Source organism: Oryctolagus cuniculus, unplaced genomic scaffold, assembly GCF_051225735.1.
Source record: "Oryctolagus cuniculus isolate XC-2025 breed Fujian yellow rabbit unplaced genomic scaffold, ASM5122573v1 ptg000044l, whole genome shotgun sequence".
Classification (NCBI taxonomy): domain Eukaryota; kingdom Metazoa; phylum Chordata; class Mammalia; order Lagomorpha; family Leporidae; genus Oryctolagus; species Oryctolagus cuniculus.
This window is the reverse complement of record NW_028301709.1, coordinates 217,019-277,966: the sequence shown is the minus strand read 5'-3', so window position 1 is coordinate 277,966 and position 60,948 is coordinate 217,019. Positions and strand designations below refer to the sequence as shown.

General features: G+C 40.8%; 2 long non-coding RNA genes across 3 annotated transcripts; one reads left to right on the top strand and one right to left on the bottom strand.

The window, feature by feature from the left end:
• Positions 1 to 3,387: 3,387 nt before the first annotated feature.
• On the top strand, positions 3,388 to 36,148 carry LOC149119046 (uncharacterized). The gene is made up of 3 exons (XR_016228849.1): positions 3,388 to 3,511; positions 4,414 to 4,515; positions 36,057 to 36,148. It is a non-coding gene; the product is annotated as an uncharacterized LOC149119046 (long non-coding RNA).
• LOC149119045 (uncharacterized) lies at positions 28,460 to 53,132 on the bottom strand. 2 transcript variants are annotated; one of them, XR_016228850.1, is made up of 3 exons: positions 53,041 to 53,132; positions 49,620 to 49,750; positions 28,460 to 28,656 (listed from the first exon to the last, which is right to left on the bottom strand). It is a non-coding gene; the product is annotated as an uncharacterized LOC149119045 (long non-coding RNA). The 2 variants fall into 2 exon arrangements; XR_016228851.1 differs by having other exon boundaries at positions 28,460 to 28,616.
• Between the last annotated feature and the right edge of the window lie 7,816 nt (positions 53,133 to 60,948).

Genomic DNA, 60,948 nt, shown 5'->3' with positions numbered 1-60,948 from the left:
AGAGAGAGAGAGAGAGAGAGAGAGAATCTTCTATCTGCTGGTTCACTGCCCAAATGGCTACAATGGACAGAGCTGAGCTGAACTGAAGCCAGGAGCCAGGAGTTTCTTCTGGGTCTCCCACATGTGCAAAAGGTCTCAAGGACTTGGGCCATCCTCTACTGCTTTCCCAGGTGCATTAGCAGAAGGCTGGACTGGAAGTGGTGCAGCCGGAACTCTACCAGCACTCATATGGGATGCCTGTATTTCAGGCCAGGGCTTTAACCTGATGTGCCACAGTGCTGGCTCCAACAGGTGACCTTTTACTCTCAATAATCTCTTCTTGGTATTGGCAGCAGTTTGTAATTTTTTGTTTATTTGCCTTCTTCTTAATCTATATTTTTAAAAAATTACAAAAAGTTCCAGCACCCTGAGAACCTCCATCACAAGGGCATACAATCAGATGTTTGTCCAGAAAAGGGTGGTGTAGATGCAAGGTGGAAAATGCAAGGTGAGTTGATTCATCTTTCTCAGGCTGTGGTTTCCATGGGCAACTTTTACAACCAACTGCCTTATTTGTTCCTCTTCCACAGAGTGGAAAACATGTTAAGTCATCCTATTTAGCCAAAAGCCAGTGGCAGCACTTCAATATGTCATCAATCCAGGGACAGCATTGTGGTACAAAGAGGTAAGTTGCCAACTGCAACAGCAGCATGCCTTATGGCACTGCTTTGAGACTCACCACCTTCACTTCTCATCCAGCTCTTTGCTTGGGAAAGCAGCAAAGATTGCCCAAGAGTTTGGGTTCCTGCACCCACATGGGGGACTGGGACAGAGTTCCAGGGTCCTGGCTTCAGCCTGGCTCAGCCCCAGCTTTTGTGGCCATCTGGAAGTGAGCCAGCAGATGGAAGATAGAGATCTCTCTCTCTATTCCTTTTACCTAAGCATACATTACATACATAAATGAAGATGCATCAATATAGCAACTTGTTGAGGAAAAGTCTTCTGATTATTGCAGGTTTTGTTTCAATGCAGAAAAATATTCAGACACAAAAATTATAAACTGATTTATATTTATATTTCTCAACCACATACTTTTCAGAAAAAATTGTCTGCCACTCAGCATCAGGTATGAGTGTGAAAGCATTCATTAAAAAATCAAGTAATTTTACTAAGCACAAAAACCTCTAGTATAGACTGCATATAAACCAGTGGCTTCCATGGGTATACACAGATTGATTTTTGTTAATTTACAGGGATCACTGCACTTCCCTGGCATGGAGCTGTCTGAAGAGTTTAAACACTGATGGGTGTGGCATTATTTCTGATATTTGCTTATTATCCAGAGTGCATTTATTCAATATCTATCATGAACTCCACACTCTATAAATCTATTTCAAATATGTAGATATTTAATGGTACTTACACATTTACAAACTGAGCTAATCCTCCTAACTTCTCTCTGGAATAGCTATGCCTTTGACATTGCCTTTTTTCACACATATGGAAATGCATAATATGCTTCTGTATGGTACTTCAGAATTTATAAAAGGCTTTTCAGGTTAGATTTACATAACATCATGTGAAAGTGGCCAAAGGACACAGTCTTCTCATTACAGAGGGGAGAGGTATGAAGTGACTCTCTGAACAGTTACTGAGATTCTATCAGTCAGGTTCAGAATCTTATTAGGTATCAGATACACATCTAGATTTGTTTCCCTACTGTCTCTGTCAGAATTCCCAGCCTATGAGTGAACTTCAGTCTGAATGAATGCTAATATTCAAGGTTCTAAGTGAAAAAATTACTGAGGTTTGTATTGGTGAGGAAAGCATGTGTCTAAATGTTACTTGTATTTAATAATAAGTATTGAATCATATGAAACTGAATATAAGATTATGCAAATTTTTAAGATGAAGAGCATATATTTAAAACCACATTCTTACATTTTGCAAATGTGTTGAAACACCTTACTGCAGCATGCGTTTGGCATAGTGGTAAAGCCTTCCACATCCCAGTCAGAATGCCCAGGCCTCAAGCCCTAGCCCTGCTTCTGCTTCTGGCTTCCTGCTAACAGAACCCTGGGAGGCAGCAGCTGATGGCTCAAGTACTTGAGTCCCTGCCACCTGTGTGGGAGACCCACACTGAGTTCCTGGCTTCAGCCTGACCCAGCTCTGGTTGGTGCAGACATTTGAGGAATGAGCAGTAAATGGAAGGGCTCTCTCTGCCTTGCAAATAAACAAAAATAACTATACAGACCTTTTCTTAAGGTGTCTTGTTCACATCTAAATGATTTCCCTTTTCACAGTAAAATGCCTAACTGTCCTCTTTAGTAACAATGCATGTTTTGCTCTCCATGTCCACTCCTGAGCTCCAAGTACTGGCAGCTCACCCTAGCATGCTGACTGGTTCCAATGTTCAAGTACTCATCTCCCATTCTCTTTTGGTGGGTCTACCGGAAAGAAAGGAGAGTATCTACAGTAATTAATATCTTACTGTGGCTCTTGGTGTCCACCTGCAGGCCTGAAGGATGACCACCTGAATACACACTGTGAAGTTCTGGACGTAGTTTTCAAACTTCAGTCACTTTGCAGCTGAGGGACTCTGTCCTCGTCAATCACTTGAAAGCCTGCAGGAGTAGGGAGAAGCTGTGTTTGAAGAATTCACAAATACAGTGCATTGAAGCCAACCACTACCACCCCCACCACACCCCTACTTCAGGGTTCTGGCAAATCCCAAACCAGGAGTTTGGGACCAGCAGTGGTTCAGGAGGTGACCTCGACTACTTACTCTGAACAGCTCCAAAGTGTCTGGTGCACCCAGCGGGAGCTCAGCACCTCGAACTCCCACCCTCCTGCCCTTGCCACCAGGATGCCCAGCTCCCAGAGCCTCCAGGAGGCCTGCAGCAGACCCGCAGGTCCAGGTGCACTGGGATGTGCATCCAGAACTAACCCAAAATACAGGCCCAGCTTAAGTGTCACCTCCCCACAAAGTCACTGTCACCTACTCCCTCCCGGAAGGCTGCAGGCCAGCACCCGGCGATGGGAGTCATGGCATTTGGGGTTCACCCGCTCTCCCTCGAAGGAAGATGCCCCCGTGAGAACCCCGCTCCACCTGCGGCAGGGCTGGGGGAGGAAAGGCCAAGCCAGCCTCCACCCTAGGACTGCAGCCTGGGAAAGTCCAGGGCCCCAGTGCCCTTGCCAGGCATAGGGTCTCTCTAAGTGTACTCTGAGCCAGGGCCTCAGCCATCAGCAGCTCTCTTGCTTCCAGAATCTGCTGCAGGGCAGTTCAGGCTCAGTCCAGCAGGGGGCCACAGGACAATCGTTGCTGCCCTGAGGCAGGACCAGTGCTGCCAGACCCGCCCCATGCTAGGCTGGCTATAAAGTTGGTGGACATTGGTGGGCAGCTGGTATTTGCAGTGTGTGCGCATGACATGGGTGGTGTTAGGTTCTTGGCCGTCCCGTTTCGTGCCTTGGGGCTAAAATGCCGGCGGTGGCCCCTGAGTCAGGAGGGGCAGGAGAAGAAGAGACAGACCTGGTGAGTGCGACTGCCCACCTCTCCTGCCAGCCCTGCTGGCTGAGGCTTGCAGCACGTGCTGCACTTGGGGAAGCAATGAAGGCCAAGTCTCATCAGGAAAACCAAGTGTGTGGTGCTGATTTACTCACTGACACAGCATCTGTGTGGTCTGCATGGGCAGACAGGGGGAAGGGTTTGGTAGAAGGGTGCTGGAGGTGCACTGGGCCTTTGTGCTGCTGCCTGCTGTAGGCATCCAGGGCAGCAGAGTCCTGCGGGGTCCCTAGAGATCCTGGCCATGCTGTGCCTTCCATCATCCACCCTCCTGTACTGATGCTGGGGACAGTGCTTCTGCAGTTCATATCTCATTGGAATCCATGGTCATTTTCTCATGATGGGCTGATCTCACACAGTGACAATCATGGAACAAATCACTGTTCTGTGGCATCTGCCTCCCAGGAGCATTGCAGGTGGACGGGGGAAACGGGTGACTGGTGGCACCTCCTGTGCATGGTCTCTGTCCCATCCTGGACCGAAGGTGGAAAGGGAAGGAGAGGAGCTGGCTCAAAGCAGTCCCGCTGCGGGTTCCATCAGGTGCAAAATGTCTCCCGATTGCGGTTAACCTTGCAGAGAAACTGTCTCCTTTTGTGGGCAAGAGACAGCATCTGCTTTATTAGCTGTGCAGTGTATTGATAATTAAAATTTGGGTATCCCTATCTGTAGTCCTCACAGCGTAGTTACATTCTGAGGAACTGATGAAACTGCTCAGTACTTCGGGGCTGAGTGTAATATTAGGTGGGCAAGCCTGTTGTTGGCTTTTGGTTTATAGCTATTGGGCAACTTTATTTGGTAAAAATGCATTCAGGCTCAGTAGTGTATTCAAGGATGACCACTTAGTGAATTGTCTTTTTTTTTTTTTTTGGAAGAATAAGAGTATTGAAGACTGGGTTGAGCTACCTATGGCAAAACTCCACCATTCCTGGGAAGGCCACAATTGGCAAGAAAAGCAGGTAGCAAGCTTTCATCAAGTAAGTTGAGATTCCTGTGTTTGCAATCTGAAGAGCTCACTGCTGAGCTGGGAGGGGAACTGCTCTGAGCACAACTCATTAGAGAACTGCTCTTGCAGACCTTCCCCGAAGGAAGCACTGTTGTGGTCAGAAGCATTCCAGGAGCTGCTGGCCAGCAATTGTGAATTAGGCTTGAATTGAATCCATTGCAAATATCACAAGAGTGCAGAAAGGCTGTGTCCTCAAATGAGCAGCTCACCAAGGAGAATTTGACTTAACCTAGAAGGTCTGTTTATCTCCGCTTATTTCTCAACATATTCACACCAGGTGGGGAAGATAAATCAGCCTTAAGCTCTGTAATGGCAGTGCTCTTGGTTGAGGCTGAGGATGCTTTTCATTGCATGCAGTGTTTGCAAGAGACTTAGTTCCCTGAGGATTTATGCCTCTCCTGTAAATACATTTTTGGCACTAAAACAAACTGAAGTATTTCTGTTTTAGTAGTATGGAACCAACTTAAGTATTTTGCCTACAGGCATCTTTGTCTTTAAAGAGCTAAATCCGCAGGATTACAGGATTGAGTAAAAAGAAGAGAATAGCTAATCCTAGTACTAGAAAAGCACAAGGGAATGTTTGATCATTAGCTTCCTCATATTCCTCATGTTTCTTTTTATTTTTCTGCCTGCTCTTCCCTACCTACAGATGGTCTGGCTGTATTGGAAGCTTTTTTAAAAACTGAATTCTGTGAAGAAAATATAGGCTACTGGCTAGCTTGTGAAAACTTCCAAAAAAATCCACCCACCCCAGAAGCTATCCTTATATGCAAGAAAAATATATACACTCTTCTTAGAAAAAGGCCCAAAAGAGGTTAGACACAATTCCTCATTTCAGCATAAAGTGTACACTCTTGACATCAAGAAGCAACAAAAGAAGTAAAGACATAAGACTAAAGCAAGGGCCAGGGAATCTGAAAAGCTTCCTCTCCTGATGCCCTGTCTTTCAAATAAGTCTCCCCAGACCTGGCAGGTGGAGCTCATCACACATTACAGCTTCTGATTTTCACTTTCAAAGAGCAGAGTCCCCTTCTCTAACAAAGGACAATGAGTGATCTTTGTTTCAGATGAACATGCTTTCAAAACAAAACTCTTATTATCCAAAATATAAGAGAAGCTATGACTCCCAGCTTTACAACTGCCTGGAAAAGGGTGTATTGCTTGATGGAGAATAACTTTCTGAAGTTGTATTTTTTTGCAAGGCAGAGTTACAGAGAGAAAAAGAGAGGGAAAGACAGCGGTCCATCTGCTGGCTCACTCCCTAAATGGCCACAATGGCCAGGGCTGGGCCAGGCTGAAGCCAGCAGCTTCCTCCAGGTCTCCCATGTGGGGGCAGAGGACCAAGCGCTTGGGCCATTCTCTGCTGCTTTACCCAGCAAGGAGTTGTGGAAGAAGTAGAGCAGCTGGGAGTCAAACCGGCATCCATGTGGGTTGTTAGTGCTGCAGGCAGCAGTGTAACTTGCTATGCCACAACACCAGCCCCCAGAAAGAACTCTTATCCCTGGTCTTTCTTTTGAGTCAGAATGCTCCCAGACTTGTGTTGAAAACCACAGATCACCACAGAACCCCATGAGAAGAAAAAGGAGCCCCAGAGTAGAGGACATGTTCTGTTTCCTAAGGCAGAAGTTTTTGACTGCCAGAGATGAACATTCAATTCAGCCTGGGTGTTTGGGAAATATACCTCGCAACTGGGGATTCCAGTTCAGGTAGTAAATCAGGAAGCTGGTGACTGTCCAGGAGATGCCTGTATGAGAACAGCTTCCACCACCGTGAAGACACAGGCAGGAAATACGTGGTCTGAGTGGGGTGGGTCTCACTGGAAAAGCAGGACTCTGAGATGGAAGATAATGCAATGGAATGCTGTTGTTCCAGACTCACTTAAAATCAATAGGTCTGGGATTCTGTAGCCTTAGCTACCTAGCTATACATCTTTCCTTAAATCCATCCATATTACCACATGGTTTTAATTCTAGGTTTTAAGTCCAAACTAATGTAACATGTTTATTATGTAGAATCATCCATTCTATTGTTGTGTATTGCTGAAGCTGAAGTGATGTTTGAATTGTTAAATGGTATATAAAATAGTGAGTGCTCATGTGTAGAAAACCACAGTGGCTGTTCCAAGTGCCAAACACTCTTGAAGGCAGTTAAGCTTTGAAGTGGTCTTCGAATATTTGAATACATTTATTTTGATAACTAATGTCATTGAATACTCAGAGTCCAGGTGTGAGTTGATTTGATTTTGGTAACTGGAAATATGACCAACATAAGATCTTTGTAGTAGAGAAGAAGCATGCATTACTGAATCTGTGCAGGGAGAACTGACAGCCCCCAGAGCTGAGATGAGGGTGGCAAGGAAGATGCTCTTTTCTAAACCTAAGTCACAGCACATCTTTAGAACGACCCAGGGTTAAAATTACTAACAGAATCTTTAATTAAACATTAAGGTCTTTGATGAGAATAGAACATTGACCTAAATCCCTTCTTGAGGATTAAGAACCAGCTAAATAGGAGGCTGCGGTGGTGACCTCGAAGGGGTTGGAGCCTGGGGTCAGGGGTCGTGGGTCCCAATGTCTGGTCCAGAATCATCACGGGCTCCCTGGGTCATGGGCCGGCACCATGGCTCGGGGCTCCAGAGGTCGGGGGAAGCCTGCTGGGCCCCTTCTTGCTTCCTTCTTTGGGCAGAAGTCAGGCATCACAAAGTGACCTAAAGTGACCAGTTTGGTGCCGAAATCCCTGAGGCACCACTGGAGCCCGGGGCCAGGCCTGCAGGCAGGGCAGAAGCAGAGGGGAGAAACCGGGACCTGGGGGCCAAGGCTTCAGGTGTTTCTGTTGGCCCCCAGGCACCCACGGGGCCTCAGCCTCTCTCACAACAGAAACGTGCATGCACCTCAGACAATTTTTACCCCTAATTCCACTTTAAAGAAAGGTTCATCGAGGACGGACTCATGGCATGGGGGTGCAACCACAGCCTGCATGGCCCACATCATGGGCACCAGTTCCATTCCCTGACGCCCTACTTCCTCTCCAACTCCAGCCAACGAGTGCAGTGGTGATGGACAGGTGCTTGGACCCCACACGACATGGAGATGGGAGGGGGCTCATGGGCCTTCAGCCTCACCCAAACACTGGGGAATCAAACCAGCAGATCGAAGACCCCTGTCTCTATGCCTTTCAAATAAATCTCTTAAAATAAATAAAAAAGAAATGCAAATAAAAAGAACCAGCTAAATAGACATGAACTGTATGGAGACAAACACCAATATTACATTACTCAACTCTCCACTGCTCCAATGAACAAAGAAGACAAATAAGAGGGATATAGGCCTCCCCTTTTTTGTTATCCTTCCCTTGGTTCCAACTAGCATGGGCTTCCAGAAAATGCACAAGGAATCCATTCTCTTCTATGGTCAATACATGATCTCAGAATTTCCCTTATTCTTTGCCTAACAGATTTTGATTATGTTACTCTAGGTAAAGGGAAGGCAACAAAACTGCCCTTTTCCCCCATTTTAAAAATCTATTATTTATTTGAAAGGCAGAGTTATAGAGAAGGGGTAGAGACAGATCTTCCATCTGCTGGTTCACTTCCCAAATTGGCCTCAGCTGAGCCAATCTAAAGCCAGGCGCTTCTGCCAGGCCTCCCACATGAATGCAGTGGTTCGAGCACTTGGGCCACCTTCTGATGCTTTCCCAGGCACATTAGCAGGGAGCTAGATTGGAAGTGGAGCAGCTGGGAGTTGAATCAGCACCCATATGGAATGCTGGCACAGCAGGCCATGGCTTTACCCACTGTGTTGGTACCGTGTGTGTGTGTGTATGTGTGTGTGTGTATTTATGCATGTATTTTTATTTCAAAGACTCATTTATTTATTTGAAAGGCAAGGTTAGAGAGGGAGAGACATAAGAAGAGAGATCTTTCAACCTCTGTTTCACTCCCCAAATGTCCACAACAGCAGAGGCTGGGCCAAGCCAAAGCCTTGAGGCTGAACAGCAGATAATCTTTAGTTATTAATTTAAAATGAATAGGCTGTAGATGGTGCTGTGGCATATAAGGTAAAGCCACCACCTGCAGTGCTGGCATTCCCTATGGGCACTAGTTCATGTCTCAGCTGCTCTGCTTCTAATCTAGCTCCCTGCTAATGTGCCTGGGAAAGCAGCAGGAGGTGGCCCAAATACTTGGGTGCCTGAATCCATGTGAGAGAGCTGGAAGAAGCACCTGGCTTTGGATTAGCCCAGCTCCAGCTGCTTGCAGCCACGTGTGGATTAAAACAGCAGACAGATCATCTCTATTTATGTGTCACTCTCTATAATGCTGTCTTTCAAATAAATAAATAAATAAATCTTTAAAAAAGGTTTATTAATGTATGCTATAATCCAATCCAGGAACAGTAAGAGAAGCATTAAATATTGCTACCTATATTTTTATTTTTTAATATTTTTAAACTTTTATTTAGTGAATATAATTTTCCAAAGTACAGTGTATGGATTACAAAGGCTTCCCCCCATAACTCCCCTCCCACCAGCACCCCGCCCATCTCCCACTCCCTCTCCCATTCCATTTACATCAAGATTCTTTTTCAATCATCTTTATACAAAGAAGATCGATTTAGTTTATATTAAGTTTTCATCAGTTTGCAGCACACAGAACATAAAGTGTAAAATACTGTTTGAGTACTAGTTATAGCATTACTTCACATTGGACAACACATTAAGGACAGAGATCCCACAAAAGGAGTAAGCACACAGTGATTCCTGTTGTTGACTGAACAATCTGACACTCTTGTTTATGGCATCAGAAATCTCCCTGGGCTCTAGTCATGAGTTGCCAAGGCTATGGAAGCCTCTTGAGTTCACTGACTTCCATCTTATTTAGACAAGGTCATAGTCAAAGTGGAAGTTCTCTCCTCCCTTCAGAGAAAGGTACCTCCTTCTTTGATGGCCCGTTCTTTCTACTGGGATCTCACTCACAGAGATCTTTTATTTAGGTCCTTTTTTTTCTTTTTTGCCAGAGTGGCTTTCCATACCTAAAATACTCTCATGGGCTCTTCAGCTAGATCTGAGTGCCTTAAGGGCTGATTCTGAGGCCAGAGTGCTGTTTAGGACATCTGCCATTCTACAAGACTGCTGTGTATCGCACTTCCCATGCTACCTATATTTTATATAGTCTAAGTATTGTATAAACTAAAATATACAACACTAGGAGTATGCTATCAGTAATTACACTGCCAATCTCAGTGATTATAAATAAGAATTTTAGCAACTATACTGATTCTGAACAGTGATTCAATGTTTCTGTTTTTAAATTTAAAAATGCCCATGAACTTGAATGTTTCTGTGTAGCTCCTCATAGAACTACAAGCCTTAGAAGTTCTATGCTGTTTAGCATTTCATCTTCAGTGCCAACTTGATTATTACACTGCCAGTTTATAAAACACTTCACAGTCATGTGAGCCTAACCATAAGATAGGACTGTGTAGAATAAATCCTTTAACTATAAAGACAATCTTATCTCACAAGGGAGGAAGATCCAGAGGGGTCAAATGACTTGCTAATGTCACTTAGCTCTGTTGGCACAGAAACAAGGAAAGCTCTCAGCTTCCTGCCACCTCCCCTTACACCACCTGCCTCAACTAGATGAGCCTGTAATTTTAAGGACACTCAGGCACCATGAGTTTAAATGAATTTTTCAAGGTTACATGACAAGTACCAAAGCCAGAAATAAAAATTATTGCTTCCATCTTTCTCTTCCTTGTCCACAATGGATGTCCGATGTACAGTTATGCATTATTCTAATATCACAACCAAGAAGCATTATTTTTCCCCAATTTAACAATGAAACTCTTTTTTTCCATTGAGGAAGTTATTTTAATGGATGATACAAACATACTTTTTTTGTTTTTTAATTGGAGATGCAAAGAAATGAACAAGTAGACAGAGAAGTAGTATTCACCCTCTAGTTCACTGCTGAAATGTCCCCAGTGGCCAGGGCTGTCCCAGGAGTAGGGAACCCAATCATCTGAGCCATTTCTTGCTAGCTCCCAGGGTCTACATTATCAGGAATTTGGAGGCAGGTACTGGAACCAGGAATCAAACCAAGAAACTCCAATATGAGACATAGGCATTTGAACCACAAGGCTACACCCTGGCTTCCAGACTTGTTTTTTCACCAGTCCTCTGAAAAGGAAAGTTAATTACAACCTGAAATCCAAGACTCTGGAGTGCTCAGGTGTGTGCTTCTATGCAAGTTGATGCATTAGAGTTACATATGTTGCCCAAGAGTCTGCAGTTTAGAGAGAACAGAAGAGTGAAACATGTGTCAGAGGATGTCAACATTGGAGAGGTGGCTGTGCTCTAGTCAGAGGCTGAGGAGGACAAGTCCACAGGGAGCAGCAGCTTGATTTAGTCACAAGGAAACCGGCTGTTTCTGGATTCATCCACCCCTCCCAGCTGACTGGCTGTGGAATTCTGATTGAATTCACCTGAAAATCCCACTCCCACTCGATTTGGAGGGAATTAATATCTGTCCCCTAAGTAAAAGGGTTCCATTTCTTTTTCCAAACCACAAAAACTCATGTTGGTTGCGTTGCCTGTAAATTTCTAAGCATGAAACACCAATTTTTTTTTTTATTTCATAATAGCTACTCTGTCTGAACTCTTGTTTGTATTGCATCAGAATACAAAATTTTGGGAGGAAGAAGGCAAAACCAACTCAGACCCAGAAAACATTTAGAAAATTGCTGCTTAAGTACCAAAATTAGCAGAGGCACACAAAACAGTGACAGAAAGCCAGAATTGGAGCAAGCCAACAGCTATGCCCTGATTCAAAAAGACGATTCCTGCTGTACCCTGAACTCCTTATTCCAGCCTCCAAACCAAAGCTAACATCATAAAATTCATTACAAACCATGATAAATAAGAAAACTGTGAAAAAAGCCAAAGAAATGCAAGAGTCCTTAGTGATATTGGGCTTGATTTAGTCACAAGGAAACCGGCTGTTTCTGGATACATCCACCCCTCCCAGCTGACTTGCTGTGGAATTCTGATTGAATATTCCTGAAAATCACAGTCAAACTCGATTTGGAGGGAATTAATATCTGTCCCCACAGCAAATTGGTTCCATTTCATTTTCCAAAACACAAAAATTCATCTTAGTCATCCTGCCTTTAGATTTCTAAGCCTGAAAAGCCAATTTATTGTGTTTTTTTTTTTTTTATTTCATAATGGATCCTCTGTCTAACTTCTTGTTTGTACTGCGTCAGAATACAAAATTTGGGATGGAAGAAGGCAAAAGAAACTCAGACCAAGAAAACATTTAGAAAATTGCTGCTCAAAACCAAAAATTGGCTGAGGCAACCAAAACAATGACAGCAAGCCAGAATTGGAGCAAGCCAACATCTGTGCCCTGAATGAAAAAGACCATTCCTCCCGTGCCCTGGGCTCCATATTCCAGTCTGAAAACTAAAGCTCACATCAGAAAATTCATTACAAATCATGATAAATAAGACAAATGTGAAAAAAGCCAAAGAAATGCAAGAGTCCTTTGTGATATTAGGCTTGATTTAGTCCCATGTAAACTGGCTGTTTCTGGATTCATCCACCCCTCCCAGCTGAATGGCTGTGGAATTCTGATTGAATTCACCTGAAAATCGCACTCACACCTGATTTGGTGGGAATTAATATCTGGTGGTGGTTCTGCGGACTGTGGCTTTAACCCACCGTGCGATAGCACTGGCCCCTGTAAGTGGTTTTCTTAATTATTCCCAGCTTTCTGTCTGTTTTGTTTTTAGATTTATAATAATTTATTAATGAAAATGGATGTAGGAAGGTAAATTTTATTCTCAGGGAATATATAGAAACAAGATGTATGATGAATTTGTCATGACTATCAATCATTGCATTTATCCAAGAAAAGGCAATGTCATGTCTCATTTTCTGTTGCCATAGCAAAATATATATTTGTTATATGATTTCAATTGAAGTCAAGGACAATATTCTAAATTTTGGGGTCATAATGTCCAACACATTCTTTAGTGTTATACAGATGATGTAGTGGGCAGTGTTTTAGTTCCACCCTGGAAATAAACACTTAGCATTCTGCAAGAGAATTACTTACCTAGGGCTAAACCACAAATCAGTGACATTTATTATTTTTTTTGACAGGCAGAGTGGACAGTGAGAGAGAGAGAGACAGAGAGAAAGGTCTTCCTTTGCCGTTGGTTCACCCTCCAATGGCCACCATGGCTGGTGCACTGCAGCCGGCCCACTGTGCTGATCTGATGGCAGGAACCAGGTACTTATCCTGGTCTCCCATGGGGTGCAGGGCCCAAGGACTTGGGCCATCCTCCACTGCACTCCCTGGTCACAGCAGAGAGCTGGCCTGGAAGAGGGGCAACTGGGACAGAATCTGGCAACCTGACTGGGACTAGAATGAAGTGTGCCAGCGCCACAAGGCGGAGGATTAGCCTAGTGAGCCACGGAGCTGGCTGCATTTATTTTTTTAATTGTTAGAGTAATGCAGTCCTTAATAGTTTGAGGAGATGAACTTGATTCCCAGCTAGAGTAAGAACACAGTGGGGAAAATAATCTACTGCATGTTCTTTCAGGTTTTAAGATTGTATTTAACAATTTATTTATTTATTTAAAAGAGTTACACAGAGAGAGGAGAGGCAGAGAGAAAGAGACAGAGGAGAGATCTTTCATTCAACATTTCACTCTCCAATTGGCTGCACTGGCCGGTCTGCACCCATCTAAAGCCAGGAGGTTTTTCTGGGTCTCCCACACAGCTACAAAGGCCCAAATCCGTGGGCCTTCTTCTACTGCTTTCCCAGGTCATAGCAGAGAGCTGGATCAAAATTAGAGCAGCTGGGTCTTGAAACGGTGCCCATATGGGATGCTGGTGCTTTAGGCCAGGGCATTAACCCACTGTGCCACAGTGCCAGCCCCAAGGTTTATTTATTAACTTATTTGAAAGGCAGAGTAATAGAGATAGGGAGAGATGGGTAGTGAGAAAGAGATATCTTCCATCTGCTGGTTCATTCAACAAATGGCCACAATGGTTGGCCAGGCCAAAGCCAGGAGTCTGGAACTCTATCTGGGTCTCCCATATTTGTGGAATTGGCCCAAATACTCAGGCCATCTTTCACTGCTCTTTCAGCCACTTTAGCAGGGAACTCAATTGGAAGTGGAGCACTAAGGACTCAAATTGTCTGTCCACATGGGATGCCTGAATTGCAGGTGGAGACTTACCTGCTGTACCACAATGCTGGTGCCTACTGCAGGTTCTCAAAGCTCTCTGTATTTCCCTCAGTCACAAATGCAGATTACAGTACAGAATTTCTCAGGTTCTGTTCTTGGGTAAATAACTCCATAGCTTTTACTTTAATTTGTTATCATGTTATTTCAGTTCTTTAAATGTTTATGAGTAGAATAATTATAGAAAAAGCAAAAGCTACTTTCTATTCTTTCTTGAATCTCCTCCCTTACTTAAAATATTTATGAGCCTGATAGAGAAAGAAATTGATGGAGTGAGAGAAAGCTAGAAAGCTCCCATGCACTTCTTCACTGCCTAAATAAAAATATCAAGCAGAGGTGGGGCACAACTGAAGCCAAGAGTCAGGAATGGAATCTAGGCCTCCCTCTTGGTTGGCATCACCATTGCTTCCCCTGGTCTGCATTAGCTGGGAGCTGGAAACTGGAGCTGGCACTGAAATCCAACTTTGGAAATTTGATGCAGAGAGAGAGTATCTGAGCTGGCATCATAAACACTAAGTTAAATGCCTACTGTCTCTTTTAAAAATTTTTTTCTCTGCCATAATTGCATTGACTGTGTACAGTGTTTTTCTGGAAATTCTTCGCTGTTCAATCCCTTCATAACTTCCCTGATGGTTTCTTGTCTTTTTTCCTGAATACTTCTACATTCTTCTGAACACTGCTCATTCCAGAGTGACTCTTGTCCCCCTTTCAGCCTACTGTGCAATTGCCCTTGACATAGTCTGGCCTTTGTGAACAGAAATTCCTGTTTCCCTCCAGCTTGGACAATTTTCACAGCCTTTATACCATAGGTTTGATCCCCTGTTGAATGCTTCTGTGTGGCTGCCCAAATGCTCACAAATCTGAAATGAAATGGCATTCTTGCTTCTTCATCCATACCCATGTAGAAGATATACAACTGCCATTGTTTGTTAGGTGACAGAGTTGACATGTTGACCAGGAGTGTTCTGTCACAGGGGATGATAGCATTTGAAGACCTGGCTGTGTACTTTACCTGGGAGGAATGGCAGAACATGAACCAAGCTCAGAAAATCCTGTACAGGGATGTGATGCTGGAGACCTACAGCAGCCTGTTCTCCCTGGGTGAGTGACACTCATCACATGCCCAATGGTAACATTTTCTTGCTATTTGACAACTAAGTGAGCACTATTCATAAAGTTGAATGAGGGACAGGTATAGAATTTGAGTCCATGAAGAATCTGAATATCTACCACCTGGGAAGGATTTCACATTGGAACATTTGTTGCATAGCTCCTGGACCAAGCTGTACTCCTTTCATTAACCCAAGATAGTGATTTCACAAAGTCTATATTGTTTCCATTAGTAGGGCACTGCAGGACCAAACCTGACTTGATCTTCAAGTTGGAGCAAGGAGCAGAGCCATGGATGGGGGAAGAATGCCTACATCAGAGCCTTCCATATCAGTGTGTACATAACGGGCAGGGAGGCCAAAGCAGAAGCAGTGCAACAGATATTGACTGGTGTTCTTTCCACGAGTTTTTCCCAAGTCTTACTCCTGAAGACAGCTGGTCCTGTGATTCAGACACAGACATTCTACAGTATCTATGGAGATCAGTATCTCTGGTAAAGGCAAAGGAAATGAAGTTTTCTGTGAAAATCAACAAACCTCCAGAAACTCAAATTATCATAGAGGAGTGTTTATAGAAAGAAACAAGAGGAGGTAACCAGGGCTGACGTCTTCACAATGAGTTAGAAATCAATTTTCAATAATTGAGCAGACTCTGGGTTGCAGGAATAAATTATTTCAACTGGTGGGAATGTATAGCCAAGGTGGTATATTGGAACTTTCTGTAACTGTTGTAGTTCTAAGAAGATTAGGATGTCAGGTTTCCTTAGAAATATGGGGAAACTATAATAGTGCAGATAAAACAGAGATTTTCATTAGAAAAATCCCACAAATGCTGTTTGCCTGGGAAGACAGAACACAAGACAACCACATATTCAAATCTTGTCCCATGAATGTGATCCTGCTTAGAGTATAGACACATTTCACTCTTTACCTTCAAGGAAATGATCTAGTAAAACTTCCCCATATTTATGGTTGAAATATCACAGAAGTACAAAACCCACAATTTTTTAAAAATGAATTGAAAAAGGGGCTGGCGCCGTGGCTCACATGGTTAATCCTCCCCCTGCAGCACCAGCATCCCATATGGGCCCCAGGTTCTAGTCCTGGTTGCTCCTCTTCCAGTCCAGCTCTCTGCTGTGGCCCGGGAGGGCAGTGGAGGATGGCCCAAATGCTTGGGCCCCTGCACCTACAATGGAGATAAGGAGGAAGCACCTGGCTCCTGGATTTGGATTGGCATAGATCCAAATGTATTTGCCATTTGAGGGGTGAGCCAATGGAAGGAAGATCTTTGTCTCTGTCTCTCACAGTCTAACTCTCACAAATAAAGAAATAAAAATACATTAAAAAATGAACTGAAGAAGTGGCAGGGAAAAATTGGTTTCTAGATTACAGGTGAATATATTTATCAAATATTAGTCCATTCTGTGAAGCCTTATTCATTTTTGTGAAAGTAGAAAGTGAGAGAGAAACAGTGAGGAATAGATTTTCTATTAACTCTCTCCCCAAATACTATCAACAGTTATGACTAATCTGAAGCCAGAAGCCTGGAATTTCACCTACTCATCTCTATCACAGGGTCCCAAGCACATGAACCATTATCTGCTGCTTTCCAGTATCTATTATCTCAGAGCTGTATTGGAAGCAGAGTAGCCTCGGCTTAAACTGGCACTGTTTTGAGATACAGGCATCCCAAGAAGTGACTTAAGACATCTTACCACAAAAACCATTCAATCATACTTGGAAAAAATTCTGGTAGTAAACAGGATCATGGATGAACATTGGAAAATCTATGGATACAATTTAATATATTAATGTATAATGGAGAAAACCTGTATATTCATAAATATGTATCTTCTAATCATTTTTTGAAAATCTTATGATGGAATGAGGATATAAGCCTGAGCCATTCTCCCTCATTGCCCAAAGTAGATAAACTTTGGAATGTATTCCTTGCCCTTGAAACTCAATTGGGTCTCACAGCCTATTGCCTTCATACCCCACCCTGCATTATTTTCCAGGTTCCTAAGGCCCCCACCCAGTTCCTGGAATTCCCCTCCACTGCTGCCCCCTACCCTCATGCCCAGCCTTAGCCCTCCTCAAAAAGGTCTGGCCCCTGGGAATTGGGGCCTTCATGCTCCATCTTGTACAGACAGGCAGTTGGTCACCCACCTCTGTAGATTAATTTTCTCTGAATAAATTCTGTCTGGCTGTAAATTCATACACTTTCTCCTCTATTCTACAACTCTTTTCCTAACATTTTGGTGCCCTGTGTGAGGAGGCACAAATGCAGAACTTTTCCTAACATCTTATCCCTCTTAAATACAAGTAACTTCATTCCTTTTACACGAGTATGCTAGAAGAAACAATTATATTTGATGTAGTGACATCATTTTTTTCCTCACTTCAGTTGCCATGAAACTGGATGAACTGATTAAGACCAACCAGAACAGTCTGGAGAAAAATCTGAATCAGGATGTTATGACTAACATGAATTCAGAAAAACACTTAATTTAAGTATAAGCCATATTCCAAAACTGAGCATCAAAAAGAGAAACTATTCAGGAATAAAACCTGAAGAATGCAGTATATGTCACAATATGTGTCCCCATTGTGGGCCTGATCAACTACAAGCTGGAGAGAAATTTTGTGCTACTAAGGTACCTGGGAACACTCTCCAGTTCTGTGAACCTCTTAATCAACAGCACAATATTCAGACCATGGAGCAGGCACTTGAACAAATTGGACAAGGGAAAGTCTTCAAAAGCAAGAATATATTCTGTGAATCTGAGAAGCTTTTTATGGTAGAAACCTGTAATAAGTCAATTGCCACTATTGGCAAGACAACTCAAATAGTACAAGATTTCCATAAGAATTCTAACCTCAGTATACATCAACAAAGTCCCAAAAGAGAGAACGTTTATAAGTATATTGGGCCTGTGGAACCTGTTATTTACCAATCACATGTTAGACTGAATCATAGACCAAATATAGGGAAGAAATCCTATGCATGTAAACCTTGTGGGAAGTCATTCAGTATTAAATTCTGCCATACCCTCCATCACAGCACTCATATAAGTGGAAAACCCTCATGTGTGTAATGATTGTGGAGAAACCACTCACCAGAAGTCAGATCTCATTAGACATCAGAGAATTCACACAGGGTTGAAATCTTATAAATGTAATGACTGTGGGAAGTTCTTTGGCCAGAAGAAACACCTCATAAATCATCAGAGAATTCACACAGGTGAGAAACCTTATGAATGTAATGACTGTGGAAAATCCTTTGGCCAGAAGGCAAACCTCCTAAATCATCAGAGAATTCACACAGGGGAGAAACCTTATGAGTGTAATCATTGTGGAAAAGCTTTTGGCCAGAAATCAACACTCACAAATCATCAGAGAAGTCACACAGGGGAGAAACCTTATGAATGCAATGACTGTGGAAAAACCTTGGGCCAGAAGTCAAACCTCATAAATCATCAGAGAAGTCACACAGGGGATAAGCGTTTATGAGTGCAATGACTATGTAAAACTCTTTGGCCAGAAGCCACACCTCATAAATCATCAGATAATTCACACAGGGGATATGCCTTATGAATGCAATGACTGTGGAAAAGCCTTTGGCCAGAAGGCAAACCTCAGAAAGCATCAGAGAATTCACACAGGGGAGAAAGCTTATGAATGCAATGACTGTGGAAAAACCTTAGGCCAGAATTCAAACCTCAGAAAGCATCAGAGAATTCACACAGAAGACAAGCATTATGAATGCAATGCCTGCGGAAAAAGCTTTGGCCAGAAATCACAACTCAAAATGCATCAGAGAAGTCACACAGGGGAGAAACCTTATGAATGCAATCATTGTGGAAATGCCTTTGCTGAGAAGTCAAAGCTCACAAAGCATCAGACAATTTGTACTGGGGGAAACCTTATGAGTGCAATGACTGTGGAAAAACCTTTGCTGAGAAGTCAAACCTCAGAAAGTATCAGAGCCTTCACACCATGGAGAAAGCTTATAAAGGAAATGACTGTGGAAATGCCTTTGGTCCCATCCTTGCATACCAAGGATAAATCCCACTTGGTCTGGGTGGATGATCTTTCTGATGCATTGTTGGATTCAATTGGCCAGAATTCTGTTGCAGATCTTTGCATGTATGTTCATCAGGGAAGTTGGTCTATAATTACTTTCTTTGTTGCACTTTTTTCAGGTTTAGGAATGAAGGTGATGCTGGCTTCATAGAAAGAATTTGGGAGAATCGCCTCTCTCTCAATTGTTTTGAATAACTTGAGAAGAATTGCAGTTAGTGCTTTAAATGTCTGTTAGAATTCAGCAGTGAAGCCATCCAGTCCTGGGGTTTTCTTGGCGGTGAGGGTCTTTATTACTGATATCATTTCCATCCGGTTATGTGTGTGTTTACGTTTTCTATATCTTTGTTGCTCAATTTAGGTAGGTTTTATGGATCGAAGGATGGTGGAAAGCCTCTTTGCTCTACTTCATAACTCATAAGATATCAGAGAATCCACACAAGGAATTTTCTACATGACCTTTTTGTGCAAGTTATATCTCATGAAATATTAGAGAATTCACCAAGGGGAGAAATGCATGAATGTAATACATGTGAATAAGCCTTTGTGGTGCAAATCAGACCTCATCAAACATAAAAGAATTCTCATGGGGAGCAATTTTATGAATGTAATGACTCAGAGCCTTTTACCATAATTCAGCCCTCATTGTACATCATCAAATTCATATAGGGAAAAACTCCTTTGAAAGTAAAATCCCTTTAATTAGAAGCCATACCTCATACGACAACAGGGAATTCACGTGGGAGAGAAACCTTATGGGTGTAATGAGTGTTGGAAAGCTCTGCCCAAATCTCTCCTTATATCAGAATGCACAACATATATATCTAATGAATGAAATAAATGTGAGAAAGTCATTTCACATAGGTAATGCCTCATAATCCATCATGGAATTTGAACAAGGGAGAGACCTTAACAATATAATGAATGTGGAAGAGCTTTTCTCCAAAATTCATGTAAGTATTGTGACAAAACCTTTTGCTGGAAATCACATCCTATCCAACAGAGACTCATGTAAAGGAGAAAGCTTATAAATATTATTAGTGTGAAAAGGTTGTTTGTCAGAAGTCAATGGTACATCAGAGAATTGACACAGGTGGTTTCTTAGGAGTATACTGATTGTATAAAAACATTTTCTTTGTTTCAGGCTTGTATAGATACAGAATTCACAAAAGGTGGTACTCTTTGCATGCTGTAAATACGATAAAACCTTTAGCCAGAAATTAGACATCAACAGACTTCAGAGAATTCATAAGGAACAAAAGTCTATGCAATGAATTTGGAAAATGTATTTCTGCTATAAATCAGTCTTCAATTCCCATGAATAGACTCACAAATGAGAAAACATGCATGCATAGAAAAGTTTTGTACCATAAATTATCTCTAGATGGTAAACTAATAACTCACACAAAAGAATAATCATGAGTGTAATGGAATTGGGAATCGCTTTGCTATAAGGCAGATTTCCAGAAAGCTTAGCAAGATTACAGAAAAGTCTCTGAAAATGTAACATGTCTGAAAGATTTGTTGGCATCACAAACTGGAGGATAGCTCAAGTGCATGTGTTTTTGTGACCTGGCATCCAAATTGATATCTCTTTTTCTTTGATGAATTCCTTGTTTATTTATTTAACAGATATAGAGACAAAGGATTCGTGTCCATTGATTTACTACTATATGCCCACAATTGCCATGGTAAGGTCTATGGCAAAAACTGAGTGCTGGGGTCTGTGAATCTGATTCATCACTGATAACATTGAAGACATTGGTTCCTGGTTCTTATGCTGCTATGCATGGAAATGTTTCTCTAATTTCATTTTCAAATAGTTCATTGTTAATATAAAGAAATGCTTCTAATTTTTAAAATTTCATTGAAATAATTTGTGATTAATGTGTCCTAGTCATGCATTATTACAGGGTGTAGTGCAATATTTGCACACATTTATGCAGTAAAAAGTGATCAAGCTAAGCAACTACAGTTTTATTAATTTTTTAAAGAGTTATTTATTTGAAAGACAGAGTTACAGAGAGAAGTAGCAGCAGAGAGAGAGAGAGGTCTTCCTCTGCTGGTTCACTCCCCAGGTGGCCGCAATGGCCGGAGCTCTGCCAATCTGATGCCAGGAACCAGGAGCTTCTTCCAGATCTCCCACTTGGGTGCAGGGACCCAAGGACTTGGGCCATCTTCTACTGCTTTCCCAGGCCATAGCAGAGAGTTGGATCAGAAGAGGAGCAGCCAGGACTAGAACTGGTACCCACAGGGGATGCTGGTGCTTCAGGCCAGGGCGTTAGCCCACTGTGCCATAATGCTGGCCCCCAAGCAACTACAGTTTCTAATTCTTCTCCATGATTTGAGACTACCAGCTCCTCTCTTTCAGTTCTTTACACAGAACCTAATATGGTTGAATGTAGTCATCTCATTATATTATGGGACACCAGAAGTTCTTTCTGCCTCTTTGTATTTTGTTACCTATTATCCAATCCCCCTCTATCCCTAGCTGCTTCCCTTCTCAGCCTCTAGTAATCACAGTTCTGTGTTCAGATCCATTATTTTCTTTCACTTCCACATGTGACAAGGACCAGGTGACATTTGTGTTCCTGCTTCTGGCTTATTTCAATTAATTTAATAATATTTTGTTCTTTTTTGTATCTAAATGAAGTTCCCCTGTCCATTTTTTTCATTGATGGATAGCTAGATTGGTTTCAAATCCTGGCTGCAGTGAACTGTGTTATAGTGGCTGTGTTATGGGAAAATTGCTGTATCTTTGATATGCTCTTCTCCTTTCCTTCTAATAAAATTTCCTTATTATATATAGCCAAGAGCAAGATAACTCTCACATGGTAGGTCAATTTTTATCTTATTTTAAATTTTTGTTATTTATTTGAAAGAGTTACAATAGAGATAGGGACACAGAGAGGTCCTCCATTAGCTGGTTCGCTCTACAGATGACTACAAAGGCCAGAGTTATGCCATTCTGAAACCTGGAGACAGGAGCTTCCTCTGGGTCTCCCACATGGGTGCATGGGCCCAAGGACTTGGGCCATCTTCTACTGCTATCCCAGGAGATAGCAGAGAGCTGTATTGGAAGAAGAGCAGCTGGAACTAGAACTGGCACCCAAATGGGATGCTGGCCCCTCAGGCGCTGCACAACAGCGCCGGCCCAATTTTTATCCTTTTTAAGGAATGGCCATACTGTTCTGCATAACATCTGTACTAACTTGTGTTTTCACCCACCATATATGACGGTTTTCTTTTCCCATGTGCTCTCTAGCATTTGTTATTTTTTATCAGTTTGGCATCAAGATGATATAGTATTGTTCATGTTTTTGTGTATTTTGAAATCAGTTAATTTGTTTATTAAATCTTTGTTTATTTGAAAAGTGGATTTAGAGAGAGGGGGAAAGACAGAGATAGCTTTCATCTGCTGGCTCACACCCCAGAGAGTTTCAACAGTTGAGCCTGGGGCATGCTGAAGTCAGGAGCTTCATCCAAGTCTCCCACATCAGTGGCAAGGACCCAAGTCCTTCGTCCATCTTCTGCTGGTTTCCCAGGTGTTTAGCAGTGAGCTAAATTGGAAGTGGAGATTCCTAAGCTCAAAGTGGAACTCACATGATATGCTGGCCTCACAGATTGCAGCTTACCCCACTTAGCCACAATGCCAGCCCCTCTATCAATTTAATTCCTCAAAAATAGGTCAGTAATGTTGGCATCTATCTCATTTTGTTTTTTCTCTGTTATTATTCAACTTATTGATGTCTTATTTTTGTTCACATTATTCCTCTCAATTGCTCTACCTGAGGTGAGTAGGGCTGCTGTGTTGCTTGAATGCAGTGTATGCTTTAGATTACTCATTTAATGAGTGCATGTCATTCACATAGCACTTCACCGAAATTCTACTATGTCCCAAATCCTCTTCTAGGCACAGAATTCAGACCACTTTTCTCTTAGGCCTAGATCTTGCCTTTAATATACTATTTGGAATTTAGTAGCTCATGAAATCTGCAGACTGCATAAATGAATGAATATTTTGAGGGCTGTGTTTTTGTGGAGGAACTTCATAGGAGACCGAAGGAATAAAATAAATCTAAAGTATCCACAGCATACAGAATGTATACTATTTTACAAGTCACAGAGAAGAGGAAGAAGAAGGAAAGTAGTGAGACTAGAAAGTTTGTGGCAAGACTAACAGGCACTGGTCAAGAATTTAATAAGCCCATTAGGAAAGCAGTAAGGTTTCTTTGTCTCCCCGTAGACTCTGCTCTCCAGAGGTGAACAGGGTCCTCTAAACCCACTTGCTGCACACACAAACACCTGAGTGTTGTATTCTCCCACAGGTGTTGGAGACTGATATGGTGTTCTGATTTATATTTACATAATGGCTAGTGACATCGGGCATATTCACATGTTTTGACCATTTACATTTCTTCTGAGAAATGTCTATTCAGATCCTTGCCTGTTTCTTCACTGTATTTTTTGGAGTTTTTCCAATTCATGTAAATGTTCTGGAAATCTGTAAACATTCAGAGTTTTAATTTTTCCTGCCATCTGTTCATTGTATCTACACTTTGATGTTTACTTTGTTGTGAAGAAGTATCTTAGTTGGATATACTCAGATGTCTCTGTTTTTATTTTTGTGACTATTGCTATTGGAATCTTACCGAAAAGCTATTGTGTGTTGACAATATTTAGAGTTTCCCTATGCTTACTTGGGTTTGGGTCTTATGATTAGATTTTTCATTCACTGTGAGTTCACTTTCACATAGTGTAAGTGATGTTGGAGTTTATTTTCAGGCTTCTACATTTGGATCATCAAGTTCCTCTGCACCACTTGTGAAAGAGATTCTTCTTTCTCCAGTTCATTTTAGTTCCTTTGTTAAATATGAGTTGCTGGTAGAAATTTGGGTTTATTTCTATGCTACCTAGTCTTTTCCATTGAACTATGTGTCTGTTATTATATCAGTGCTAACACTTCTTCTTTTTGTGTTTTTTTTTTTTTTGCAGTTTATTTATTTATTTGAAAGGCAGGGTCACAGAGAGGTAGAGGCAGAGAGAGAGAGAGGTCTTCCATCCACTGGTTTACTCCCCAAATGGCCACAATGGCCAGAGCTCCGTTGATCTGAATCCAAGTGTCAGGAGCTTCTTCCAGGTCTCTATGCAGGTGCAGGGGCCCAAAGACTTTGGCCATTTTCTACTTTTTTCTCAGGCTATACCAGAGAGGGGTATAAGAAGTGGAGCAGCTGGGAAACATACTGGCACCCATATGAGATGCCGGCACTGCAGACGGTGACTTTACCTGCTTTGTCATAGTGCTGACCCCTGTAATATGTCTTAAAATATGGTGTGATGTCTCCAGCTTTTTTTTTGTTTTATAACATTTCTTTAGATGTTAAGCATCTCTCATGTTTCTATATGAATTTTAGCATCATTTTTTCTAGCTCTGAGAACATCGTTGGTATGTTGATTGGAATTGCATTGAATTTGCAAATTGCTTTTGGTAGTATGGACATTTTGATATTATTCTTCCCATTCACAAACACAAGTTTTCTGTGAGACTGTCAAAAAGCCTTGACAATAATTGGACTTTATTACACAAAAATTACCACTTTTTGGGATCATTTAAATCCATATATTTGCACTAATATTTGATAAATAATGAAAGACTTTCTCTGAGCATTTTAGTAGGAGAAATTAAAATATTTATTTTATCAATTTCTTCAAATATTGTTTAGATGTGATATTCAAATATTGTTTAGAGCCATTGTCTGTATTCCCTCTAAATTACGATCTTTCTGCTTTTTGCCTGTTAAACTTGTCCCTTGATTCAACACCCTTTTTTAACGTAATGTAAATGGAAAATGTCATATCATAAGCTAAAAAAAAATGACAAAGAAGGAAAAAGAAGGGAGGGAGGTTGAGTATATAATTATGTTCTCTTAATTTTTTCTATAAACCGTGCTGAATCTTTTAAAAGCTAATGAAAATTAAAACTCTAAATTGGACCATTATGACTAATATTTAAAAGAAGTGATTAAAAACTGTAGATGTCTTCAATTTTGATTATCATTCTTATTTAGAATATCTGAAAGAAATCCGGCTTCTCACTTAAAATATACCAGTGTTTTAGAATTCAGTATTAAATGACTTTGTTTAAAAGTGTTATTTAATCTATTGCTTTAAGTGGTAATACTATGGCCATTGTAAAACAAAATCCTTATCATTTTTCATAAAACAGAAAGGGCCTTTAAAACATCATCACTAAAAATATTAAGAGACCTAAAATATAACATTCTTAAAACCCAAGTGATACCATTCAAAATTTTCAAATATGCAGGGATAGTTCGTGTCAAGTAACTAAATAATTGTGAAGTGTATATATGGAATAGCTTCTATAAATTCTTTTGGCAAGGGCTGGCACTGTGGCATAGTGGGTGAGGCTGCCACCTGCAGTGCTGGTATTCCATAGGGGCATCAGTTCAAGACCTGGCTGCTCCACTTCCTATCCAGCTCTCTGCTACGGCCTGGGAAAGCACTATAAAATGGTCCAAATCCTTGGGCCCCTGCACCTGCATAGGAGACCAGGAAGAGGCTCCTGGCTCCTGCCTTCCAGTTGGCACAGCTCCAGCCATGGAGGCCAACTGTGGAGTGAACCAGTGAATGGAAGACCACTCTCTCTGCCTCTCCTTCTCTCTCTGTGTAATTCTGATTTTCAAATAATATAAATAAATCTTTAAAAAATTCTTTTGGCAAATAGATGAAGCTACTTGTTATACATTTCAAATAAATAGCAAACATACTAGAAAAATATATTGAATAAAATTTAAGCAACTCATAGCTATACACAGAAATTTCTCACCATAACAACATAGCAACCACTAAATTTCCAAACTTAATTTTCCACAACTTAGAATCTTTAACTCCAGAAGGAGTACAAAATTGACAGAACAGTGGCCTATGTATTAGGATACCTAATGCTAATACAGAATTATCCCTGCTACAACTTACCTATGTGACCTTGAACAATTCACTTTACTTCTCTGGGCCTTGGCATTTAGCATCCTCATGTGATAAAGAAGGCTTGGATAAGATCAGTTGTACCCTATCTTGAGACTTCAACGATCTCTCAGTTTCCGAACAGGCACCTTAGGGGAAAGTAAACCTTTAGATCAAAGCTTACATTTTTAAATCTAAATATATTTTAAACTGTTTCTACAACTAGTACAAAACAACACATTCAAATGTGTACCATGCCACTTTTCAATATTTGGGAATAATTAATGCATCATTTTAGAGCATTGTCTTGAGGCCAGTGCTGTGGTGTAGCCAGTAAAGCCACTGCATGCAGTGGGGGCATCCCATATGGAGGCTGGTTCAAGTCCCAGCTGCTCCACTTTCCATCCAGCTCTCTGCTATAGCCTGGGAGAGCAGTAGGAAGTTGGCCCAAGTCCTTGGGCCCCTGAATCTGCATGGGAGACCCTGAAGAGATCCTGGCTCCTGGCTTCAGATTGGCATATCTCTGACCTTTTAGGCCATCTGGGGAGTGAACCAGCAGATGGAGGACCTCTCTCTCTCTCTTCCTCTTGTTCACTATCTGTGTAACTCTGACTTCCAAATAAATAAATAAATAAATAAATAAATCCTTTAAAAAATCAAAAGAATATTGTCTGGCACACAGTGAACCACTAAGTACAAGATATTATTAGTAATATTAGATTAAAATGTTGAAATAAACTAGGCAATAAGCCTTAAGATGCAAATTAATACCAAGAAATATAATCTCAAATTTCTGTGTTCAACAAGGTAGTCTCTTTTTCACTACTAACTTTATACTGAGTAAGATATTTTGATATTTTGTTAAAAGTAAATTTATCGGAGGCCAGCACCATGGCTCACTTGGTTAATTCTCCGCCTGTAGTGTGGGTATCCCATATGGGCAAAGTGTTCTAGTCCTGGTTGCTCCTCTTTCAGTCCAGCTCTCTGCTATGGCCCAGGAAGGCAGTGGAGGATGGCCCAAGTGCTTGGGCCCTGCACCCAGATGGGAGACCAGGAGAAAGCACCTGACTCCTGGCTTTGGATGGGCACAGCTCCAACTGTGGCAGCCATTTGGGGAGTGAACCAACGGAAGGAAGACCTTTCTGTCTTTCTCACTGTCTATAACTCTACCTGTCAAATAAAAAAATTATTAGTTTTTCATAAAAACTGCAGTATTGAAAAGGTTCCAAAATCCCTCTAATTCTAAATGTCTGTGACTGCTAACTCATTAGCACATATTGCATTCTTTACATCTGGGTAATCATGATAATTCACTTTTAAATGATTAACAGATCTGCTGTTATATATAAATACATGCTTTTCCAAAAATCATACAATAAGCAGGCTACATACTGTACTTCAAGTAAAATTGCCATATCCAGTCCTACAATTGTAAATAAGACAGTTTCAATTGTTCAGCATTATCAATTATAAATTCCAATAGTGTAGCAATAGTCATAAGAATAAAGGATCCGATGCTGTGGTGTAGCAAGTAAAGCTGTGGCTTGCAGTGCTGACATCCCACATGGGTGCCAGTTCAAGTCCTGGCTACTCAAATTACTATCCATCTTTTTATACAAGTAAGACTTACTATCCAGCAGTAGAGGATGGCCCAGGCCCTTGGGCTCCTGCATCTGCATAGGGGACCCAAAAGATGCTGCTAGCTCCTGGCTATGGATCGGCACAGCTCCAGCCATTGTGGCCAAATGGGGAGTGAACTAGTGGTTGGAAGACTGCTCTCTCTCTCTCTCTCCTTCTCTGTGTGTGTAACACTGACTTTCAAGGAAAATAAATGAATCTTTTTTTAAAAAAAGGACGAAATAAAAAGGAAGATGAATATTATAAAATTGTTTAATAAATATAAATTTCCAAAGTACAGCTTTTGGATTACAGTAGGTTCCCCTACCCCATAACTTCCCTCCCACCCATAACCCTCCTATTTCCTGCTCCCTCTCATATCCCAGAAGATTACAAAATTGTATAAAAGACATTTGTACAGTAAACAAATTTACTGATTTCTAATGTAATATTTGAATACTTGAAGCAGGAAGGCTAAGTACTTCTTTGCCAAAATAACATGTTTCCTCCAGTGTAAAACCCATTTGCCATCCCAATACACAAAGGGATTTGGGGCAAGAAGGAAAAAAGAAGTCCACACATGCAGAAATTTTAAGCAAAACAAAATAGAGAATGTATTTAGTTTCATGAAAATCACACAAGAATTAATAGTATTCCACTCATTTCCAACAAATATTTTTAAGTTTAATGAATGAATGAATTTTCAGTTACATAGCAGAAAACTTCTACCCTCTCCCATAAAACTGAAAGAGAAACTTTTTAAAAGTAAAAGCTGATGAAAGAATTCTGCAATACATGTTAATGTTAAGTAGCCCAGCAGAGTTTATTTAGAAATACAAACACACACACAGAAAATAAATACATTAAAATCTTACTGAATACTCCAGTAATAGTTCAGGATCCAATATAGTGTGCAAAAGATTCTGGATTTCCCAGTCACTTTGTATAGGAAATGATGTGCTTTGCTATGTAGCATATACCTGTAGATTCCTGAACACCTCCACTTTGCTTCTTACCCTGAGTCCTAGCAAATACAGGAACACAGCTGTTGAATCATTCATTTTCTGGATTTGGAAATATCAAAGAATTAATCAGTATAGAAAATTGTACAGCAGAGACCAAATATCCAAGGGAGTTCAGGAAAATCAATTGAACAAGTCAAACTACTATGAATGTATACTGAATGCTCTGTGTTTAATATGTCTTACTTACCTAAAAAGACATGAGGGCTATTGCTCTCTCTCTGTTAATACAACTAAGGAGAAGATATCACCAATGCTCCAGAAAAAATTAATAGACAGCAGAGCTAATACAAAATCCCAAAAATCTAAAATAGAAAAACTGGATATACACTCTTTACACACACCCTGAAGTGACAATGAAGTAGAACAAATCTAAAATTAGAAAAACTTCTTTTTTTAAAGATTTATTTATTTATTTGAAAGTCAGAGTTACACAGAGAGAGGCAGAGAAGAGAGAGGGGTCTTCCATTCACTGGTTTACTGCCCAGTTGGCTGCAATGGCCAGAGTTGTGCCAATCCAAAGCCAGGAGCAAGGAGCTTCTTCCAGGTCTCCCACATGGGTGCAGGGGCCCAGGACTTGGGCCATCTTCTACTGCTTTCCCAGGCTATAGCAGAGATCTGGATCCATATGAGATGCCAGCACTGCAAGTGGTGGCTCTACCCACTACGCCACACCACTGGCCCTAAAAATTCTTGTCAAATTAAGAACATTTAACCTTTGTTTTGGAATGAATTATTAAAATATCTAAACTGGGTGAATACATAATTTCTTTCTTTAGAAATCAGAAGAGAAAAAGAACACTTCAAGCCTACTGTGACACCACACAGAAGGAATGGAGAATCATGACCTCAATTAGCCTAGGGACAGAATAAAAGGGAGGGAAATAGGAACAACAGAATTAAGATGAATAAGCTTTGACAGCTGAGAGAATCTGAATCTAAAGAAAAGACATGCAGTTAACTGAACCAATAGAGATAAGTCTGAGAGGAAAAAACATTGTTAAGACATATTAATGGGGCCAGAGCTGTGACTTAGTAAAGTCAAAAAAAATCAAAAATTTGTTTTTAAATTATATAATTAAAAAAGATAAAAAAAGATGTTCAATCTTAAGTCTCTATAGCATAAGATATACATCAATTTTCCCAGGTTCTATTTGCATTAATTAACAAAGTTTCATGGGTATAATCACTAGAGTGGCTCCAATAAGTCTTTTTATAAAAATTATTTTTTATTTTGACAGGCAGAATGGATAGTGACAGAGACAGAGAGAAAGGTCTTCCTTTTTCTGTTGGTTTACCCCCCAGTGGCTGCTGCAGCCAGTTTGCTGGACTTGAAGAGGAGCAACTGGGACAGAATCTGGCACTCCCAGCAGGACTAGAACTCGGTGTGCCTGTGCTGCAGGTGGAGGATTAGCCTATTGAGCCATGGCGCCAGCCTCCAATAACTCTTAACCTGAGATGCAACTAAATTTAACAAGGATACTCAATAGGAATTTTAGAAGAATTCAAAAATATGTATCAGAATAAAAATAAATACTTTACTTGGTACATCTCTTTTTAACTATACTATTGTCCAAATTTCCAATTGTCAGATGTACTAAAAAAATCCCAGAAGCAGCAGAGTTGGTCCGACATGATGAGGAATACAATTAAGTTTTTCAGTTACAACTTACCTAGAGAAAATGAGAATTCTCAGATCCCAGATTAAAATAACCAAGAAAACCCAATAAAATAAAACTCAATGTCTTCATACACTAACATTTATTACCTCAGATGTGTTTAACAAAAAGGTGATTATTCCAGCTATATCCCATTAGGTAACCCAATTTTAGCTGCTAAATCCAATTAAAAAAAAAGCACCTCATGATATATTACTAAAATCATACTGCTATATACCATCCACAATGTCCACTGAACCTTATACCTAATGTTAACAGATCTGATGAAAATCAATAGATAAATGATGTGTCTTAACCAAGTGTGGCAAATGCGTTTTGTTCAAAGTTTTTCCAAAAATCCAGAGTCTCAGTTTGCCTTCACCTTGATAAGACACTTTTGAGGTTTACAAATCAGTCTAGCTTCTTCGGGCCTCCCTCCAATGCAAGGGGCTAAAATCCATCAAAATAAACTCTAGGCACTGTCCTTGTGCTCCCAGTGACTTTTTCACTCTAGGGGCTCACAAACCTTCTAAATTCTTTAGATCACCTGTGATGTCCATTAGTTCTCAAAGACTATGATGCAAGTAATTTCCCCTCTTGGAACCTTGTTATTAACTGTGCTGTATGAGAAATGAAGTCTCCTACACACCTTGTGCTTATGATTCTCCAAACCATGTTGCCTGCTAGGACTTTGGCCATGAATATAGGACAGCAATACCTGAACATGATTACTGAGATCTCCTTAATAAAGGATAGACTGGGGCCAGCACTGTGGTGCAGTGGTGTAATCCTTTACCTGCAGTGCTGGCACCCCATATGAGCACCAGTTCTAGTCCCCATTTCTCCTTTTCCCATCCAGCTCTCTGCAATAGCCTGGGAAAGCAGTAGAAGCTGTTCCAAGTGCTTTGGTCCCTGCCGAAATATGGAAGACCTGGAAGCTCCTAGCTCAGATTGGCCCAACTGCAGACATTGCAGTCATTAGGGGAGTAAATGAGCATATGGAAGACCTTTCTCTCTGTCTCTTCCTCTCACTGTCTGTAAGTACACCTGTCAAATACATAAATAAATTCTTTATATATATATTTACATTTATTCATATATATTTATGTATATAAATATATTCATATATAAAATATATTATAATTTAGCATATAATATATTATATATGTTAGTTAAAAACAGATAATATTATATAATTTATTATAAGTATTATATATAATATATATTTTTTAATAACTATTTTAACAAAATTTATCAGAACCCATCTAATCCAAACCTAGGACAATTGGAAGACATTGTACTTGGCCCACCCATAATTGAAATGGATTCTAAATCCTTCAACTGCAAGGAGAGTATCATAGACATTGATGCTCCAAATGGATCCAGTTCCCTGCTAATGTGTCTGGAAAAGCAGCACAGGGTGACTCAAATATTGGGGCTCCTGCACCCATGTGAGAGACCTGGAAGAAGCCCCTGGCTCCTGATATCAGTCTGTCCTAGCCACACTCATTGCAGCCATTTGAGGAGTGAACAAACCAGGAGGAAGATCCATCTCTCCCACTCTCTCTTTCTAGTGCTGCCTTTCAAATTCATAAATAGATCTTTAAGAAAATAGATCACTTCAATAAATTTGCCATTGCTCAGTCATGATGACTTTTACTACCTTCAGTTCTTTTTCAAAAGATTTATTTATTGGAAAGGCAGATAGAGGAGCTGGTGGTTGTGGTGCAGTGGACAAAGCTGCTATCTGTTACATTGCCATTCTCTCCGTGCACCAGTTAAAGTACCAGCTATTCCATATTTGATCCAGCTCCTTACCAATGGACTGAAAAAGCAGGGGAAGATGGCCCAAGTGCCTGGGATGCTGCCACACACATCAGAGGAAAAGCTCCTGGCTTCAACCTGGCCACACTCTGGCTATTAAAGTCATCTCAAAAATGAATTAGGTGGTGGAAGATTTCTGTCTATCCCTCTCTCTGTAACTCTTTCAAATAAGTAATTAAATATTTTAATATGATTAAAAAAAAGGCAGAGAGACACATAGATAAAGAAAGAAGGAAAGAGAAGCAGAGAGATATCCCATCTGCTGGTTCACTTTCTATATGGCTACAACTGTGCAAGACCAGGTTTCAAGTCCCCATTGAGGTTACAGTTCTCCAAATTAGATGACAAGAAGGAAAGAATTTGAGGTATTATCCATTGCTTCCTAGGGGTATTAACATGAAATTGGTTTGGAAGTGGAGTACCCAAAACTCAGATTAGCACTGCAATATAGGATGTGGGCATCGGTTGTGATGGCTAACAAATTGGAAATCCTAGAGGAAAAATCAACAGATTCCTGGACATACACAATATACCAAAATTGAGTCATGAAGACACATAGAAAAGCTAAACAAATCAAAAACCAAGACAGAGATTGGATGAGTAATAAAGACCCTCCCAACAAGGAAAAGTCCAGGATCAGACAGCCTCACTATTGAATTCTACAGGACTTTTAAAGAACTAATGCTTCTCAAACTATTCAACACAATTGAAAGAGAGACAATCCTCTCAAACTCCTTCGATTAATCCTGCATCACCCTAATTCTTCAACTAGAAAAAGATACAGTGGATAGAGAGTACTATAGAAAAATATCCCTGATGGGGGCCAGTGCTGTGGCACACTGGGTTGATCCTCCACCCATGGAGACGGCATCCCATATGGGTGCCAGTTCTGGTCCCGGTTGCTCCTCTTCCAGTCCAGCTTTCTGCTCTGCACTGGGAGGGCAGTGGAGGATGGCCCAAGTGCCTGGGTCCCTGCACCCACTTGGGTGACCAGGGAGATGCTCCTAACTCTGGCTTCCGATTGGACCAGCACCACCTGTTGTGCCATATGGAGAATAAACAAGCAGATAAAATACTTATGTCTCTCTGCCACTGCCTCTCCCTATAATTAACTCCACCTTTCAAATAAATAATTCTTTGGAAAAAGTCAACAAACAATAAAGGCTGGTGGAGAGGGAGAGAAAAAGGTACCCTAACCCACTGTTGGTGGGAATGAAGCCATTATGGAAGGCAGTATCAAAGTTCCTCAGAAATCTGAAAACAAACATACCATATGATCCTGCCATCTGACTCCTAGGAATTTATCCACATGAAATGAAATAGAATATGCATAGGCATGAGTTATCTGTACCCTCATGTTTATTACAGCTCAATTCATAATAGCTAACATGGAATCAACCCAGAAGTCCATCAACTGGTGACTGGAAAAAGAATATGAGCTATATATACAGTGTAAAATACTATTCAGCCATAATTGTGAATGAAATCCCATCTTCTGTAACTAAATGGATGAACTGGAAACAAGTATGCTTCATGAAAGAAGCCAGCCCCCAAAAGACAAATACCATATGTTTTCTCTGACTCGTGGTAATTAAGATATAGACAACAAAAAGTAGTATATGAGTTAAATTGATATTTTGAGATTTGAGTATTGTTCATAGCACTTTTCTGAACTCTTTGATAGAGTATACAACATATACTCATTGATATTTCTGCTACTACTTGCTGAATTCTTTATTTTGTAGAGGGTTAAAGCTTGTGATTCTAAAATAAAATCAAAGCATGCAGCTGTCAAAATTAAAAGAAAATAAAACGAGAAGGAGGGAGTTGGAAATATGAGACCAAGGGAAGTTAGGGTAGGATGTTATCAGTTAGCTCTTCAATCTGTATATATAAATTACATGAAGTTTGTTCACTTAATATGCATTTAAAAATATAAACTTAAGACTGGAAGAAAAAGACCTGAGATCAGTGTTTTCTGGATCACCATTAAAAAAATTTAGTCTTCATTTATGTCTGATCATATTTAATTTCTTATTTATTTATTTTATAAGAAAATTAACATCACCATTCCTAACAAGTCCATCCTGCTTCATCCATATCTATCAGTTCCCACGATGCTAATAATTTCTCATGAACTTAAATCCATATCATCTTAAAGTGATGTAATGTGGGGCAGGCGCTGTGGCATAGCAGATAAAGTTGCTTCCTGCAATGCTGGCAAGCCATGTGGGTGCCAGTTCAAGACGTGGCTGCTCCACTTCTGAACCATCTCTCTGCTATGGCCTTGGAAAGCAGTAGAAGGTGGCCCAAGTCCTTGGGGCCTTGCACACATGAGAGATCTGGAAGTAGCTCCTGGCTTCGGATCGACACAGACCACCCATTGCGGCCAACTGGGAGTAAACCAGCAGATGGAAGACCTCTCTGTTTCTGTCTGTCTCTCTCTCTCTCTACCTCTCCCCTATTTGTGCAACTCTTTCAAATAAATAAATCTTTAAGAAAAAAGCCTGAATCATGTCATTATTTATGTGTTTTAGAGGCTTTGCAGATGTTGATTACATGTGCCATGAAAACCCATCAAAATGCAAATCCTATAAGAGGCAACTCCATGTGCACTAAACTGATAAAATCCAGTGTGTGTTGAGAAAAACACACTAGCAATAAATTTCAAAAAGCTGTGAAATATTATAAGTGGCTGTCAAAAGCTAAAAATCTGACAATGACTCATTATGTCATTTATTTATACATAATGCTGAGAAAATCAGAAGTATTTGTTAAAACTGCTGAAATGCACTAGATTTATAATTTTTAAATGCATCTTTCCTAGATGTAATGCAGTCCTGTACTACTTTAGAGTATCAGAAATTTAAAATGCTGGACTTGTGCTGGGGTGGAGCAGGTTAACTCCCTGGCCTGAAGCACCAGCATCCCATATGGGGGCCGGTTCAATACTCAGCTGCTCCACTTCTGATCCTGCTCTCTGCTATTGCCTGGCGAAGTAGTAGAAGGTGGCCCAAGTTCTTGGGCCCCTGTACCGATCTGGGAGACCTGGAACTAGCTCCTGGCTCCTGGCTTCGGATCAGCACAGCTCTGGCAGTTGCAATCAATTAGGGAGTGAACATCAGATGGAAGACCTCTCTCTTTCTCTCTGGCTCTCCTCTCTGTCTGTAACTCGACTTGTAAATAAATAAATAAATAAATCTTTAAAACAATTAAGAAATTTAAAATGTGAAAGGTTTTTAAAAATGTATTTATTTATTGTGAGGCAGAGTTACAGATATAGAGAGGAAGAGAAAGAGAGGTCTTCTATCGACTGGTTCACCCCTAAATGGCCAGAATGGCTGGAGCTGGGCCGATCTGAAGCCAGGTGCCAAAAGCCAGGAGTCAGCAGCTTCCTCCAGGTCTCTCACATGGGTGCAGGGGCCCAAGCACTCAGGGCATATTGCACTGCTTTCCTAGGCCATTAGTAAAGAGCTGGATTGGAAGTGCAGGAGCAGGGACTCCAACTGGTGCCCATGTGGGATGCTGGTGCTGCAGGTGGATGCTTAATCTACTATGCCACAGAGTGGGCCCAGGGAAAGGTTTTAGGAAGACATCTTTCATGTAGACTAGGCTGCAATATTGCAAGGTAAGGTTTAGCTTTTATTCCCACACATCAGTATTCATCTTTTAGCAACTATAAATACTGAATATCATACATATAGACATAAATATAGGTAACTGCAGATTTTGTTGTCATTCTTTCTAATTCTCTTTTTAATGTCTGCTAATAGGCCATCTTATGGATTATTATATTGATGTTACCCGTACACAACCATCAGGCATTTCCGCTGTTGAATGTGTTTATGTGTACAGGTAGTTTTGTTTGTGTGTACATGAATGCACATTTGATGGCGATAGCACTGACAGTAATACTGTGAGAATTCCTAACGCTGATTTCAAACTTTCTGTCCTCCGCAGAGATGGCTGTCATTGAAGTAGACCACAGGGCCCCTTTTGCTGTTGTGAACTGAAATGTGCCTCCCTAAAACTCAAACACTGAAGTGCTAATCACCAACATGACTTTACCTGAAGAAAGTAGTTTTAATCAGATCAAATGATAGATGTGTCTGTCACATCGGAGAAAGGCTTCTGGAAAACTCGAGCCTATTAGCACCTTGATCTGATATTTTCAACCTCTACAACTATGATGTAAATCATATTCTCTGTGGTATTTTCTTAGCAAATTAATATATCCTCATTTCTGCCAGCATTTTCTGCTGTCATCTAGAAGGTCCTCGTGATTAGCAGAGAAATATAGAAACTAATAACTATGATTTTTGATTACCAATTATCTACTAACACAAAAAAGATATCCCAGAAGCAACCTACTACCATCCTCCAGGACCCAGAAAAAAAAAAAAAAAAAGGAATGAGTCAAGATGCAGGGCAGTAGAAAAAAAGTGAATAATGAAAGATCACAGCAGAAGTAAATAAGGAAGGGTTTGTTTATGTGGTGTAGTGGGTTAAAGCCTTGACCTGCTGTGCATGCATCCCATATGTTGCTGCTAGGAGACCAGGTGCTCCACTTCCAATCCAGCTCCCTACTAATGCACCTCGGAAATTGGTGGAAGATGGACCGTGTTCTACGGTGCTGGCACCCACATGAGAGACTTGGAAGAAGCATCTGGCCTTGCAAATAAATAAATAAATCTTAAAAAAAATAGAAGCAGTGTTAGCACTATTGGAAAACAGACACATAGTTCAATGGAAAAGAATAGGCAGCTGAAATTTACCGACTTTTCTACAGGCAACTCCTATTTAACAAAGGAAAGAAAACAAACAGGAAAAAGAAGAATCCCTTTAGCAAATGGTTTAAAGGAAAGTGATTATCCATATGTATAAGCCTGAAAATATACCCAACACCTCATACAATATGTAAAAGCAACTCATGGTGAATTAAAAGTCTAAATATAAAACCAAAAACTAAGTGAACATATGAGAAACTGTAAAACATTAGCAGAGACAACAGTTTGCGTAAGATTACAAAAGCACAAGTAACAAAAATAAAATATAGAAATTTGAGCATATCAAATTAAGATACATCTTCACAACAAAGTATTCAACAGAGTGAAGATACAATGGACAGAATGGCAGGAAACATTGAAAACTCTGACTATGACAAAAGATTGATAGCCAGAACATACATATATAGAACTGGAAAATCTCCAAATAAGAAGCAAAATGTACAGCTAAGAAATGGGCAATGATCAGAATAGATGTTTCTCAGAAGAAGAAATCTCAATGGTCAAGACATATATGAACATGCCCAATATCACTAGCCATTAGGGAAATGTAAATCAAAACCAATAGCAGACTCCATCTGTGGGAGAAGACAATGCTTGGGTTTTCATTTGTGCAACAAGTGGGTTTAGAGGACCCTGTTCACCATAAGAGGGCAGAGTCTACATGGAAGTAAGGAAACCTTAATGTTTTCCTAATGGGCTTGTTAAATTCTTGACCAGTGCCTATTTCCTTTGCCGCAAACTTTCCAGTCTCACTACTTTCCTGCTTCTTCCTCTTCGCTGTGGCTTGCAAAAACAGTATACCTTCTATATACGGAGGATACTTTTGTTTTGTTTTATTCCTTCTGTCTCATGATGTTCCTCTAAGAAATCACAACCCTCCAAGTATTCATTCATTTATGCAGTCTGCAGTTTTCATGGGCTACTACATGGCAAAGTACTAGGTTAAAGGAAAGGTATAGGTCAGGAACTGAGCAAAGTTCACAATGATGAAGCCATTGGGGAAATGAACCTGATGGAAGACCTCTCTCTCTCTCTCTCTCTCTCTGCCTCTCCTTCTCTCTCTGTGTAGCTCTGATTTTCAAATAAATAAATAAATCTTTAAAAACTAACTAAATAAATATACTAATAACCTGGTGGCAACACCTTTCTATCAGAACATGTGAAGCACTCAAACACAGTTTGTCCCAGAAAGTCAGCCATAGTTTTCAAGGGCACGTCTTCTACTCCATTTGTGGACACCTCTGTGTGGCGTAAGGGGCACTTATTTCTTCCCTTCTTCTTTCTTACCACTCTCACAGTTATAACTTCTATCGATGCTTCCACAGACCAGTCTCTATGAAATTGTAGAACTAATATCCTCCCATGTCAAAAGTGTCATGGGTTTAAACACAGAACCCAAAATAAGACAAGTAACTGACCTTCTTATTTACACAGTGTGGAAAGTAAGATTCTCAGTGGATCACTGGGTAACTGTAAAGTACTGCGCAGAGAAAAACTGTAACTTATCTGTATTTATGATGCTGTAATTCTCCACTTTATGCATACTCAGATTAAATGAGCTCCCGTTAGTGGGCAGCACTGTTGCTTAGTGGGTAAAGCTACTGCCTGCAGTGTCAGCATCCTATATGGGTGCCGGTTGGGATCCTGGCTGCTGCACTTACCATCCAGCTCTCTGCTGTGGCCTGGGAAAACAGTAGAAGATGGCCCAAATCCCTCATCTCCTGCACCCACCTATGAGACCTGGACAAAGCTCCTCTCTTCTGGTTTTGGATCCAAACAGCTCCAGCCATTGATCTCTGTTTCTGCCACTCTGTAACTCGGCCTTTCAATTAAATAAATAATTATTTCAAAAAGCAGCTTCATCCCAGAAGAAGCTCCTGGCTACAGGCTTCAGACTGGCACAGCTCCAGCTGTTGCTGCCAATTGGGGAGTGAACCATCGGACGGAAGACGTCTCTCTCTCTCTCTCTCTGTCTCTCTCCTCTCTCTGTGTAACTCTTTCAAATGAATAAATAAATCTTTAAAAATGTAGCTCCAGTTATTGACAACACAGTAGACTTGCATTAATTTTAGTTCCCTTCTCACTTTGCAAAGGGATCAGTGGCAGGTCAAAACAGTTGACAGCCTTGCTAACAGGAGAAGAGATAGCTGAAGACAGAATATGAAAAGCAGCCAAATACATCATCAAAGAAAGAGAAGTGGACCCCATCCAACACAAACCTTTAAAAGTGGATGCTCACAATTAACGAGTGAAACAGCTGCCCACTGAAATCTTGTCTAGGGAGGGAAGATATCCTAAGTTCTGCTTCTGTAAACTCCAGTCATAAATCTGTCCTAATAAATCTGTCCCTGGCATCTCTTTTACAAACATACTGGACCCACTGACCATTGGAAATTGTGGTCCTAAGTCATGTAGGCTGCCATTTAAACCCACCAATGCCGTAACAGCTAAGAAACTTGAATTTGATGCTCAGTTCTCAGGAAATCATTCCAGCTGAGCCTAGGGCCATTAATAGAAACTCCTTGGATCCTCCACTGTCTCTGTGCCTGTTTGAAAGAAGAGAGTTTTCCCACCCCAGGTTTCTGGAACAGCTTCAAATTCCACATTGGAAAAATCTGATAATTAATACTTGAGAGGGATCAATGCACAAAGCAGCTATTCACGCTTCACACTGCTCCCCACCAGGAAGATGAGGTGCAGGATGAGAGCAGTGGGGCAGATCCTTGTCAGATCCTCCTGCCCACCCCTCTGCTGCCCCAGGCTCCCTGCTGAAGACCATCCAGCCCCACCCTGCAGGAACCAGCCCAGGAAACATCAAGAGACCAGGCCAGAGTGCATTCTGAAAACACCCACAGTGGGAACCCAGCTTATTTAACTGTAGAGAGTGGGAGTCTTTCTGCCTTTCTTCCCTGCATATGCAGGTTCCCAGAACGCTGCCCTCTCTCTCCTGTAACCACTAAATTAAGCACATTAGGGACAGTTTGGATGAGGTTCTGCAGGAGAGAGTCCAGGCACTGGGAGCCTGAGAAGCAGAGGTGGGAGACAGAACAGCCCAGGTCCCAGCCCTGACCTCAGGGGAAATTGCCAGGATCACTGGTGCCCTGGCACCCACCCTTCTCCCACACATGTCCCCACCCCTTACTGCATGTCAAATCTGCAGCAGAAAGTCCCTGGAGCAGGTACGCTTTCTTCCAGAAACATGGGGAGTGAAGCGGGCAGTGTGGGGAAGAGAGTCCCTGGTACATGGGACCCACAGGCAGAAGATGAAGAGGGAAGAAGCAGCAGGAGGCAGGCTCGGGTGAACACTTGGAAACTGCCTGGGATTGCACGTGCAGAGCAGGAGTTGCAGTAAATGCCAGAGAAGGAGCAGCACAGCCCCTAGGGCTGACCCTGATCAGGGAATGAACTCCCTCTGGTCCAACTCAGACCCCCAGGGACTGGCTGTTAGCAGGCACATGGGCACAGGCATTTGGAAGGCAGAATAGATTGGAGCTCCTGGGAACTCTGGGAAATGGAGTCCAGGCTGCAGCATCCCTAGAGACACCAGCTGGGCCTCCCCAAAGGCTGCAGTCGGGGGTGGGTGCCCACAACCAGAGGGCCTTTGCTTTTGTTAAGTCCCTCCTTCCTTTCCTTCCCAACCCAAAATCTCAGGGATCAGTTGCTATTCTTCCTTTCCTGAATCAAATCTGAAAGAGTGACACTCACTGCTGCTAACTGACCCCAAATCCTGGCTCCCTCATAACCTCTGTCTCTTCCAGAAAAATCTTATTTACTACTTTGGCCCTAGAAATCATAAATGACTATGATAGAATGTAACTTTTAACAGAGGTGTGGAAGGCATGGGTTAATATCCAGTTTTGAGAATACAATTTTCATTTGTATTTTATTGATGTTTATAGTTCTTTTAAGATTTATTGATTTATTTGGAAGTCAGAGTTACAGAGAAGGAGAGGCAGAGACAGAGAGAGAGAGAGAGGGGGGTGTTTTCCATTGGCTGGTTCACTCCCCAATTGGCAGCAGCACCACAGCACCGACTCCTTATAGTTCTTTTCAAATCATTTTACACTGTCTTTTTATTCATCTAGTACAGAGACAGAAGAATGGACACAGAGCTAACATAGCTGAGTATTCAAGGAGACAGGTTAAGGGGTTAAATGCCTCATATCATATCATTTATACCTTAGATTAATTCTGGGGACAGTATTATCTGGAGTTTACAAAGTAGAAACTGAATGGAAAGAGCTTAGAAAAATACGGTGTTTTTTAATATCATTAAAAAGGCCAATCAAGGGTCCAGCACTGTGAAATAGCAGGTAAAGCTACTGCCAGCATGGACATTCCATATGGGTGGAGGTTGAGCCCGGCTACTCTGCTTTCAATCCAACTCTCTGCTATGGCCAGGGAAAGCAGTGGAAGATGGCCCAAGTCCTTGGGCAGCTGCACCTGTGTGAGAGACCCAGAAGAAGCTCCTGGCTGCTGGCATTGGAGCTGTACAGCTCCAGCCATTGTAACCAATTGGTGGGTGAACCAAAAGATGGAAGATGTCTCTCTCTCTCTCTCTCTCCCTTTCTACTCTGTGTAACTCTGACTTTCAAATAAATAAATAAATCTTTTTTAGAGAGCCAATCAACATATAACACTAGCATAAAAATCTTTCTTTTGTCTTGTGTCTCAGTTTTTAAAATCTGATTTCTCAAAGGGAAAAAATGTGAGAGAGATGAAGTATACCGACAAAAATAATTTACTGTAATTATTTACTGTAATTATTTACTGTAATGATGTACTGTAATTTACTGTAATAATTTGCTGTAAAGAACCATATAGGATTATAACTTGTCTAGAAAACAAAGGAGATTCAAAGTTGCTATTATTTCATGGTTATTTTTTCTTATTTTTAATATCAAGATAGTATATAAATATTATGCACTCCTAGGTATTTGTGTGTTGTTTGATATGTTTTATTTTTAAGCAGAAATTCAAAGAGATAACTGGGTAACATGGAGTTCTGTGTTTCTGATTACTTCTCTCAATTAGAGATCATGGGATTAGAGGTGGTGCTAGATTAAGAATGCTTCAATCTTTATCCACTGACTTCACATCAGTATTTACTATGTTAAACAATATTCTTGGGGTAGATGGCTCTTTCTTGCCAGACTGTAAACTTCATGGGGTCTAGAAACATATTTGCTTTGACACTAAAACTCAGCATCTTGACAGTCAGTCTTTTAGTTGAATAAATACATGATATACAAAATAAATATTTCTGCCCCTCAAGAACTGCCTAAGAGAGAAGAAAATAGAAATCAATTTGATGACTCTCAGTATTAGGTGAATATATAATTTGTCGTTCTGACATAAGCTTGGTCATAAAAAGGGAATATGAATAATTACACACAGTTGAAGTGTATGAACACCTAGGGCCAAGCGGGATAAATGTTCACCCTAGCTATGTATGGCACTCCATGTCAATAGGAGAGGAAGGAGGAAGAGGGGAGGGAGTGTAGGTGGGGAGGTGGTTATGGAGGGAAGAATCACCATGCTCATTACTTAGCAGCAAAGAGGGAATCTGTGATCATTTGTTGCTTAAGAAAGGGTGATAGGCATTATTTAATTATAATGCAGGCATCAGTGTTCTCCTGTCTCTGAAATAGGAAGTCTATAACTCAGAATTCCTTGCTGTTTCATCAAAAACAATTCAAAACAAAAACCTAATTAAGCATAAGAGGAAGTTACGCATTAGAAGTCTATTCTAATCTCTAGGAGGTTCAGGGGTTGGAAAATTCATCCAAAATCTTGCTGAAAAATGTCCCATACATTTTCCATGACCACTATCCATCAGCATAAGCTCTTTTAAAAAAAGATTTATTTATTTGAAAGTCAGAGTTACACAGAGAGAGGAGAGGCACAGAGAGAGAGAGAGAAAGAGAGAGAGAGAATCTTCCATCTGCTGGTTTACTCCCCAATTGGATGCAATGGCCAGAGCTGAGCTGATCCAAAGCCAGGAGCTAGGAGTTTCTTCCAGGTCTCCCATGTGGGTTCAGGGGTGCAAAGACGTGGGTCATCTTATTTTGCTTTCTCAGGCCATAGCACAGCTGGATCATAAGAGGAGCAGCTGGGACTTGAACCAGTGACCATATGGGATGCTGGCACTGCAGGAGGCAGCCTTACCTGCTACACCACAGCACCAGCCCCCATAAGCCCTATCTTCTGCAGAACCAGCACCCCAGACACCAGCCACCACATGGCATCCCATGGCACACTCACCCCTGGCAATGTTCTGCAGCTCCTGCTCCTCTCCACTTTCACTGCAAGAATCTGCAACTCCTTGTTTTCATGCAAGTAATTCTGATTCAGATGATGCCCCTGACACAATTGGCTGGCAAGTGCCATGGCATGTGTCCATGACCTAGCTAAATGCACAGCTGGGACATTTTAAACTTTTCACTGCCATGGTGAGACACGGACTCCATCTAATGAAGTAGGGGATTTTTCAGGGAGTCTAGAGAATCAAATATGACAAAATGACAAATCTTAACCAAAGAGTTCCATGGTACAGATGAAGAGAACCCAAAATGTATTTTTCTATCTTTTCTTTTCTGAGTTAAGTGCCTAAAAACAAAGCCAATGAGGGTTAAACAGACCCATTCTGAAAATTCCTTAACATCTTCATTTTCATCCAAATTAATATATTGCTTGAAGAAAATAAATTTTACATAAATGAAAATGCAGTACCACAGACAAGTGTACAGAACATAGGCCCTCAGTTAGCTTCAAACCATCTGGGTCCATTCATGTGTTCTTCCAGAACCCAAGCTGCAGTACAATAGAACCACAGCCTCTGACATTCCTCCTCCACCCTGATGGATCTTGGGTTTTCCTCCCACCTCCCCTCTCCTGTGAATACATCAGTAGCAGAACAAATGGAATCCAAAGATAGGATGATGTTATTTAACATGGAATAAACATAGTGTTTTAGTCAGTACAATCCTCAATACTACACTAATATTTCGGAGTTCACTGATTATGAAAGTAAGTATAAGAAATCTCTTCCTAAGTAATCATAACATCGAGAGCTGAATGTAGACTTTCAAATTGAAAGAAAGAGAGAATAGTGTAGAGATGTGTATCTCTATAATAGAGATTTACCGCTGTACTTTATAGACAGTACACCATGTTTGTATTTTTTTTTGGCAGTCTGGCATAGTTTATTATATCCAGCTTGTCACTTTGGAAATTTTATGATTAGACACTAATATACAACAAATTTTGAATCCTTACAGATAATATAGAGCACCCTAGGTCCTCCCAAGGGCAGAAAACTGACCAAGAGCTCATAGACTGGCTGCAACTGCAAGAAGCAGATGAAGATATCATCAGAAAGATACATATTCCTGCATTGTGGCTGCTGAGCAGTTCTGCCCTTATGGATCTCATCTCTGTTTCAGATCATTAAAGAAAGTTGATGCTTTATGAAATTTCTAAAGATTTCACTAATGAGAATCTAAAATATCTTCACTATGCTAAGAGCCTCAGAACAGCCCAAAGACTTGGGCCATCTTCTACTGCTTTCCCAGGCCATAGCAGAGAGCTGGATCAGAAGAGGAGCAGCCGGGACTAGAGCCAGAGCCCATATGGGATGCTGAAACTTCAGGCCAGTGCTTTAACCCACTGTGCCACAGCACTGGCCACAATGTAGTATTTCTAATAGAAGAGTTGGTTAAGTCATTAACTCCTCTAAAATACAAGTTAAGTATTAGTTTTGAAACTCTGATTCATTCATGAGAAAAACAAAAGGTTAATTTTCACTCTTTGCTTGTGGGTATGTAAATTTTCTTCTAAGAAATTAATCATGACTTTTACATCTCAGACCCTATTATGAGTAAGTAGAGAATATTGTGGGGTCATACGCTCATTCTATCAAAGGAACATTTCTCCAATTAAAGAAAACATTATGGGCATCCCATATGGGCACTGGTTGGAGTCCTTGCTGCTGCACTTCTAATGCAGCTCCTTGCTATGGCCTGGGGAAGCAGTAGAAAATGGCCCAAGTGCTTGGGCCCATGCACATGCATGGGAGACCTTGAAGCTCCTGGCTCTTGGCTTCGGATGAGCCCAGCTCCAGCTGTTGCAGCCAACTGGAAAGTGAACCAGCAGATGGAAGACTTCTCTCTCTCTATGCAACTCTGCCTTTCAAATAAATAAATCAATCTTTGGGAAAAAAAAAGATGTCCAAGTCTTACATCAGAGTACTGGGCTTCAGTGCCTAGCTCTGGTTCCTAACTCCAGCTTCATGCAAATACTGATCCTATAAGGCAGCACTGATGGCTCAAGTATTCAGGTTTCTGCCCACACATGGGAGATTAAGAATGAGTTCATGGGCTGGCGCAATGGCTCACTTGGTAAATCCTCTGCCTGCAGCACCAGCATTCCATTTGTGTGCCGTGTTCTAGTCCTGGTTATTCTTCTTCCAGTCCAGCTCTCTGCTGTGGCATGGGAGGGCAGTGGAGGATGGCCCAAGTGCTTGGGCTCCTGCACCTTCATGGAAAACCAGGAAGAAGCACCTGGCTCCGGGCTTTGAATTGGCATAATGCCAGCTGTAGTGGCCATTTGGGGAATGAACCAGCAGATGGAAGGCCTTTCTTTCTGTTTCTCTCACTGTCTTTATCTCTACCTGTCAAATAATCAAAAAAATTGAGTTCACACTCCTGGCTTCAGCCTGACCCAGTTCTGGCTGTTGCAGGCATTTTGGGGAGTAAAGCAGAGAATCAGAGTGCATTTTCATTCTCTCTCCCTCTGCCTCCTAATTAAGTAAAAAAAAATTAAAGACACTCAAACTGGACTAAAGGAAATAATATAGGTAAGTGTCCCACTTCTTTCATATGACCAACAACTAGGTACTAAAAGTTTTCAGTTTTTCCACTCACCACATCCTTTGCCCATGGCATTTAATTTCCTAGGTTTTAATTTTTCTTTTCCCTAGGTAAAATGTGACCACTTGGTGCCAGTGCTGTAGCATGAGGTAAGACACTGCCTGCAATGTGGGTATCCCATATGGGTGCTAGCTGAGTCCCAGCAGCTCCCCTTCCAATCCGGCTTCCTGCTAATGGTCCCAGAAAAGCAACAGAAGATAACTGGGGCCCTGCCACCCAATGGGACACCCAGATGAAGTTCCTGTCTTCAGTCTGGCCCAGCCCAGGCCACTGCAGCCACCTGAGGAGTACACCAGCAGATAGATAATCTGTCTCTTCCACTCTGCTACATTTTCAAATATATGCATCAATCTTCCTTTAAAAAATAAAAACGAAAACCATTTAAGCTTTCAAAGGTATACAAGAAAGAAGTATACAGCACTGATAAATTCAGGACCTAAACCATCTTCATGAGTGAAAAAAGCAAAGCAAAGAGCAATATACAGAATGATACTGAGTGGGTTTTCAAAAGCATATATTTTGATCCCTAAATTTCTAAACCATGAACATGATTATTACATAAATATATTTATATATTTTTAAGAATTGTTTTATTTACTTGAGAAAGGTCTTCCATCTGTGGCTTCACTCCCCAACTTACTGAAAACCTGGGGCTGGGCCAGGGCAAAGCCAGGAGTAGGGGCCAATGCTATGGCACAGCAGATTTACAACCTTAGCTTGAAGCACTGGCTCCCATAAGGGTGCTGGTGAAAGACGGGGCTGCTCCACTTCTGATCAAGCTTACAGCTTATGGTCTGGGAAAGCAGTAGGAGATGGCCCAAGTCCTTGGGCCCAAGCCTAAGTGGGAGACCTGGAAGAAGCTCCTGGTTCCTGGCTTCAGAACAGCACAGCTCCAGCCATTGCAACCAGTTGGGGGTAAACCATCAGATGGAAGACCTCTCTCTCTCTCTCTCTCTCTCTCTGTGTGTGTGTGTGTGTGTGTGTGTGTCTGTAACTCTTTCAAATAAATAAACAAATCTTTAAAAAAAAAAAGCCAGGAGTCAGGGAAATTTCATCCAGGTCCCTCGCTTGGGTGCAGGACCCAAGGATTTGTACCATATTCTGCTGCTTTCCCAGGTATGTTAGCAGGGAGCTGGATCAGAAGTAGAACATGCAATTGGTGCCCATAGAGGATGCTAGTGCTGCAGCTGTTGGTATAACCCATTTTTGCCACAGTGCTGGCCCCGACAATTTTAATTCCTAGGAATTCACAGGGATGAAAGAAGTATGGCAGGATACCTTTTTATTAGAAAAAATATTTTATTTATTTGAAAATGTTATATAGAGATGTAGAGAGAGAGAGAGAGAAAGAGAGAGAGAATATTCTGTCTGCTGGTTCACTGCCCAAATGGCTACAATGGACAGAGCTGAGCTGCTCAGAAGCCAGGAGCCAGGAGCTTCTTCTGGGTCTCCCACATGAGCAAAAGGGCCCAAGGACTTGGGCCATCCTCTACTGCTTTCCCAGGTGCATTAGCAGGAGGCTGGACTGGAAGTGGAGCAGCCGGAACTCTACCAGCACTCATATGGGATGCCTGTATTTCAGGCCAGGGCTTTAACCTGATGTGCCACAGTGCTGGCTCCAACAGGTGACCTTTTACTCTCAATAATCTCTTCTTGGTATTGGCAGCAGTTTGTAATTTTTTGTTTATTTGCCTTCTTCTTAATCTATATTTTTAAAAAATTACAAAATGTTCCAGCACCCTGAGAACCTCCATCACAAGGGCATACAATCAGATGTTTGTCCAGAAAAGGGTGGTGTAGATGCAAGGTGGAAAATGCAAGGTGAGTTGATTCATCTTTCTCAGGCTGTGGTTTCCATGGGCAACTTTTACAACCAACTGCCTTATTTGTTCCTCTTCCACAGAGTGGAAAACATGTTAAGTCATCCTATTTAGCCAAAAGCCAGTGGCAGCACTTCAATATGTCATCAATCCAGGGACAGCATTGTGGTACAAAGAGGTAAGTTGCCAACTGCAACAGCAGCATGCCTTATGGCACTGCTTTGAGACTCACCACCTTCACTTCTCATCCAGCTCTTTGCTTGGGAAAGCAGCAAAGATTGCCCAAGAGTTTGGGTTCCTGCACCCACATGGGGGACTGGGACAGAGTTCCAGGGTCCTGGCTTCAGCCTGGCTCAGCCCCAGCTTTTGTGGCCATCTGGAAGTGAGCCAGCAGATGGAAGATAGAGATCTCTCTCTCTATTCCCTTTACCTAAGCATACATTACATACATAAATGAAGATGCATCAATATAGCAACTTGTTGAGGAAAAGTCTTCTGATTATTGCAGGGTATTGTCTCAATGCATAAAAATATTCAGACACAAAAATTATAAACTGATTTATATTTATATTTCTCAACCACATACTTTTCAGAAAAAATTGTCTGCCACTCAGCATCAGGTATCAGTCTGAAAGCATTCATTAAAAAATCAAGTTATTTTACTAAACACAAAAACCTCTAATATAGGCTGCATATAAACCAGTGGCTTCCATGGATATACACAGATTGATTTTTGTTAATTTACAGGGATCACTGCACTTCCCTGGCATGGAGCTGTCTGAAGAGTTTAAACACTGATGGGTGTGGCATTATTTCTGATATTTTCTTATTATCCAGAGTGCATTTATTCAATATCTATCATGAACTCCACACTCTATAAATCTATTTCAAATATGTAGATATTTAATGGTACTTACACACTTACAAACTGAGCTAATCCTCCTAACTTCTCTCTGGAAAAGCTATGCCTTTGACATTGCTTTTTTTCACTCATATGGAAATGCATAATATGCTTCTGTATGGTACTTCAGAATTTATAAAAGGCTTTTCAGGTAAGATTTACATAACATCGTGTGAAAGTGGCCAAAGGACACAGTCTTCTCATTACAGAGGGGAGAGGTATGAAGTCACTCTCTGAACAGTTACTCAGATTCTGTCAGTCAGGTTCAGAATCTTATTAGGTATCAGATACACATCTAGATTTTTTTTCCCTACTGTCTCTGTCAGAATTCCCAGCCTGTGAGTGAACTTTAGTCTGAATGAATGCTAATATTCAAGGTTCTAAGTGAAAAAATTACTGAGGTTTGTATTGGTGAGGAAAGCATGTGTCTAAATGTTACTTGTATTTAATAATAAGTATTGAATCACATGAAACTGAATATAAGATTATGCAAATTTTTAAGATAAAGAGCATATATTTAAAACCACATTCTTACATTTTGCAAACGTGTTGAAACACCTTACTGGAGCATGTGTTTGGCATAGTGGTAAAGCCTTCCACATCCCAGTCAGAATGCCCAGGCCTCAAGCCCTAGCCCTGCTTCTGCTTCTGGCTTCCTGCTAACAGAACCCTGGGAGGCAGCAGCTGATGGCTCAAGTACTTGAGTCTCTGCCACCTGTGTGGGAGACCCACACTGAGTTCCTGGCTTTAGCTTGAACCAGCTCTGGTTGGTGCAGACATTTGAGGAATGAGCAGTAAATGGAAGGGCTCTCTCTGCCTTGCAAATAAACAAAAATAACTATACAGACCTTTTCTTAAGGTGTCTTGTTCACATCTAAATGAGTTCCCTTTTCACAATAAAATACCTAACTGTCCTCTTTAGTAACAGTGCATGTTTTGCTCTCCATGTCCACTCCTGAGCTCCCAGTACTGGCAGCTCACCCTAGTAAACTGACTGGTTCCAATGTTCAAGTACTCATCTCCCATTCTCTTTTGGTGGGCCTACCGGAAAGAAAGGAGTGTATCTACAGTAATAAATATCTTACTGTTGCTCTTGCTGTCCACTTGCATGCCTGAAGGATGACCAGCTGAATACACACTGAAGTTCTGGACGTAGTTTCCAAACTTCAGTCACTTTGCAGCAGAGGGACTCTGTTCTCGTCAATCACCTGAAAGCCTGCAGGAGTAGGGAGAAGCTGTGTTTGAAGAATTCACAAATACAGTGCATTGAAGCCAACCACTACCACCCCCACCACACCCCTACTTCAGGGTTCTGGCAAATCCCAAACCAGCAGTTTGGGACCAGCAGTGGTTCAGGAGGTGACCTTGACTCCTTACTCTGAACAGCTCCAAAGTGCCTGGTGCACCCAGCGGGAGCTCAGCGCCTCGACTTCCTGCCCTCCTGCCCTCCCCACCAGGAATTCGGCTCCCAGAGCCTCCAGGAAGCCTGCAACAGACCTGCAGACTGGAATGTGTGTCCAGAGCTAACCCAAAATACAGGCCCAGCTCAAGTGTCACTTCCCCACAAAGTCACTGTCTTCTACTCCCTCCCGGAAGGGTGTAGGCCAGCACCCAGCACTCGCAGTTGCGGCATTTGGGGTTCACCCGTTCTCCCACGAGGGATGATGCCCCCGTGGGAACCCCGCTCCACCTGCGGGCAGGGCTGGGGGAAGAAGGGCTGAGCCAGCCTCCACCCTAGGAAAGTCCAGAGCCCCAGCGCCCTTGCCGGTCATGGGTTCTCCCTAAGTGTGCTCTGAGCCAGGGCCACAGCCATCAGCAGCTCTCTTGCTTCCAGAATCTGCTGCAGGGCAGCTCAGGCTCAGCCCAGCAGGGGGCATCAGGCCAATCATTGCTGCCCTGGGGCAGGACTAGAGCTGCAAGACCCACCCCATGATAGGCTGGCTATAAAGGCGGTGGTCATTGGTGGGCAGCTAGTAGTTGTGGTGTGTGTGGGTGATGTGGGTGGTGTTAGGTTCTTGGCCGTCCCATTTTGTACCTTGTGGCTAGAATGCAGGTGGTGGCCCGAGAGTCAGGAGGGACAAGAGAAGAAGAGAGAGACCTGGTGAGTGCAACTGCCCACCTCTCCCACCAGCCCTGCTGGCTGAGGCTTGCAGCATGTGCTGCAGTTGGGGAAGCAATGAAGGCTGAGTCTCAGCAGGAAAACCAAGTGTGTGGTGCTAATTTGCTCACTGACGCAGCATCTATGTGGTCTGCATGGGCAGACAGGGGGAAGCGTTTGGTAGGAGGGTGCTGGAGGCACACTGGGCCCTTGTGCAGCAGGGGGGTGGTAGCTCATTGCCTCTTTCATCTCTCCATTCATGCAAGTCATTCATAAATCCCACATAGAGGAACAAGTGAGCAGGGGTCAGGAGCAGTGCTCTAATGTTTAGGCATTTTACTTTGTGGAGGGGGTTGTATCCTTGTCAGCCTACATTCAAAAAAGATACTCTGTCCCAGGAAAACAAGAAGACTAGGAAAGTCAGCATACCCAAATTGTTTCTTTTAATTTTAAAGACTCTCTTGTGTCCAACTGTGGTCACTATGCTAAAAGGAATATTTCGAAGACTGTGAACATTTTGAATGTTGAGCAAGGAGTTGCTCTCCTATGACATGGGTGAATCTATTGTAAGAACAATATGCATGAGTACATTCTTATAGAATATTTCTGCAGTGGTTTTTGAGTTCTTACAGATTTGAGTTTTATAAAATGATGCCAAATCATTATATTTACTTGTTTACTCAAGAGACACAAATATTTTTCTTTAAAGTGAAGAAACAAATTGTAAATGTTGAGAAGCAATTAATTTTGGGATGTGGTAATTTGCAATAACCAGTAAGGATGGCTAATATATATATATATATATATATATATATATATGTACAAATTTAAAATGCAAACCAAGAAGTGAAAAATGTTTTTGTTACTTTAAAAATGAATGTTATAAATTCTCTCCTTAAACTATATTTCACTGGGTACGTGGCTCACAAGGCTAATCCTCCGCCTGCAGTGCTGGCACCCCAGGTTCTAGTCCCGGTTGCTCCTCTTCCAGTCCATCTCTCTGCTGTGGCCCAGGAGAGCAATGGAGGATGGCCCAAGTGCTTGGGCCCTGCACCCACATGGGAGATCAGGAGGCCATGGTGGCCATTTGGTGGGTGAACCAATGGAAGGAAGACCTTTCTCTCTGTCTCTCTCACTGTCTAACTCTGCCTGGCAAAAAATAAATAAATAAATAAATAAATAAATTTTGCCTTGTACACTCTCAGTTCTTATTCTGAAGATGTTAAAGTGTATCACATTTTTATTGAGAAGCAAAGAAAAATGTTCCATTTTAGAATATTGAAAACATACAATTTAAATTTTGCTGAACAGCTTGTAATAGTTGAATTTGTATTTTTAGGCATAAATATGTTTTCTTCTTGATGTATCATGACAGATATATTATTTTCATGGTAGTGGAATGTATGAGGTAAATGATCCAACAGATTTGTTTTCATTAGATCAAACTTTCCATGGGGTACCTAAACTTAGAATGAGTTTGATATCACAACACTATTTACATTCTCTGTAAGAAAAATAAAGGACATTTGTCCCTAGATTTCAAATCACAGAATGAGATAGTCCAATTTATTTTTGGTTCTCAGTGAGGTATTGCTCTGTTTTATAACACCATGCTTTCATGAAAAATAGATTTTTATTCAAAAGTTCACATTTGTACCACATTTTTTTTCTGTAGGTCTAAAATTTTTCTAAAGGTCAATCTTTCTATAAAAAAGTTCATATGTGTTGCCTGATGTAATCAATTTCTTTTTTTCTAGATTTATTTTTATTTATTTGAAAGACAGAGTTATATAGAGAGGTAGAGACAGAGAGAAAAGTCTTCAATCTGCTGGTTCACTTCCCAATTGACTGCAAAAGCCGGAGCTGAGCTGATCTGAAGCCCGGAGCCAGGAGCTTTTCTCAGGTCTCCCACACAGGTGCAGGGGCCCAAGGACTTGAGCCATCCTCTGATGCTTTCCCAGGTGCATTAGCAAGGAGCCAGATCAGAAGTGGAGCAACTGGAACTCAAACCAGCACCCATATGGGATGCTGGCACCCTAGGTTGGGGTTTTAACATGCTGTGCCACAGCACTGGCCCCTGTAATCAATTTCTAAAGTGTATACACTGACAAGAAGAATTACACAAAGTACACTCATCTAACAAGGCATATCTTTGCTAAATTTAAAGACAATGGCTTTACCTGCTACACGTAATGCTAGCCTCAAGTATTTGCTTTGGAGCAATACTCATCTGCAGTTTTCATAGGTTTTATCAGAAAGTATCATTTGATAGTAAATCCTTTTAGTGAATATATGAAATAGATCAAACATTGAATTTGTGAAAAAAAAATGGCTGCCATTCAGATCATGCCAAGTCTAAGGCTTTGCCACTTCATGATTATATATCCTTGGGCAAACCAGTTACTTACCTCTTCATGCCTCAGTTGCATTTTCTTTAAAGTTAAAATAACAGGAGCTACCTCCATTTTTCTGGAAACATAAAATTCAGGAAACATCACCTGGTATAAAATAAATGTTAGCAATTATTATTATTATCTATTCACATTTTCCTAAATAAAGGTATTTAAATATCTGTGCCTTTATGCTTAATGTTGTAGTGTACACATTTAGATACAACTCAAAATTTATTTGAAATTATATACATTCAAGTTTTGTAAAACTTCATATTTTGCTTGACATGGTAACTCAAACTAGATTCAATTCCTTTTAATTTGATGAGTGAGCCATTTCTTATCTAATTCCCTGGATAATGTAACTTATTCACTCATTTGTGCTTTGTGATGATACCTGCCTCTTTGTCAAAACAGTAACTAAACTGCATCATTTTTGGTCAAAAATAAATCAATAGAGTAAATTGGTATTTAAAGAAAGGGACTATTCTTTGGCAGTAATCTGAAACTAGCACATTGATGCACTTTGGTAAATGCATTGGAGACTTGCTGATTGTGTATGTACATTTGTGAATGTATGTATGGTACATGGGTGTGTGTGTGTGTGTGTGTGTGCTCAATTTAAAGCTACAATAAAATTGTAGCATTATCCAAAGAAATAATTCTAGAAAATCATAGTTTGCAATGATTTTTGCTCTTTGGAGATTATGATGTTTAGATGATGCCTAAAGTTTCTGTGAATTTTTTTCAGAATTCTAGTAATATACAACACTGAAATTCATAAAGAAGGGGAAAATAGTTGGGTTCAAAGATATCATTAGACTACAGAACCAATCAGCCATAATTCAGGCCTCCAAATTAAACTACTTGTATGAGAAAATTTAAGTAGTTGTATTGATGTCACATATTGTTTGCAAACAAATGTATCTTTTTAAAAATTATTTATCTATTTACTTATTTATTTGAAAGCCAGAGTTACACAGAGAGAGAAGAGGCAGAAAGGAGAGAGGGAGGTCTTCCATCTGCTGGTTCACTCCCCAATTGGCTGCAATGACTAGAGCTGCACCGACCCAAAGCCAGGAGCCAGGAGCATCTTCTGGGTCCCCCATGCGAGTTCTGGGGCTCATGGACTTGGACCATCTTCCAGTGCTTTCCCAGGCCTTAGCAGAGAGGTGGCTTAGAAATGGAGCAGCTGGGACTCAAACTGGCATCCATTTGGGATGCTAGCACTGCCAGGCTGCAGCTTTACCTGCTATGCCACAGTGCCAACCCCAAATGTATATTAACATTACTGTATTTGGTAAACACATAACATTAGTGTTGAAAGAATAAATAATTATAAACCTCAGTGAAGGCAATTTGTCATTAGGTAACAAAACCATGCAATGCATTCAATTGAATTCTAGTCCAGATATTTTTTCATAAAGAAATTTTAAACAAAATTATATTGATGCCAAAATATTCACAATAGAATGATTCCCTGAAGTGCAAACATATGGTAATCATTTACATTGGATGATTGCTTGATAAAATACATCGATAAATTTCATGTAGTCTATCATTTAATAAATCCTTTAAATTAATTGAATTAGTTTGAGGATATGCTTTGAAGAGTGTCTATAAAAAGTGTAGGGCAATAATTTATACTGACAATCATAACTTCCCCCCCACCCATAACCCTCCTATTTCCTGCTCCCTCTCCCATCCCAGAAGATTACAAAATTGTATGAAGGACATTTGTACAGTAAACAAATATACTGATTTCTCATGTAATATTTGAATACTTGAAGCAGAAAGGCTAAGTACTTCTTTGCCAAAATAACATGTTTTCTCCAGTGTAAAACCCATTTGCCATCCCAATACACAAAGGGATTTGGGGCAAGAAGGAAAAAAGAAGTCCACACATGCAGAAATTTTAAGCAAAACAAAATAGAGAATGTATTTAGTTTCATGTAAATCACACAAGAATTAATAGTATTCCACCCATTTCAAACAAATATTTTAAGTTTAATGAATGAATGAATTTTCAGTTACATAGCAGAAAACTACCCTCTCCCATAAAACTGAAAGAGAAACTTTTTAAAAGTAAAAACTGATGAAAGAATTCTGCAATACATGTTAATGTTAAGTAGCGCAGCAGAGTTTATTTAGAAATACAAACACACACACTGAAAATAAATACATTAAAATCTTAATGTCCAGTAATAGTTCAGGATCCAATATGTGTGCAAAAGATTCTGGATTTCCCAGTCACTTTGTATAGGAAATGATGTGCTTTGCTATGTAGCATGTAACTTTAGATTCCTGAACACCTCCACTTTGCTTCTTACCCTGAGTCCCAGCAAATACAGGAACACAGCTGTTGAGTCATTTATTTCCTGGATTTGGGAATATCAAAGAATTAATGAGTATACAAACTTGTACAGCAAAAACCAAGAATATCCAAGGGAGTTCAGGAAAATCAATTGAACAAGTCAAACTACTATGAATGTATACTGAATGCTCTGTTTTTAATATGTCTTACTTACCTAAAAAGACATGAGGGCTATTGCTCTCTCTCTTAATACAACTAAGGAGAAGATATCACCAATGCTCAAGAAAAATGAATACACAGCAGAGCTAATACAAAATTCCCAAAATCTAAAATAGAAAAACTGGATATGCACTCTTTACACATACAATGAAGTGGCAATGAATTAGAACAAATCTAAAATTAGAAAAACTTCTTTTTTTAAAGATTTATTTATTTATTTGAAAGTCAGAGTTACACAGAGAGAGGCAGAGAAGAGAGAGGGGTCTTCCATCCACTGGTTCACTCCCCAGTTGGCTGCAATGGCTAGAGTTGCGCCGATCCAAAGCCAGGAGCAAGGAGCTTCTTCCAGGTCTCCCACATGGGTGCAGGGGCCAAGGACTTGGGCCATCTTCTACTGCTTTCCCAGACTTTAGCAGAGAACGGGATGCATATGAGCTGCCAGCACTACAAGTGGTGGCTCTACCCACTATGCCACACCACTGGCCCTGAAAATTCTTGTCAAATTAAGAACATTTAACCTTTGTTTTGGAATGAATTATTAAAATATCTAAACTGGGTGAATACATAATTTCTTTCTTTAGAAATCAGAAGAGAAAAAGAACACTTCAAGGCTACTGTGACACCACACAGAAGGAATGGAGAATCATGACCTCAATTAGCCTAGGGACAGAATAAAATGGAGGGAAATAGGAACAACAGAATTAAGATGAATAAGCTTTGACAGCTGAGAGAATCTGAATCTAAAGAAAAGGCATGCAGTTAACTGAACCAATAGAGATAAGTCTGAGAGGAAAAAACATTGTTAAGACATATTAATGGGGCCAGAGCTGTGGCTTAGTAAAGTGAAAAAAAAAATCTCAAATTTGTTTTTAAATTATATAATTAAAAAAGATAAAAAATGATGTTCAATCTTAAGTCTCTACAGCATAAGATATACATGAATTTTCCCAGGTTCTATTTGCATTAATTAACAAAGTTTCATGGGTATAATCACTAGAGTGGCTCCAATAAGTCTTTTTATAAAAATTATTTTTTAGTTTGACAGGCAGAGAGACAGTGAGAGAGAGAGACAGAGAGAAAGGTCTTCCTTTTTCTGTTGGTTTACCCCCCAGTGGCCGCTGCGGCCAGTGTGCTGCGGCCGGCACAATGCGCTGATCCAAAAGCAGGAGCGGGGTGCTTCCTCCTGATCTCCCATGCAGGTGCAGGGCCCAAGCACTTGGGCCATCCTCCACTGCACTCCTGGGCCATAGCAGAGAGCTGGACTGGAAGAGGAGCAACTGGGACAGAATCTGGTGCTCCCACCAGGACTAGAACTCGGTGTGCCTACACCGCAGGTGGAGGATTAGCCTATTGAGCCATGGCACCTGTCTCCAATAAGTCTTAACCTGGGATGCAACTAAATTTAACAAGGATACTCAATAGGAATTTTAGAAGAGTTCAAAAATATGTTATCTGAATAAAAATAAGTACTTTACTTGGTACATCTCATATTAACTATACTATTGTCTAAATTTCCAATTGTCCGGTGTACTAAAAAAATCCCAGAAGCAGCACAGTTGGTCCAACATGATGAAGAATAAAATAAAGATTTTCAGTTACAACTTGCCTAGAGAAAATGAGAATTCGCAGATCCCAGATTAAAATAGCCAAGAAGGCCCAATAAAAGAAAACTCAATGTATTCATATACTAACATTTATTACCTCAGATTTATTTAACAAAAAGGTGATTATTCCAGCTATATCCCATTAGGTAGCCCAATTTTACCTGCTAAATCCATTAAAAGAAAAAAGCACCTCATGATATGTTACTAAAATCATATTGCTATATGAAATCCACCATGTCCCCTGTACCTTATATTTAATGTTAACAGATCTGATGAAAATCAATAGATAAATGATGTGTCTTAACCAAGTGTGCAAATGCATTTTGCTCCAAGTTTTTCCAAAAACCCCTCAGTCTTAAGTTTGCCTTCACCTTGAAAAGACACTTCTGAGGTTTACAAATCAGTCCAGCTTCTTTGGGCCTCCCTCCAATGAAAGGGGCTAAAATCCATCAAAATAAACTCTAGGCACTGTCCTTGTGCTCCCAGTGACTTTTTCACTCTAGGGGCTCACAAACCTTCTAAATTCTTTAGATCACCTGTGATGTCCATTAGTTCTCAAAGACTATGATGCAAGTAATTTCCCCTCTTGGAACCTTGTTATTAACTGTGCTGTATGAGAAATGAAGTCTCCTACACACCTTGTGCTTATGATTCTCCAAACCATGTTGCCTGCTAGGACTTTGGCCATGAATATAGGACAGCAATACCTGAACATGATTACTGAGATCTCCTTAATAAAGGATAGACTGGGGCCAGCACTGTGGTGCAGTGGTGTAATCCTTTACCTGCAGTGCTGGCACCCCATATGAGCACCAGTTCTAGTCCCCATTTCTCCTTTTCCCATCCAGCTCTCTGCAATAGCCTGGGAAAGCAGTAGAAGCTGTTCCAAGTGCTTTGGTCCCTGCCAAAATATGGGAGACCTGGAAGCTCCTAGCTCAGATTGGCCCAGCTGCAGACATTGCAGTCATTAGGGGAGTAAATGAGCATATGGAAGACCTTTCTGTGTCTCTTCTTCTCACTCTCTGTAAGTAAACCTGTCAACTACATAAATGAATTCTTTATATATATATTTACATTTATTTATATATTTATGTATATAAATATATTCATATATAAAATATATAAATATATTATAATTTATCATACAATATATTATATAATATGTAATTATAAACAGATAATATTATATAATTTATTATATGTATTATATATATATAAAATATATATATATAATATATATATATATATTATTGAGTGTGGCCAGGTTGAAACCAGGAGCTTTTCCTCTGATGTGTGTCCCAGGAACCCAGGTACTTGGAGCATCTTTCACTGCTTTTTCAATCCATTGGTAAGGAGCTGGATCAGAAATAATTATTTATATATAAATAACAAATTCATATATAATAATTATATACAATTATATATTTATAATTATTATATGTAATTCTATATTATGTATAGAAATATATAATATAATATATATTATAATATATAAATATATATATGATGGACCAAAATATGGTATTCTCCATTTGGCAGAAGGGAAAGGCTCCAATATCTACTGTCTATGTCAGTATGTCAGCATAATGCAGGAGGTAACCCCTCTACCAAATAAGAAAAGCTATTTCAGTTCAGCTGGACATCATTCTGCTGACTGTTGACCTTATTACTGTTAGTCTGGATGCTTTCATTGGTTGCAATCCAGAGACCCAATTTTCCCATAGATATAAACATCAGCAAACATGAAAATTTGGTAAGAAAAGCTTAAACTGAGAGTTATGATTAATAACTATTTTAACAAAATTTCTCAGAACCCATCTAATCCAAACCTTGGACAATTGGAAGACATTGTACTTGGCCCACCCATAATCAAAATGGATTCTAAATCCTTCAACTGCAAGGAGAGTATCATAGACATTAATGCTCCAAACAGATCCAGTTCTCTGCTAATGTGTCTGGAAAAGCAGCACAGGGTGACACAAATATTGGGGCTCCTGCACCCTTGTGAGAGACCTGGAAGAAGCCCCTGGCTCCTGATATCAGTCTGGCCTAGCCGCAGCCATTGCAGCCATTTGAGGAGTGAACAAACCAGGAGGAAGATCCATCTCTCCCACTCTCTCTTTCTAGTGCTGCCTTTCAAATTCATAAAAGGATCTTTAAGAAAATAGATCACTTCAATAAATTTGCCATTGCTCAGTCATGATGACTTTTACTACCTTCAGTTCTTTTTCAAAAGATTTATTTATTGGAAAGGCAGATAGAAGAGCTGGTGGTTGTGGTGCAGTGGACAAAGTTGCTATCTGTTACATTGGCATCCTGTATGTGCACCAGTTCAAGTACCAGCTATTCCATTTCTGATCCAGCTCCTTACCAATGGACTGAAAAAGCAGGGGAAGATGGCCCAAGTGCCTGGGATGCTGCCACGCACATTGCAGGAAAAGCTCCTTGCTGCCATGCACATCGGAGGGAAAGCTCCTGGCTTCAACCTGGCCACACTCTGGCTATTAAAGTCATCTCATAAATGAATTAGGTGGTGGAAAATTTCTGTCTCTCCCTCTCTCTGTAACTCTTTCAAGTAAGTAATTAAATATTTTAATATGATAAAAAAGGCAGAGAGACACAGAGACAAAGAGAGAAGGAAAGAGAAGCAGAGAGATCGCCCATCTGCTGGTTCACTTTCTATATGGCTACCACTGTGCAAGACCAGGTTCTCAAGTCCCCATATAGGTTACAGTTCTCCAATTTGACGACAGGAATGAAAGAATTTGAGCTATTATACATTGCTTTCCAGGGATATTAACATGAAGCTGATTTGGAAGTGTAGTACCCAAAACTCAGATTAGCACTGCAATATAGGATGTGGGCATCTGTTGTGACTGCTAACAAATTGGAAATCCTAGAGGAAAAGTCAACAGATTCCTGGACATACACAATATACCAAAATTGAGTCATGAAGACACATAGAAAAGCTAAACAAATCAAAAACCAAGACAGAGATTGGATGAGTAATAAAGACCCTCCCAACAAGGAAAAGTCCAGGATCAGACAGCCTCACTATTGAATTCTACAGGACTTTTAAAGAACTAATGCTTCTCAAACTATTCAACACAATTGAAAGAGAGACAATCCTCTCAAACTCCTTCGATTAATCCTGCATCACCTTAATTCTTCAACTAGAAAAAGATACAGTTGAGAAAGAGTACTATAGAAAAATATCCCTGATGGGGGCCAGTGCCATAGCACACTGGGTTGATCCTCCACCCGTGGAGACGGCATTCCATATGGGTGCCAGTTCTGGTCCCGGTTGCTCCTCTTCCAGTCCAGCTTTCTGCACTGGACTGGGAGGGCAGTGGAGGATGGCCCAAGTGCCTGGGTCCCTGCACCCGCATGGGTGACCAGGGAGATGCTCCTGACTCTGGCTTCCGATTGGACCAGCACTACCTCTTGGGCCATATGGAGCATAAACAAGCAGATAAAATACTTATGTCTCTCTGCCTCTGCCTCTCCATCTCTGTAACTCAATCTTTCAAATAAATAATTCTTTTGAAAAGGTCAACAAACAATAAAGGCTGGTGGAGAGGGAGAGAAAAAGGTACCCTAACCCACTGTTGGTGGGAATGAAGCTAGTGCAACCATTATGGAAGGCAGTATCAAAGTTCCTCAGAAATCTGAAAACAAACATACCATGTGATCCTGCCATCTGACTACTGGGAATTTATCCGCATGAAATGAAATAGAATATGCACAGGCATGAGTTATCTGTACCCTCATGTTTATTACAGCTCAATT